The sequence below is a fragment of the Etheostoma spectabile genome, chromosome 4, assembly GCF_008692095.1.
Source record: "Etheostoma spectabile isolate EspeVRDwgs_2016 chromosome 4, UIUC_Espe_1.0, whole genome shotgun sequence".
Taxonomy (NCBI): domain Eukaryota; kingdom Metazoa; phylum Chordata; class Actinopteri; order Perciformes; family Percidae; genus Etheostoma; species Etheostoma spectabile.
The window spans coordinates 24524302-24584521 of record NC_045736.1 but is presented as its reverse complement, the minus strand read 5'-3'; the positions used below and the strand labels follow the sequence as shown (position 1 = coordinate 24584521).

The following is a 60220-nucleotide window of genomic DNA, read 5'->3' as shown; positions in this document are numbered from 1 at the left end:
TATTATTATTCACGAATTACTTCCACCCTGGAAGCAGATGCATAAAGACATGGGGAAACAAATAAGTGCGACAAGCATAGTGGGCCCAAACAAAAACACAGCATCAACATGGGATTTTCAACTAAATAGACAGCATCATGATTGTATACATACTGTTCTTTCAATTCCCATTATTGCTCCCCAGTCCAACAAGAAGAGTTGTGAAACATAAAAAGAATGAAACCTAAGACAAAGCAGAACACCTAGCCCCTTAAAACCTTGAAAATTAAAAGTGACAGACAACTGCAGTTAATTCTCATTTCAGGAATGTAACCAAAAAAGGTTTAATTTCTTTCAAACATGATTTTGTTGATTTAAAAACAAAAAAAAGAAAATTAAACTTGCTTTTAGTTTATCCATTAAGTTATGATGCATTGAGCCAGACAAGGATTTTGGTTTAAACTGAGTGGAAGCTTTTATCTATGGAATGTTGATCTTACAATTACTATAGATCCATCAAGCTCAAAGAGATGTGAAAGAACTCATGGTTACATCATATATTTGTCTCTGTAAGTTGAGGTTATCCGCATGAAAGAGACGTGTCTTGTATTATTTTTATAGGAGCTTTCCCCAGCCATATCCATTTACAATTCAGATGTTAACAGACAGTATAGAACACCGTATAGATAGTGAAAACACAGTTAAAAAAAAATGAAAGAAGAAGGAAAGATTGAATTCTACAGTAGTCCTTGTCCCTGGAGATGTGGATGTTTGTCTGCTTGCAGCTCAGTATTTAACAGTCCACTGCTTGATGCTGGCATCATGGGAGGTGGTGACTAGAGTGTGCTCATTGACCCAGGCCAGGCCACTAACATGGTGCAACCGGTGAGTGTCTGCAGAAATCAAAGCATCAAACAATCTTGTTACAAAAAAAGTCTTTGGCAGAGAAAAGTATTAAATTTATCATTACAAAAAAAACACTTATTCAACAATCGATACATACTGTGTCATGTCTTCAAGTCTTGATTTTTATAAAATCAAACCCTGTCATTTATGGTCAGCATTTTAATACATAAATAAAATGCATTACCATTTTATGCATCTACATTCTATAATTACCTCTACATTATTTTCATCATTAATGGCAGCGTCAACTATTCCAATGCTGGCTTTGTAGGAAATGATACGTGCATGTAAACCTAGTGTTTTAACAGGAAACAGCAAGGCTAATGTCCATACAATAAAATTTTAATCTCTTACAGGTTGTTTAAAGTTACTGCTAAAACAAACTGAACGTTTCCTACTGCTGCTGCTACAGACCGCATGCCACCAACTACACAGTAAAGTCACCAACTTCACTGTGCCTTGCTGGTGTGTGGAAAGCCTCTTGCACAGCATGACACTAAATCAAGGTATCATTTTAATAATACTCATTTATCAACACATGAGCTTGTTTGGCAGCACTGTAAACATACACTGGTTGCTTTTCGGTTTTATTTCTGACAAGGTAACTGCTCAAGGAGTCAAGGATAAACCACATTGGCTGTTCCTTTAAGCCAAGCTACATGCACCAAATGCATGATTTCTCTCAGCTCAAAATGTCCTGTTGCCTTTTATTGTGCATGTCTGGATATTGTAGCAACATGGATGTAAATGGCTCAAACAAACTTCCCCATCTGTGTATACTTGCGTGCATGCCAGGCATAAGTTAATGCACATGTATGGCCTACCTGCAAGCTTAATCCTGTTGTCTGGATCACCAACTGTCCAGATAAACACCATCATGTCCATCCCACTTGTTGCAAAGTGCTCATTATCAGGCGACCAAGCCAAAGTCACAGTTCTGGCATGGTGTCCGTAAAACTCATCTTTCACCTGGTAAAAAAAATAAAATAAAATAAATAAGAAATCTTTTTTTTTTTTAAAGAGACAATGTCTATAAATTTATATAGAACTGCTATAGGAATTGGGTATTAAGCAATCCACAAAATATACATTGAACAGACAAATGTTTACCGAGTAGCCGTCAGCCACAGTAAAAGTTGTGGCAACTTTTTTATCATCTATGGCAGCCAGATAGGCTCCATTATTAGAGTAGGCCATGTCTGTGATCGCTCCTTTAGCCTCGATAGTTTTACCCTGGTCCTTCAGAGTGTTGCCCTGAATGGAGTACAGACGGATTTTCCCATCCTAAGGAGAGAGAAAAAAAATAAAATAAAAATAAAAAAAAGATATTTACCTCAAAGCTAAATGTCACCAGAGTGTGATGAAAGGTGTTTCATTTACTGTAATGGCTACACACTGAGACATGCTGATATGTTTCCTCCTAAACTCAAGAAGCATTTTCTCAAAAAGAGTGGCCTGATCTCATGTTCGGCAAGATCAAAATTTTCACTTACTGCTCCGCCCACAACAGCAGTGGTGCCCCCAGGGTGGATAGCTCCAACCTCGGGTTCATAGTCAAGATTTTCCAAAGTGAAGACTTTTTTCTTATCTTTCAGCAAGACAATCTAGAAGATGCAAGACATGAGGAGTAACACCACCAATATTAGACAACATTTTCACACACCAAAACTTTAGAGGGTTAAAATATCAGGTAGGTGATGTAAAACCTTGAAAATGCACAAATGTGTTCATAGGGGAGACATTGATCCAAGCAAGGCAAAAGACTTTACCTGCCCAATGCACACAGCCAGGGACAGCCCTCCTGCTGCTACGGAAACACTTTTAGGCTGGAAATCCATCTTCACCACATCAGAGGCACTGAAAACCATTGTAAAATTTAGGACTCTAAAATTGAATCTTGAAAGCCAGTATTAAGTTTAAGGTACAGGAGAAAAAAAAATTTAAAAAAAAGAAAAAAAATAAGAGATATTCCAATGACATCCAAGACTAAAAAAAAAAAAAAAATTATAATAAAAAAATAATAAATATATATATAAATATATATATATATATATTCTATATATATTATTATATATATATATATATATATAATAATAGACCAAGGCTGGCCAATAGGGGGAGAAAAGCAGATATCATGATATTGACCAAATACCTTGATATCAATATTGCAGCGATATTCTAGGGTTGACAATTTGTGCTTCAACAAAATATCTTCACTCTTAGCTTTTAGATGAATAATCATCAGTAATGTGGACATAATGTCTAAGTGGGTAAAGGCAAATAGAACAACTTGAACAGTTACATTACATACAGTCTGGTAAGTTTAAAAAAAAAGTACATCATTTTACTGTAATGCAGCCTTTAAAAACCAGAAAAAGACAACATTTGTCATATCACAATATCCAAAATCTAAGACGATGTCAAGTCTCATCCTGAGACGATATATTGTCCAGCCCTATAATGGACCTACATTCCACTTTGATATATTTTTCTTGGTATTGTGATTAATATACAGTTGTCCAACCCATAACAATATTAAGGAACAGATGACCAAGCGTAGTGTGACAACTTGGAAGATATCTCCAGTGTGCATCAGCTGTTCTAGTGCAGCGCAACCGCCCCTTCAAGACGGATTTCTTCACGACGGATTTCTTCACGACAGTGGGAGAGTCCTTCCTTGTATCAGGATTGAGTAGAACGAGATGGACAACAAGCAGTACACACGTTCGGTAGAGCTACAGCTCAGTTGCGCGGCAGTTAAAGTAAAGGTCATCTTAATCCCATTTGTCTAAATCGCAACCGATGGCTCCTTAATAATCAGCCTACCTGAAAACTCTGGATCACAGCACTTCCACCTCTCAGCTGCTCACTGCCATCGGCCTTCCACCCATTACTCCCACTAAACCCCGGACTGACTGAAGTCTTTAAGTGTGGCCATTCTTACTTTACATTAAGGGTCTTTAATTTCTGTTGCATGCATGGTTGGACTAAAAGATTGCATTGAGACAAACTGATAGTCAATAAAAAAAAAGATTTTGTGGACTCTTTATTCTGGTATTTTGTGTTAAATATATGAACATTTAATTTTAATCTTGAAGTGTGTTTGTGTTTTGTTGAGTTTCTTTTTGTACATTTAGTGTGTACATTTTTATGTGTGCACGCTTGTGTAGTTTGATCTATATCCTACATACAAAATACAGATATAACCCTGGACTAAGACCATCTTAGATGAGACCTGGCTGGCACCCCTTGACCATTTAAAGAAAACATAAAAAGCGTATAATTACAAACTGACACAGTAGGCACATCCACCCATTACCAACAGACATAATAAAGCTCAATTCAATTCTAGGTTTCCTCCAAGACCACTGCCCTGCCAAGATTTACTTCCATTATCATTACTAGACAAAATGCAGCTTATCAACACAATCCCCACTAAGTTCATATCATAGCTGTGATCTGCACAACAAGTAATGACCCCTACCTGTACTCCTTCTTGTTGATGTTGGTGTAGCGCACTGTATCATCCATGCTGCATGTCACCAGCTCGTTGGCTTCGTCGGTCACCATCTTGCTCACCTGGTTGCTGTGGCCCTTCCCCGAGAAGCAGTCATTCACTCCGGTTTCTGCATCCCAGTAATGTGAGGCATTTGTTAAGGGGACAAAAAAAATCTCAAGTGTAGACTTAGATACTTTACATTGCAGGAAATTGGCAGTGCAGAAGTGAAGCCACCAAGATAAAAGATTAACAATTTACATCTGCTAGAGCAGTTCAAAATTATCAAACGCTAATCTACATACAATAATGAGGCACTTTTTTTTTTTTTTTTTTTTTTTTAAATCAATGAAAGGATATTAATGTGTCATCGTGACTCCCTGAGTAGATGTATGGTCGTCCGTCCTTTTTGTGAACTGTCAGACACTGGATGGATTTGCTGTGACCCTGTAGGATGAGCAAGTACAGATATACTTACTCAGATATACTTGTAAAGGGCACATACAACAGTTAATGTAGAATATTACACCCCCCCCCCCACCCATGTTGGATACTGCACTCAGGAGATCTGGCAGACCACATGACTATTTTGGATGCGTCTGTGGTAACTTCAATATACAGTGACAGGCATTTACTGTCATACATAAAACACTTTAATACATCAAATCTAGTCTTGTGAGTCAGTCCACCACATGCTGAAATTTTGAGGGACTGAAAGTTGAAGAAAAAAAAAAACAATTGTGTGTGTGTGTGGATGTATGTATGTATGTATGTATGTATGTTGTATATTAATCTTTTCACAAATCCCAATACATGTTTGCAAAATTCTAGTTATTTATCTTCAATATTAACATGTTTTCAGCAACAAGATTATAAGCAGACATTTTTCAAATGTTTTTCCCCACTAGGTTTTATTATCATCTAACTATTCATCCACAGGCCTGTACTACAAAGCAAGATATGGCGTTAACGAGGAGACTTCAGGTTCAGCCCAGGGTTTTGTGAATAACGACGGTGGATCACTTGTTACCGGGTTAAATTGCCGTGGTAATTTATGCGGAACACATAACCTGGTCGGTTATGTTGGAGATTAGAGCTCAACCCCCTAATGACCAATCAATACTCGACTGATAACGGCATCACCGTTCTAAGATACGGGGTGGAGCCACACACACAGACAGACTCATAAAAATTAAGATATTTAGAGACGGACAACCCAGTTAACATTCCCTGATGGGTATCTTTATGAAAGATATAGATTTTCAGCGGAGGGAATTGCGTAGGCATTTTGTTGGCTTCTTGAGCTGTGTGTTACCAATGCACACATCAGTTTGAATTAAGTTTTTGTTTCGTTTTTTGCTCTCAGATCACTTATCACTGCCAGGGTTGCAACTCAAAAGGATAAAGCAACAATGTAATTATGGTCAAATCTTGTGTTTGACTAATGGGGAAGTGATATTGATAAGCATTGTGGTTAACGCATTTACAGCATTGGTTAATTTTTTGCCAGCTTTCCTTCCGGTTTTAGGAAGCAGCAACTGTTTTACCTTTAAAACAGTGTCCGTGTTCTTCATAATTATGTATAATTAAAGTTTGCTCTTCTTATTTAAAATATGCGGCTCTGGTAGAGGTTTGCAATTGTTGATGCTGTGAAAACACTGCCTCTTTTATGTGAAGGCGCACATCACTGGATTGGGAAACCCTAGACAGATCGAACTAGTTGTTAGCCACCGTCACGACACAGCTTATGCCAGACAGCAGTTGTTGACGACCGGTAACTGAAATAAATCCAGGGCATGTTGATCTTGATTCATAGTACATGCCTCTGGTAAAGAGTCTGACCTTGATGGTGCGTATAGGCCGGCCAGGGTTGTTCTTGTCCAGGTAGTTGATGTATCCCGACAAGGAGATGGTGAGGAGGTGGTCTTTCTGCCACAGGCAGCCGAGCTGCTGGTCTGTCACATCAGAGCCCAAGTTGAAGGTGGTGACAGCCGTACCTGCACCAACATCCCAGAGTTTCACCGTTTTGTCCCCTGAGGCAGAGATCATTTGGGAACTGTCAGGGCTCCAGCTGACCTGGAGCATTTAAAGCACGGGGGCATTGAAAGAAAAAGTTACGATATTAATATGCATGTTGTGTTTAAAGACTGTTCAAGTTCACCATCAATGTTGACTCAATGATAGAAACACCAACATTATCTAGACAAAGAAACAGTTACTTGAGGACAGGGGGAGTCACTTTCAGAACACAATTCTTAATTTGAAAAGAAAGAAGCACTTTGTGTCCACACACTGTATGCCAACTCTTATTATAGCTATAATAAACAAAACCATCCAACAATGTAGTGTTTTTTTCCAAGATTAAAAAAAAACAAAACACTTACAGCATATACTCCTCCTTTGTGAGCCTTCTCTCCACCCAGTGAGCAAACACGCTCACCATTTGTTCCATCATAGACAAATATCTGTGGAAGAAAAAAATTACTCATTAAGAAGACGATTTTTAAGATTTTTTGTACACAACTACAGTTTGTGATTCTTTCTTTAAAAACCTGCCACTCGGGTTGAGATAGATTATATTTGTATTATTTCTGTAGACATAGTAACGTTACTTTTATTAAATTATTTAAGTAAGGTAATCTTACTTTAAAAATGTTCATACGGTCACATGGCCACACTGATAACTCACCTGGCCATCAGCGCCAGCTGTGACAAACCGACTTCCATCTGGAGAGAAACGAACACAGTTGACAAACTGGCTGTGATCCTTTAGCAGTCACCGGGAAGACAGAAGGGAAAAATAGAAGAAAAATATCCATTAAGAAATATTGTGCACATTAAAATACACTCCATATTTGTATTTTATTCGGCAAAGTGTTTGACTTTCAAGCCATAATCGTATAAGGCATGACATACTTTACAACATCTCACATAAGTCAAACAAATAAACACATTTGTCGTTCTGACAGACACACAATAAAATGTAATACAATATTTAAAAATACAAAAAGTCAAAACAACCAACTATAAAAAAAAAAAAAAAAAAAAACTAAAAGCCTTGAAGCAGGCTTTAAGTCTTTAATTGCTTTTCAAAAGATTTAACAGAATTTACACAACGTAGAGAGGGAGGCAAGTCATTCCACAGCCAATGAGCCACGGTTTGGAATGATCGGTCCCCTCTAGTTTTAAAATGAGTGTGGGGAACCACTAATAGCCTCTGACCTAATGCCCTGCCCTCAGACTACAGGTAGGAGTATGAAGCTGTATCAAGTCAGAGATGTATGGAGAAACTTGACCGTGCAGGGCACTAAAAGTAGGGACCAGGATTTTAAATTAATTCTACACTGGACTGTATTTATTGCCGACTGTGGTCAGCATTAAATAATGTACTATCCTTGTATGAGGAAAACCAACTGCAGACTGAAATCTGAAAACAGACCACAAGGATTTTTAAGTAGAGGACAACATTTCGTGATCAAAAGTGTTCTAGGAGGTAAGGTCTGCTTTTAGAATGTGGCTCACACATTCTCCAAGAAATGACGGGGGAAGTGGGTTACGTAACAGACAAACAAGGCAACACTGTCAAAAACCACCAGGGTGTGACAGACTTGAGATGACCAACAGGCATTACAAATAAGACAGCTGGTTCAAAGTCACAGACAAATTCCTTGATCTACTACTATGTCTGCATTTGTTGAAAGCCAATATTTTGTTACTAATGAGATTGCAAGTCGAAGAGGGCTTTTAGCCTTTGGTTAATCTGATAGGTCAAGCAAAATAAGCTTGGCTCCAAGTAAGTTGTTTAAAACCCAAATGCCCCTTTCCAAAAGCTGCACAAAGGCCTACTGGGACTGAAAAAAGAAGCAAACGTTATCTATGCAACTCACTCTTAATGTGAACTTGAACTTGAAGGGAGGCCCCTCGAAGAAGGACCCACAGGTGTCATCACTGGCAGTGGCAAGGCGGTAAGGGCGTTTCTGCCTTATGTCCACACTGTTGATTAATTTGGCGTGGCCAGAAACTTCCCCCACTGAGGAGCCAGAGTCCCACAGGAACACAGCTCCAAACCTACAGCAAGAGATAAACATGCATCATTTTGGGTTTTAGTAAGGTTTGAGAGAGAGGAATAAAAAAAGTCTATAAGTCTCCCAGGATGTGTATGTATGTAAAAAATTTGATTATCTTTTTTTAATTTTAAATGGTGTATTGATGACAGCAGCCCAACATATTTGGTAAGGCAAGCAGTGTGCTGGAGGACTGAAGGTGTCTTTAATGCTTAACAGGGATGCACAGTAAATAGCATTCACTGCAAAATAATTATAGTTTCTACAATATGACATCAAGCAAGACAATCAATAATAATTATGATACAATTCAATCCAAAACACCAACTTGTAATGTTAAACCTAAAAGTATTTAAAGAAAACAATGGACTTGTGTACAGTGAAGAAGCTTCTCATGAGAGCTGATCATGCAGGTCGGAGTTTAATGAGGTAATAACTCCTTTCATTTCTTAAACATGTATGAAAACCTCTCATACTCACTTCTCTCGTCCATCCCCAACAACAGCAATCCTCTTGCTATCCTCAGTCCATGCAATGTCCTTGATCTTGCCTGAAATAGGGGTGTACTCGTACTTTAGAATGTGCTCCTTCTGGGTGGTGTCCCAGATACGGATCTTTCCTGATGCATCTAAAAAAAGAGATTTAAAAACAATTATTTTATTGTAGCATTACCATTACTGTGGTAACCAACCACACACACACGCACAGTTTACCTCCAGATGCAATGTAGTATCCACTGGGGGCATACTTGGCAACAGTAACTGCATGGGCATGTTCGGTGTAAATGTCTGCTATAGCCGGATTCTGTAAGAGACAGGAAATGTGAGCCATCAGCAGGTCTACAACTGTCAAATGGCACATTAGGCAGTTCCCTCCTAAATTAGTCAAATGAAAAATTCTGTTTAAATTTGTTAACCTAGACCTTATTTTCAAGGTTTGGCCAATGTTTCTTCTGCTTTAATCATTACTTGACTTGAGGAGATTTAAAGTGACACAGCATCTCAGCTTGACAACTCTGATGAAGAAATGCTAGTGATCACACACAATCTTAATTGCTAAGTTAAACCTAATATCCTACCCCATATCTCTCCAATTACATGTCTTAAACTGTCCTACCAAATAAATAATGTAATCAGAGAGTAAACCAATAATGGCCATAACAAGACCCAGATTGGCATAAATAATTAACATTCAACACTTGTTACTTATGGCTTTTACAATGATGAACATTACTTCAATGTTCCTGATGATGACACACTTCCCATTGGTATACAGGAAGTTGTTGCCTTTGGGATCCCCACCAATCACTTTTGCAACTCCCCTCTCCATCTGTGGGAGACTGGCGAATACATGTTCTAAAAAAAAAAATAAAAAAAAAAAGTAGACATGACAGGCAGGCAGATAATGGAATGCATTAAAAAAATAATAAATAAATGAGCATACACTGAAAAAAAATAAAATAAAACTGAACTATTTAATAAGGGATTGACAGATAGTAGTACATTGTACATCTGGGGCTACATGAATTCTTGCACTGCCTGCACTAATATTTTTAAGATAGGATACAAGTATACAAAGTTAATCAGCATCACTTAGTTCATCAATCATGTGGAGGACTTGATGTGTTGATATGTCTGCTGACCTTACAGATCTGGGTCAATAAGAACTTTATTTTTTACCAAAAGAAATACAATGGTGGTAGCATTTAAGTAAATACTGTACACAAATGCTATCTTGTGTTAAAAAAAAACATCTATCAAAATTTCCTTAAACTTTGCCTCATCTCTGGCATTTTGTGGCAAGGTTTCCAGGACTGTTACTGATAACTGAATGGTTGATGCAGTTTTATTTTGTAGATGTAACGTTAATGTTTGGGTTATTCGCTTTTAACATTAAAATAAAACTTCCATAATCACTTTTATAATTTTCTTGGTGAAGTTTTATATACATAAATTCCCCAACAAAAACCATCCATGAAGAATGGGAGTAGTAACTGAAGCCCATTAGATCTTACACTAACAACAAAGCTGTAATGAGGTGGTTTCCACATTGGTTCTAAAGTCTGTTTTCTGATAGAGCATTATTCGGTTTCATCTCCACCAGCTCGAAATAAAAATGGCAGCCAAAACTCTATTTCATGCTTATTCAGCAGGCACACACCATGTTTCTGTGAGCTAGCTACTTCCCAAACAGCAGTTCCTGTCTATAAGCCAGCCTCTGTCTGGACATGTCATAACAACGCGATGTGAGCACAACTATTTCCTATGACTGATTTTAGCTTAACTTACGTTTGCTAACGCTAAATTAAATGAGCAGTCTGTAATGAGCTACATTTTGGCAGACAGCATATTCACAACAAACCCGTGCGTATCACTCACAGGTGTATATGAAACGTGACTGAATCATCGCGTCGAGATTTTGTGTTTAGTATGCAAAACGAAGTATCAAAACCATGCAGCTATGGGCGAGGCTAGCTAGCTAGCTAGCTACGGACTAACGTTACCTGTCTGACTCGCTCGAGCTGCTGAATAATGTCGCCAAACATAAGAGTTTCATTGCATTTTCTCTCCGTCGTGGCCATTAAAAATAAACAGACTTACTCAGTTCAAGCGACATTTTCCCTGCTGGTCACTTTCTTAACGTTACTCTTTACAAATGAATGAAACTGTTAAGCTCCTCCGGCTGTGCACTCCCTGATCACACAAACACGGAAGCGAGTGCAGCTCTCCTTCTGCTTGTCTTTGCCCATATATAGTAAACTCAGAAACTACGCTGCGGCTGTCAGCCACTAGCCGTGCACGGCGTTGCAGGGTGCGTAAATCCCTAAATAAAGTCTTTCAGGCTTCAAGGCAATTACAGCAAAAAATTTCATAGGTTAATCCCGGGTTGTGTTTCCATAACAACATTTTGCAAATCCTCAAAGACTCATTTACACATATATAGATAGATAGATAGATAGATAGATAGATAGATAGATAGATAGATAGATAGATAGATAGATAGATAGATAGATAGATAGATAGATAGATAGATAGATAGATAGATAGATAGATAGATAGATAGATAGATAGTAGGGGTGTACAATTCAGAAAATGTCACGATTCCGATTTTAGGTTCTCGATTGGATTCAGTATCAATTCTCTATTAAAAAAACTATGTATGTATGTACAGTATGTAGGCTATGTATGTATGTATGTATGGATGGATGTATTTATGTATGTCTGTTTGTATGTATGTATGTATATGTCTATCCACATCCATAATATTCATGTGGATTTGTTTGTTATTTGTTATTTCAACATCCTGTTATGCTATGTTGTGTGTGATGTCAGCTACTGGGGATCAATAAAGTATATCTCTATCTATCTATCTATCTATCTATCTATCTATCTATCTATCTATCTATCTATCTATCTATCTATCTATCTATCATGTGATTGCAGTAGACATACTGACAAAATTCAAATTCAAAATTGAATTTTTTTTTTAAATATGAATCGGTTTTTGGAATTCTATGAATTGATTTTGAATCGCTAGAGCGTTAATTGCGATTCAAATCCAAATTGATTTTTTTGCACACCCCTAATGGATAGATAGATTTCTGACAACTTTCTTTATTTGGATGAGGAAATAAAGCTACAACATTAAAATGGGTTTAACATATTGTTATCATACAGGAGATCACAGTTTTTTCTAGGGTTCATTATGGATTATAGAAATACTCTCATGCTGGAGCTACTGCCTCCGCGACCCGATACCGGATAAGCGGATGAAGATGAATGGATAGATGGATGGATGGATGGATGGAGAAATACTCTCATTATAGCAGAAAAAGTGACTGGTGCGACTGAAACAGTTAATGTATGAGAGGAATCAAAATATTTAAGAGGCCTAATTTGTATAAAGAGGAGGGACTGCCTGAGAGTCCTGGCTCAGGTCAAATTGTACACATATTGTTAAATGCCTAGCTTTGCCCCAAAAATTATGCTAGCATGAATAACCATATGCATGCCCAGTAAGGTAAAGGAGGACTATTTAAATTTTAGAGGGTAGCCTGCTGATCTACATTTGCATAATAGTGATTTTAAAATCTGATGTCATCCTGTGTGTCAGCAGAGCATCACTTGCCTGGAATAGGATTGGGAATCCCCTAACTTATTTTGGATGGACCCATTTCAGAGGGTGGGGGCCATGGCAGCAGCAAGTATAGTGTTACAACAATACAAAATGTTAAAGATAACTAAAAGCTGGACTCATAACTGTTGCTTAGGTTCAAAAAGCCATCAAATGATTGCAAATCAGTAAGTTGCCCGGTCCAGACGGCTTCACTGCATATACTCTTTGGTCTTCTTGCGCCAGACGTAAAAGATATGTACAATGAGGCTCTTTTACATCACTGCCTACCGGACATCCTTGCGAGGGCCACTATTTCTCTAATTCTTAAAAAAGAGAAAGATCTTGTGCTTTACAATAGCTATAGACTATGCACTCTTAAATGTAAACCTCAAAATCCTATCCAAAGTTCCTTTGCTCCTCTTCAACAAGTGATGCCCTGTATTATCTTGTTTGATCAAACAGGATTTATGCCACGCCAACAGCCCTCCCACAACCCGGGGCGTCTTCATCCATTCGCAGAGCAATAAGATCCCTGGCGACAGTGTTTATTTTCCAATTAAATGAGCTAGCATAAGCTCCAAAAGTTGGTAAAAGTCAATATTATGTCATACGTTCATTTGCATATTAGTGACGTCTGTGTGTGTTATTTGCAAAAAGCTTAGTGGCTGTGTCGACAGACTGCCTGATGCATGGCGCAAGAGTAGAGGGAGAAAGAGACCCGTGCTGTTGGCAGAAGAGCCGTGGACTGTGATTTACTCTGAGGAGCATGGAAATCCATTAAAGCCTAAGTGTGTAGTTTCTGTCTTCCCCATGAGGAATTCTAAGTAATGACAACAATTTTGTCGGTGCATCCACATCCACACAAACCTTTCGTGATTGTGCTTCACCACCTACCCTCCTCCACACAGTTGCTAGTAGCCAAGGAGGACACTGAAGATTAAAAACACATGGACTTTTCAGAAGAGATAGTTTATCTTGACTTGAGTTTCTGCGCATGGAAGTCGCCAGACGACACCAATTTCTAAACCAAGCCACACTGAGAAATACAGAGAAAGTTTTAATGGGCTTGAATGTTACGGACGTTCATTATTATGAAAGAGTTAGGCACTAAAGCTTTAATATTTCTTGCTTTTTCCCTGATGGTCTAAAGTCTCTAAATGTGTCACTGTTTTGAAGAACAAATCGCTAAATCTAGAAAGTTGCCAAGTTGGCAACACCGCATGTCCAGCACTGAGCTCAATGGAAGAGCAAGAGTCGGGGGGTACGGTCCTTAAATTGCATCCACGTTACTTTAACTTGCTTCCTTCTTTGTGTCTTAGCCCGTCCCACCAAGGAACCATGTGAGAAACGCGAAGAAATGTGTTTTTGAAGGGAAGAGACGTCCTTTCTTCTGAAGCGTCAAGTTAATTTCTCAGCTGGCGGACTTAGCAACAGTTTTCAGCTGCACGCTTTCCGGGAACAATTCACATCTCCTAAGAGATTCCTCCTCAATCCTCGCTCCTCAAGGCTGGAATGAGCTTTGAGACAGCCTTCACGAAGGAGGGCCAGAACGACTTCCGGTTCAAGCGAGGAGATAATAATAAATAATAATAAATAATACATTTTATTTAAATTCTGGAGTGTGGTCTATCTGTAAAGTGTCTTGAGATAACTCTTGTTATGAATTGATACTATAAATAAAATTGAATTGAAATTGAATTGAATTGAATTTTATTTGTAATGCACTTCACATGTAAACAAAAATATCAAAGAGATATCAAATAAAAGACTTGGGAAGGAGCCTGGGCTTGCAAAGGTGAATAAAAGGACATACAAACAAATAAAAAAACTATAGTTTACACAAATCATTTGCAAATTAGGCTACAGGCTAAGTTTGACTTTTGGCATGACATTTTGTATCCTTAGTGATTTTTGTTTGACTTGTTTGTTTGGTCTATTTAAGAAGTTGTGTTTGAATTTAAGGGCACAAATGTAATTCCATTCACATGTAGGTCTTTCTTTGGCGATTAACGCATTTAACCCTTTACATTCTAACACAAACTGAATATCAGAAATCAGGCAAGGATTTATTGCCAATGCTAAGTAACGTCTAAAAGGAATTTGCCTTGGTGGTTGGTGCACAGGTTACATAAACATACACATAATAAACATGAATATGAATGAATATATAATAAAAACAAGACAAAACAATGTTCACCAACACACCAAGGGAACCCTATGTGGCGCCATCCGACATATTTAAAGAGTTTATTTCCTCAAACGTTATACCAGTAGGAGGCAGTAAGATATGGGATGCCGTAAAAGCCTACAATAGAAGAAGAACAGGTGGTTTACCACTACTGCACCACAGAAGAAGAAGCTCAGAGTCGCTGCATCTGTAACAATGGCGGCCACCCTGAGAGGAAGCTTGGTAACATTGGTCAAGGTGAGTGCGTAGATGGTGTACAAGCTAATTTTAACCATAGGTCGGTGGGGAAGGAGTTGCAGGAGTTAAAGTTGTATGTGTTAAACTCAAGCACCATTTTATCTTAAGAGTCTTACCGGCTGGTGTCATTCGTGTATTGTCGCTAAACACGAGCCTGTGTTGATTCAAAAAAGCTTCAGGTAGAAAGTGGTAACTAACTAGTTGTGATTTGTGGTTCCAAAAGTTGGTCATCAAGAAAATAAATCTTAGCCGTTAGTACGTACTCGTCGAACAGGTTAATGGCCATATAGTTCAGAACTGTATCTCGGGTTAATTGAAATAAAAGTGCGCTAGCTAACGTCAAAGTAACGTTGGCTAACTGACATGGTAACCTCCTTGTCCTTAGTGAACCATTAGTTAGTACACACACACACACACACACACACACACACACACACACACACAACACACACACACACACACACACACACACACACACACACACAGACAACAGCACTAGGGCTAACCACTGGCTAACTGTCATTAGACAGAGAGCAGACCAGATAAGTCGGGTTGCCTCTTTACTTAACATAACGATAACGCTTGTTGTTTGATAACTTGCAGTTGCTTAGATCTACAGTGGCTTGAGAAAGTTTACACACTCAAGCTAAAATTGATTAAAAAGAGGAATAAAAAAAATATATATTGGAAATTTCAAAATTTTGGGGAAATTCCAACCTTTTAAGGACACCAATTTTCTTTGTGAATGAATAATGTATTGTACATAAATACATGTTCTTCCTTAAAATACAGGGGGCATAAGTACACACACCCCTATGTTAAATTCCTATAGAGCCAGGGACATTTTTATTTTTAAAGGCCAGTTATTTCATGGATGCAGGATACTATGCATCCTGATAAAGCCCCCTTGGCCTTAGGAATTAAACTAACCTCATATCGTCACATACCCTTCACCATACCTAGATTGGCATGTTTTTTTTTCAGTTAGCTTAATAGCTGGTTTGATTTGCATTGAGAGATCCTATAGAAAGTTTCCCATGCCAATCTCTATGTATAGTGAAGGGTATGTGATGATATGGGGTTATTTTAATTCCAAAGGCCAAGGGAACTTTATCAGGATGCATAGTACCCTGGATCCACGAAGTAACAAAGTAACAACAAATAAAAATAAAAATCTCTCTGGGAATTTATCATAAGGGTGTATATACGTATGCTCCCTGTATTTTAAGAAAGAACATTTATTTATTTAAAATACATTATTTATTCACAATGAAAATTGGTGTCCTTGACAAGGTTGGATTTTCCTAAAACTTTTTTACATACGGCCTTAAGATCAATTTCCAAAAGGTGTTTTTTATTCTTCTTTTTATCAACTTTAGCCAGGATGTGTAAACTTTCTCAAGACACTGTATATATATATATATATATATATATATATATATATATATATATATATATATATATAGGATCATTTTCTGGAAAATCAATCAACTTTAGGATAAATAACTTGACAGGAATGTCTGTTTTGGTTTATCCAGCCAATTTGATATCTGACATAGATGCAAAAATCCTTAAAAAATCCAGTATTGCCATAAAGCAACATTTCTTATATAATACTAATCGTCTAATCATTTCAACTCTACCCAAAATATGTTTATTTTTGTAAGTTTTTTCTCTAATTCGCTACTTTTTTTTCTCCTAAAATTGAGTAGGAAGATGGGGAAATCCTGGGAATTGTTTACATCTCATAGGCATATGCAAACTGTGACAAGTGGTCAGACACTGCTTTGTTTTAATGGTTCACAAATTAAGTTGGTCATTGTCATTATAGCTACAACTACATAGGCCAGTAGGCAAATTGATATTGTTTCTTGGGATACCATGTTGTGCTTGTTGTCATGTTGTGTCTTCTTTCCTATCCTCAGGGCCTGAGCGGCCCGCAGTGGCAGCACTTGGCCTCTCGACCATTGAGTGTGTCTGCTGCTTTGTGTGGCCCAGAAGCCCCACCCGCCCGTGCTGATGCTACCTTCAAGGTCACAATGGTGCCAGGGGATGGAGTGGGACCTGAGCTGATGACTGCTGTCAAGGAAGTGTTCAAGGTACATTTTACAATGATGGAAATGGAATGATCACTACCCTTTTGTCTTTTTAGAAATAATGTGGGGAACTACTAAATCTAGGGTCAGTCTAGCCACTCTCCGATGGCTTGCGAGCTGGAAAATCCAAATTCTGGTCAAGCCAATCATATTGTGTATAGAGTCGGTGGGCGGGCTTCACGTAATGACCGCAGAGTTGCGACGGTTCTGCGTAAATTCCCTGCTACTTGAAAACATAGATGGCTGCTGGCAAAAAGCAGTCTTTCGGATTGGCTTTCGCCGCGACTCTGGAAGACTTGGAGTTAAGCACTGAAGTCATTCCAAAAAAAAGAAGATGTGTGAAAAAGTTGAATCTATCAATTAGCGTTGCTGTGGTTGGTTGTAGCACTATCCTATTGCGTGCAGAGGGACTTTGAAAAACAACCTTTTTTCCCGCCCCTTGGATTTAGCCTTGCCAGTGGTGAGTTCCCAGACCCAACGTGTTGGTGTGGTTCTGGCTTGTCAGGCTAGAACACTATAACTATGAGTAGAAGAAAATAAACAAAAAGAGAGGATCTTTTTTTCTCACAAACATCCATACTAAAAGGATTTTCCCCATCTCGTAATATATTTAATTTTTGTCTGAGTCTTGCCCACATATTCAGCCTTTATATATGTTGATGGCATATCTTTATAAAATAATAAAGTTAGCTGTTTTGTCTTTGTCGCCAGGCGGGAGATGTCCCAGTAGAATTTGAGGAGTTTCACCTGAGCGAGGTACAGAACATGGCCAGTGATGAGAAACTGGAGCAAGTGTTAACCTCAATGAAGACCAACAAAGTGGCAATGAAAGGTAGCTCTACTTGTTATTTTGTCTCCAGTCATAGTTCACCACCATTTATTAACAACAAAAGATGAGTTCTTTAAAAGGCGGCAGTGAACCAAACATTTATGTTTGTCATGTGCTTGGTTATTCAGGAAAGATTCACACACCCATGGAATTTAAAGGGGAGCTGGCTTCGTACGAGATGAGACTGAGGTAAAACAAGTTGTGCATTTTAATGTGTATACTTTGTATGTCTTTGATTTTTTAATAAAAAAATAAACGTGTACCTCCCTATCCATTGCCCAGGCGTAAACTGGACCTGTTTGCTAATGTGGTTCATGTGAATAGCCTACCCGGCTACAGCACTCGCCACAACAACCTGGACCTGGTCATCATCCGCGAACAGACCGAGGGGGAGTACAGCTCCCTGGAGCACGAGGTAAACAACACTCCTCCTCACTGTAGTCAGATAAACCAGGGTTTGTTAACCCACATGAAAAGGATTTTTTTGTTTTTCAAGAGGGAGATATCCCTTCAGCACCCAGAGATTTGGCCAACATTAAATAGGTATCAACACAAAGGTGTGTTTGTGTGTCTGTCTGCGTTGTTATTTCAGTTTTTACTTTTTGAACTACTTCTCCCTCATCGGAGACCTAAACATGCATTGCTACTTTACTGCATTGATTCTTTAACTGTCTTGTATACTTTGTCCTGTAGACTTTAATATAAAAGTTTGTTTGCAGTGTAACCATGTACACCTTGTCTTCACTGGCCACATAATGGACTTCATGTCTAAAAAGACAGTTTGCAGTAATACATATAAACATAATGTGTGAATTACGAGCTGTTAGTGTAAACGGCTTTGTTCATTAAAATTTAAGTGAATCTGGTCCAACAGACATGACATAAAACTGAAAAATGGGTCTGCTGTACGTAGGGTGTAATGTGTTTTTATTCTCTTGTACTGTTAGTCAAGGCTTAAATAGGAATGGGTTTATTAAAATGTAAATACCCTCTTCTTTCTAGAGTGTGACGGGTGTGATCGAATGTTTGAAGATCATCACCAGAGATAAGTCACGGCGCATTGCCAAGTTTGCTTTCGATTACGCCACCAAGAAGGGACGAAGCAAGGTTACAGCTGTTCACAAGGCCAACATCATGTAAGGATAGGGCAAAGCTCCCTCTTTGCTTTTTTATAAATCTTTGATTTTTTTTTTGTAATCATATTCTTTATTAATTCTTAAAACTGTGTTAATTTGGGTTTTGTTTTGCTTTGTAGTCACAGTAACACTCGTCTTATTACAGGAAATTAGGTGATGGCCTTTTTCTGCAGAGCTGTGCAGAGATTGCCCAACTGTACCCCAAAATCAAATATGAGACCATAATCATTGATAACTGTTGCATGCAGGTACATACTGCCACACAATTCTTTCCCCTAACTTTATTATAAAATAATTTGCTGATTAGATCAAAGTGTCACTTTTCCATTTCTTGTTCAAACTTCTTATTGTCTGTTACTTTGCTTTAGCTGGTCCAGAACCCTTACCAGTTTGACGTGCTGGTGATGCCCAACCTGTACGGTAACATCATTGATAACCTGGCAGCAGGGCTGGTTGGAGGAGCAGGAGTTGTTCCTGGGGAAAGCTACAGTGCAGAGTATGCTGTGTTTGAGACAGTAAGTTTCCACTTTTATTTAGTTATTCAGCCAGGCATTCTCTGGTTTCCTTCTGATTCCTATTTTTATGTTTTTTTCCTTTTATACTCTGAATGAGAATTTTTCTAGCAGAAAATATTAATGATGCACACAATAGAAAATACTCAATACTATTAATTAAACTTGTTGCTTGTCTTCTTCTCTGGTACTGTACTTGGTGATGGAGAGGACTAATAGGACTGTAACAGTGTCATTCTTTTTTTTCTTTTTTTTTCCAGGGTGCACGCCATCCCTTTGCACAAGCTGTAGGAAGGAACATTGCCAACCCCACAGCCATGCTGCTGAGTGCTGCTAACATGCTCAGGCACCTCAAGTGAGTTTAAGACTCTTAGGTCTTGCTGTAAAAAGTGCACCAAAACACTGTACAATACGTCTTAATCCTCTGTCCTGCCCCACCACACTCCTAAAGCCTTAGAAAACCACAGTAAGTGTATTTGTCTGAATTTTGACAAGTGTACAAGAAAGTCCAAGCCACCTCTTATTTGTCACTGTATTGTGTTGCAGTCTGGAATATCACTCCCAGATGGTGTCAGATGCTGTCAAGAGGGTCGTCAAACAGGGAAAGGTAAGGATGTGTGTGTCTGTTACTTGTTAGTTCTACCCACTGTATGCACACTGGTGCATTCAAGCTGTGAATGTGGAGATGCCTGCCATGGCAATAACACTATTAACACTCAAGAGGGAATGTTTTCTATTAATACAAATAAAATCGGTTGTAAGCAATGTGACAATGTGAAATATGGAGCCAGCATAATGTGTATACCCTACTCATGTCAGCTTGTTTTTATGAATTAATATGTTGCTTATTAGTTTTGTGGTTAACAAACAGTAATCTCATATGTACCTTTTCAAAATGATGTTTATTGAAAAAGTATCAGTTATGCATAATTCCTAAAATAATTATAATCTATAATGAATGGATTTAGTGATTCTTAGCATTTGAAATGAAGCCATTAAAGAGTCAATTTTTTGCTCTTTGGGTGCTTTTATATAGGCCTTAGTGGTCCCTAATACCACATCTAAAAAGGGGAAGGGGGGGAGAAGGTACAGGCTGGGGGTCTTGACCAACTGCCACTTTGCTCGTTTGAAAGCCATGATGTCTCTCCCTCATGGGTGGGCCAAATTCTCTGGGCAGGCAAAGCAGAGACAGGGGGGGGGGTAACCTTGCTCCTTATGACCTCATAAGGAGCAAGATTCCAGATTGGCCCATCTGAGCTTTCATTTTCTCAAAGGCAGAGCAGGATACCCGGGCTCGGTTTACACCTATCACCATTTCTAGCTGCTGGGGAATGCATATTAATGTTGGAAATCCTCAAAGTGAAATTTTCATGCCATGGGACATTTTTTAAGGGTTTTTCAGTTAAAACACCGTTTAGTAAATTAAATTTTATTTATAGTATCAAATCCTATTGAGTTATCGCAGGGCACTTTACAGATAGAGTAGGTCTAAATCCAAATCTATAATTTACAAAACCCAACAGTTCCTGTGATTCCCCCAAGACACTGATGGCACAGCGCTGTATTGTGCCACTTCATAGACAGGAATTGTTTTTCTACCAACATTTTTTTTGGGCTCGTCAAGGTGTAATTGTATGAAAACATATATCAAAGGGGGTGTATTATTATTATTATTATTATTTATTATTATTATTATTTATTATTTTAAAGTGTGAGAACCACTGTGTTAGAGAGCCTTTAATTTCTGTTTTTGAGACTGTATGTATGCCTATGCATCTTTCCTCTTCTCTTGCATTTCTCTTCCTCAATGAATTGTCTTTCTTATAGGAATATGCATTTGTAACCAGGACAACTTAACTGCCTTTTGCACCTGCTCCATGTCGACACTAACATACACTGATACAAACGCTAGCATGAAGTTGACCTTAGTCCCTCAGATAAAATGCAAGGTCCATTCAGCTCTGGAGCTTGAAAGATCAATTGATTAAACAATTATTATTATTATTATTATTATATTAATCACACTGTTTCGATAGTCAGTTGATCATAAATATCTTAAAAGCATAAAAAGTAATTTTTTTCTGAGAAAAAAAGGTTAAAAATTCTTTGATTACAATTTCTTAAATGTGAATATTTTCTAGTTTATTTACTCCATGATAGTGAACTGCACATGTTTGAATTGTGGACATGTTTGAGGACGTCATCTTGGGCTTTAGAAAACACTGTTATTTTTTTATCATTCTAATCAAATAATCCACAAGTTTAGTTTTAGCCCATTTCAGCTGCAAAAGCAGTTTTTTGTTGGCCTAGCATTATATCTGAAACAACTGTCTGAAAATATAATTTTCAAGGAAAGCCTGTCATTGGAAAGCATAATTTGCCTGCATGTTGTTTGAAGTGCCCTTCCTCTCCCTTTTACCTTTCCTTTAATTCCCTCCTCTCCTTGTACCCCATTACCCTGTGTGTGTGTGTTTGTGTGTATCTGTGTGCACGTCCCAGGTACGGACACGAGACCTTGGCGGGTACTCTACCACTGGCGACTTTGTACGTGCTGTTGTGGAAAACCTGCGTCACCGACCTGTTAACTAAGATGTGTCGTCGCACTCCTCACTGACGTTTCCTTGAATCTGGACATTGTTCTTAACATGAACTGGACGCATGTTAAGACTCACCTCACCTCTAATTGCCAAATGACAGTTGTGATACACAGTTTTGACAAACACCATCAGTTGCATCATAATATATATGGTTTATACCAGATTTGCTAAAAGATCTGGTGGAATCAATGGTGCCTTGTGTTGTCATTTACTAAATTATGTGCAGTTCATGAGTCTTCCTCTCATGGATTTACATCATAACATCTATATATCTTTCCTAATAGTAACTGTCCATCTCTTTTTACTCATTCTGGGGGACTTTTGTGTCCGCTTATTTTGATGTATTTGTGCTTGTACCATGTTGGCCATACGGACTACCTTCATGCTATCACACATACAGGGGGCTATTTTAACGATAACGTTAGCAAGGTTAGCATGGTGGCGTAAGCCAGGACCAGTCGGCATCACTTTACTGGCTGTGTCTCAATTGTTTTTGTGAGTAAGTAAACAACTCAGGTATTATAGCTATATAATTCAATGTGAGTACGCAAATGTTGAAAGGACATAAAATGCCCATTCTTAGTAGCCTTGATAAATTAGCCTGAAGCTAATGCTTACCTGTTCAAAAGGAAATTAGCCAACTCAGCGTATTTTGGTGCTCTAAAGTGTCTCAAACTTTCAAATACATCTCCAATATTTATTCGGGGTTTGTTACGTCTCTGGTCACGCAACTGTTAGAAACATGTTTTTTTTAGGTTGGGTAGAATCTATCTCCGTTGATCCCGTTTGTTTGCTGCTTTCATGGCTGTACTAACATTACAGTTGTAGCATGCTGGGTTTACGTTTCTACAGGTCTATCTGGTAACCCGGCCTGGCTGTCAAACTGGGCAGTCGATAACAACACACGGACATTCCGTCACGGAACGGGAATTACAAAAGGAGAAAATACTGGCACTAGCATTGTTGTCAGAAACAATAGTTTTTCAACTTAGCATGTTTCCTTAATATCTGATGATGCGTTGGGGTCATTTTGTGATTTATTACAGTAAATATATTACATAGTGGGCCTTTAACTGCCAGGCGCATTTGTACCTTGGTGCATTGCTATTATTATTGCACCATCATGTTTTTATTTGTAATCTTTTGTGTCAGCGCTCTCTGTGCATAAGCCTATGCGCATTTTACTAATTTGCTGTTAAAATAACAATGAAATGCTGCGTCATTAACCAGGTTCTTGTTGGTCAATGGCTCCTCAATACGCCAAGAATTGAACACACCTGAACACACCTCCCTAAAGACCAGCACGCCCATGGGCTCAAAGGGACGCAGGACCGTAAATTGTATCGGTCTTAAAATGGAAAAAACGCTTGTGTCTGGCTTTGCGCTGCGCCGGGTGCAAAATAGGGCCCACAGTCTTTAAAGCAACCAGTTTATATTGGCTAATCTGCTTTTGTCTTACATTTCAGCATCAATTTACCTCACTTTTATCTAATTTGCACATTGTAAATCAATATACAGTATGGTATCACTGCTACATCATGATTAAATAATACCTTAACATTTCCAACCTACAAATGTGTCAATGTTTTCAATAAAACTTTGTTCTGCCATTGCAGGGCTGTAAAGCTAGCGGAGTTCTTTTACAGTGAGTTACCGTATGGCAAAGGCAAACAAACCTAATGCAAAATTCAGGTTTGTTGCTGGAGATTATTAATACAGATGATATTTTAACATCAAGAAAAACTAAAATATACAATACTTTCAGGTATTACTCCATTGTCTGAGTTGAAATAAAAACTGGCAGGTGTCCAAATTAGAAATGGTATAATCATTTATTTTACAGTTTAATAGCTACAGAAACTCTGCCTTTATGATCGTCACATTTTCCATAAAGCCTGTCCTCTATTCATTGAGTTGAGCAGTGCACAGCATTTACACTGGATGATTAGGATTTGGTATACTGCGGTTTATCTTAGTTTTTAAGAAACAAATGAATTCAATGGGTAAAGTCATACGTTTTATATATTTATATATCATTTCCAAGGATGCCTAAAACAAGTTTTGTATAAGATGGTGCTGATTGTTTCCACAGAACTTTACATGTCACCAATGCTGAAAGAGTTTAAAACACCGTTCCGTCTACTTACATTAGTCTTTTTTTTCTTTTTTTTTCTTACAGTGCTACAATTTAAGACTTCACAATTAGTCCGTTAGATAGGAACTCTTGTTTTGACCTTGTGGTTCAATCTAAACAGGAGAATGTGCCACAACTAGTAAAAACTGCCTCATGTCCTTTATTTTATTTTCTGTTTATGAGATTTAGTTTCCCTAATTATGGTGTAGTTTTCCCTAATGAATATGTTATGGAGATTTCATACCTGCAACTTCTCAAAAGTGTGATGTCATTTTGAATAACTAATATTCTGTCTTCTCTTAATAGTCACTGTTGGACAAAATTATGTTTTTATGGTTCAATATCTAATAAGATAAGACTAAACCTATGTTGGACATTACTACTGTATCCGGTGTATAGATGCACCTTATATGATTAATATTTTAGTTCTCAGCCTCAGGTAATGCTAAAGATTAATGTGAGAAAATAAAGAAGAGGACATAGCTGAGGAAATGACACTGCTGATTTTTTCTTTTCTTTAAAAGTACACCTCTAGCTGATCACACTTTTTTTTTCTTTTTTTTTTTTATTCTGTGAGTGCAGTTTTTAAAGGCTCTCTAACATGCGGGCCATGATACTGTGTGGACATGTGTTGCTGCAGCTGTGCATATAGTAACAAGCTGTCCTTATGTTTGCAACAGGTGCGCACCGGAGACCTGGGGGGCTATGCTACAAGCGACGAGTTCACCCAGGCTGTCATTGCTAACCTGGCAGTCTAAGTGTTGTATTTGCATTGTATTATCTGTCAGCTGCTGAGACGCACACACTTTTTGTTATTTACATCCTGTTTAACAGATCTTCTGACTGATTGTACACAAACAGTGTATTCCAGCAACAGGTTTCACAATTTTTTCAACATATACACTGATGCTGGTTAATGTGCAGCTATAATTAAAAAACAAACAACTGGGTTGAATAAGGAGAGAAAAAAATTGGCTTTGACATGCAAAGTCTTATAATTGGCACACAAAACATGTTTCCATGCTGGTACTCTGGGCAATACCAACCTTTTGTATTCTTTTCTCTGGCAAGATCCTGTAATTTCTACTTAATGGTTTTATGTCTAAACATTAAACCTAATCACAGTCAATGTATACTTTGATATTATTTATTAACTTAAAGTTTCAACTTTATTGTTACTTGATTTATGAGATATGAATAATAAATAAGATATAACATTTGTGTGCTAAATCCTTGTGTGAATGTTATTAGAAGACTGAGGTAGTATTTAGTGTTCTAATCGCTGCTGGTGGCTCATTCAGAATGCATCATTTCAGCATGCGGAACCTTGCAAGTCCTTTTTGTCCAAATATATGCAATACAGGTGGACTGCAGAATCTATTAACAAAACAGTTACTTTGTGCATGCTGGTATATGATCCACATCCCCAGAACCATGACAAAGAACCATGAAGAAAAAGAACAAACTGAACAAATCCACAATGTTTGCATTGGTCTGTCACGGTAGTGCACAGAGCTTATAGTTTTGGACTGCAGCTAATGATTATTTTCATCACTTATTAAGAAATTCTTTAGTAGGAATAATCCCTTGAGATGTGACATCTCGTTTTCGAGGGGGTCCTTACTCCACTTAAAAATTGCTTCAGGAAATTGAAAAGGTCCAGATCCAAAGGTATTTACTAAGTTTACTATAATAAAAGACTAAAATATTTACCCAAAGATTTATATTCGCAGAAACATTTACCACTGACTAACATCATTTCTAACAGATGGTAGTAGAATGTTACCATTAAAAACATCACCTTAACACATTATTTATTTTGACCTTTAAGGCACTAGGCCTTTTCCTGTATGGTATAGAGCTTCAACACTGAAAAAAAATATTAAAATTTGATCAGACAAGTCAAAAATATAACTGCCTAACATCCATAAAAATATTGTTAAATAATTAAAATGTTCAAAAAACAAAGGTTTAATACCTTTCCTTCAAACTCCAATCCCTTGGTTTAAAAATGCAAAAGTGTAAAGCTTAATATTTCTTATACTTTAACAATATTATTTATTGATGTTTTCTGATAACCTTTTTCTACATGTTTAAGTTTCTGTGGTTTCATTCCTGGACCTGCTGTTTTTAATCATTTTTTCTTCTTTTGAGTCAAGCATATATGTTTTGATCATGGTAATGGTCTGTTTGCAATATATTCTCAAAATCACTTTATTTATGAACACAGTAGGCTACTCATGGACCACAAACCACCTTCAAAACATTTAACAAGGAGCACACATATTAACGTCAATGCAAATGTGGCCTTAATGTATCAGATTCAGCAAAAAGCTCTTTTTCATTTGCACATTCTGCAGGTTGATGATTGTAGCCCGTGGCCTAAATTAAAAGAAATAGGCTACGAGCGTAGGCCTATATGCCTACAGAAAGCAGACAAAACAACGCCAGCTCATCTGCGAGGTTCTTTATTAGTTGATGGGTTGATAAACACTTACTGAAGCAAACTCAGTCAGGGGCCCTTCAAGGACCGCTTGGAGTTCCCCTCACTGTGGGAAGCACTGCCCCAGCTCGTTGCAATGACTGCATGGCACTGTAAACCGTGTAAGCTCCAGCTCTGCCAGCAGGTGTCGCTGCGGGTTATGGAGGAACAGAGTGGAAAGAGACGGGGCCTGGCCTGGGAATTTGCTGTTCGCTTCCCATTCTTCCTATGCAGACAGTCAGACACACAACATGGCGGACTAGAATAGTCGGCCGACGCGCCCGGATACAACGGATACACCGTGGGATTTAACATCTAGGAAGGCCAAGAAAGTACATTCTAAAGGGAAGCTAAATTACGGCGAATCTAGGTTTTTTGGGGGGATGTCGTCCTTGCCTGGATTTGGCAGATAAACTGACTGCGAAGTGTTGACTGTGTGTCCCATATCGTGCTTCCCTCCTCTGCTATCACCCTGGTCCCCCCACCCCGCTCACACTCTCGGTTCCTGGGGAGTGGAGACAGGGGCCGGGGTTAAAAACGTGGAAGAGAAAGAGAGGAAAAATTCCTACTTGGCTTTAAGTCCCCCCTCCCCTTCTTTCGGGTTTCCTCTGGGCGCTACAGGAGTTGTGGTGAGTTTTCTTGTTTTGTTGCGCTAAGCCCGAATCACACTTGTTACAATGTCGCTGTACCAGCATGTTTCCTCTCGCTGTAAAATTTTGTCACCCACAAACAAACACTTTGTCCCCCCCACATGCAGTCTTAACAGGATGCATGATATGCCTATCTGTATCACAGCGGAGTTTATGGAGGCTTATGCAAAGAGTATGGCTGTGTTTAATAGTTGTACATCTCTTTGTAAAACGCTTGAACATTTCAGAAGTAGCTCGGAGGCAGGGAGGGCATTTTTGGCGAAGGGGGCTCTCGAGAAAAGGGGGCTTAACGATGAGTGCGACAACATTTTCGAAGTCAGAGGTTGTAACTCGGTTTGTTGTGCTGGCAGTGGAACAAAGGAGGTCCAGGGTCGGTCCTGCCTCACTGGAAAGTACACTTTATTTATCAACGCTTTGTTATTACACGTTCCGAGAGGGTGGGGAGCTGGCTTGGTGTAGGAGCAGAGGGGGGGGGGGGGGGGGGTCTTCACGCGACCCACACAGGAATTAGGTCGCCCTAACATTAACATGTAGGCCTGTGTCAAATCACAACGAAGGCTTGTTCTGTGTTTCTTCTGCACTCTGGACATGGAGTCTCTGAAGTGTGCATTCCTCTTTACGACCTCTCCCAAAGTTTTTTTTTTGTAATGATAAATGTTCTTCTCTCTTTCTGAATGTAAGGTGTAACCGAGCATACCATTTCAATAATGTGGGTGTTACGGGCTGTTTATGGAGTTAGGGTGGACTGTAGGTTATGATTTCTTAGCTCATCAGAACATTGTTATCATTATTATTATTAACAGGATTATTGCTTAACTTACTTTGGCTTTGGAAATGGGGACTATTAGGTAAAGAATATGAATGAATACAACAGTTGCTGCTTCATTTGAGCCAAACGTCAACTACAAGAACATTTGACCAGGTAAAAATGTTTGAATGCCTAAAAGTTGGAGCAAAGAGAAGCATCATCCAGGCTTAGGAGGCATGGCAGAGCATGGCTTGACATATCTGACAAAGCCTTTGCAATGTCTCCCTGGAGCTTGACTCATCACGTCTGGACCGATTTACTGAGCTGCAGCACACATCCACCATACCACAATCTCTGTGCCTTTCAACAACAAGCTTTCCAATTAACCCAGGTCCCCATGTCATGTTAGGCGCATCCAAGTGCAAAACCTAAGCTGCATGTGCCTACCTTGACCTCTGTATGTCAGGCCTGGACATGTTTCCCATAATGCTGTGGTTGTAACCCCAGGAGACCCTTAGGAAAGTCGGACTGTGTAAGAAAAGAAGGCAGAGCCGTTATCATCTTGCTTGCTCGGTCCATATCATCTCCAACCTATTTCAAGAAAAAGGAGTTGTTTCCGTCTTGGAACCTGAAAAGGTTTTTAGCAGAGGAGCATGAGTGATCCTCACACCACACTTTTCATGATTGGCCTAGTTTCTAAAAATAAGAATAAAGTAGGCCTATAGCTTAAAATTGCTTTGTGGAACTTTGCTTGAAGTTTCAATTTGTGGGATTTTTCAAATCCCCCCCCCCCCCTCAGTGTGAAATTCCACAATTTTAGGGTGCTGGCACAATATTATGCTTTGGCTCTTTGGGTGGGGCAGGAGATATATTTTTGTTTCCACCTGTGGGCCAGACCTGCATATTTTACTGTACTGTAATTCTGCCTTGAACAGGATAAACACAACTGCATTTAGAGGATTATGGAGCATTATGGAGCCTGATTTCAGCTTCATGTCATTTGGCTGGAATGACATTTATTTCACAATACAGAAAATTGAACTGGTTGATAACCATCCATTCATAAGTCAAATGTCTGACTGATTGGGAAGACTCCACCCAGAGTCATCCAACTTTGTTCTCTCCTTCTGTAGATGCAGAGGAACATGTAAATTATTTTGTAAATCTTTGTTGTACATCCTCCTGATGTGGGATTATTGATGTTTCTCGTTGACCACAACTGTGATGGATATTCATAATACTTTATGTCTTTTCAGTGGACTTCAAAGACTAGGCGGGACTTTGTATTCAAGAAGTATTTTTAGATGTGTGAGTTTCTTGTGATCGTGAATGCTCTCGTGTGATCCAGGTTGGTTAAAATCTAGGCTTCTACTTCCTTATTTCTTCATCCGAGTTTATTTGAGGCACTGTTTTTTTGTCACCATAAGGTGGAAAAATGGCACTAAATATGGGAGTTGTGGGCGAAGGGGATGTGAGTTTGGACAAAACAGTATGTTAACACATATACACATACATGATTACACTAGTCTTTTCCTCTATACTCACCATAGGTACATGCATTCTTTGATTGCTATACATATGTCTTGGTTACAGATATAGTCATGTTAATGTGTCCACCATTAACTGTTTTGTGTGCTTAACATCTGTATTTTCTCATTGAAATTATGAGCAAAATTACATATTCAATCACATCATATTATTGTCTTTTCCTCCCAGAGAAAAACTTTGATTTGTTTTTCTTAAACAATGCCTTCATTGTTGAGGTCAACTTTAGGTTGGATTCAAAACCAGTTGAGCACCAGAGTTATAAATATTTAGATTTGCATTGGCATCAGCCTTCGAGCCGACAGACCTTTTTGCCCTGCTGTGAAAAAAGGTTCAAAGAACGTGCTTGCTATGAATGCACCACTTAATAAAGATGGGCGTGGAGGAACAGGGATTTTGGAGAAGCACTGTCATGACACTGCTGTGAAGTTAAGTCTTAGATTATTGTCTCTTCATCTTATATGGACTTTTTATTTTTCAGAGGAAGAGGAGGGAACTAGTGGAGCAGGATGGTCCCTTCAGATATGAGAACCTTCACTTTGGTTTCCCATTGTTACAGAACCTAAATTACCAAAACAAAGACAGAAAGTGTGGTAGGGAAATTAGGCAGTATCTAGTCTGTTTTCCTGCTGCACATAGAGCTGAATATCATTTAACATGTTTTGATATTACCAGTGGTGGAATGTATTAAAGAACATTTCCTCAACAGTAAGTTTTATTTAATGCCACTTTATACTTATAGTATACTACATTTCAGAAGTAAATACTGTACCTTTTACTCCACCATATTATTTGTCAGGTGTAAAATACTTAATTTAGGGGATTATATATAAGCATCTTTAGAGCTTATCATGTGAGGCATTGTTATGTATTAGATGAACCATAGCCAACAATGACTGCTACTTACACATAATTAAATCAGTTATAATAATTCAGTAATATAGTATATATAGTAGGGCTGGGCGATATGGAGAAAATCAAATATCGCTATATTCTTTACCAAATACCTCTATTGATACAATATTGTAGTGTTGGCTATCTGTGCTTTCACAAAATATTTACACAATGAGGTTTTAGATAAATAATCATCAGTAATGTGGATATAATGACTAAGGGGGTAAAGGCAAATAATAGAACAGTTACAACAGTCTGGTAAGTTCAGAAAATTACATAACTTTACTGTAATGCAACACTTAAACCATATTAGGATATTACCATATCCAAAATCTAACACAATATCTATTCTCATGTGACAATATCGTTATATTGCCCAGCTCTAATATATAGTAGGAAACACTCACATGGTTAATTTATCCTATATTTAGTATGTTTACTTTTTGTACTTGCAATGCATTTAGCTAATAATACTCTGTACCTTTTACTTAAGTAATTTTCAAACCTTACTTGTAAGAGTTTATCTACAGTGTAGTATAGCTATTATTACTTAAGGAAAAGAATAACACATTTTTCCACTGGATATTAGTGCAAATATTGTACCTAAGTGTTGGTACAAAGTTACTTTTTTAAATTCTTTTTCATTAGTGAAATAAATCAAACTTCTAATATGGGGTCTTAAAACTAGCAGCTCTGCAGGATTACATTTGTCAAATTAGAAAGCTATTTTATCAAAGAATTACTGGACAAGACTAGGAATTCGACCAGGCATTTGATGCCAACTTTCAGGGCTTGAACGTTTTTTGGCACTTGGTGCTACGGATATGTTTTGGTCCGTACCAAAATGTAAGGTTTGATGCCCAGCCATAGCTGCATGCTAGACGTAGAAATCTATCTTGGTATTTATGGGGATAGTGAGTGAGGTTTCTTTGTGGCCCTAAGCTGGCAGTTTGGCCCCACACCACGCTTCGAGGTCACAGTGGGTTCTGTGGGGAAGCCATGCTTTGCGCCTCTACATCCTCTGTGTCCGATGTGGGAAAGCTTGAGAGGCCCCTGGCATGCTCTGTGAGAAACCCCACAACGAAGCAGACACAGAGCAGAAGTTCACTGACTCACCACATTCACTCATTGAAACAAGTGAGTTTTCTTGATCCTTGCAGCCTGATGGAACCAAATCATCATTACAGGCTTAATGACAGAAACAGCGGTCACTCTTGCCTGTGTTATTAACCAGAACACTAATCCTCAGCTTCGCTACGTCTTTTCATCAACTCACCAGCTCTTGAATGAAGCCAACAGGAACACAAACCACACCAGCAGGGAGTACTATCCCTCAGAAAGGGAAGTCCAGAGGATTGTGGCTGTTGTGTGTGGCACTGGGGACATATAATCTGTGGTCTGTTTCAGAGCAACAGTCCTAGCGGTCCTGGGTTAGGCCTACTTCAGTCTCCCGTGAAGAGAAGCATTCACAGTATTCCTGTTGCCCTGGTCCCCCACCCCTTAAGACATAGAAACAGTATTAATATGCCATGAATGGAGACAGACAGACAAGCATTATCTAGCGCTGCAGCAGCTAAAGAAGCAGGATGCCTTGTAGAAAGCCAGAGGGAAATATTTCTCTGCATGAATGGTGACGTCCTCTTGGCCGCCACTGCTGGTGTCAAGTCAGCAAGCCTTGTGGGTTTTGTGTCTGTTGGTTTTCCAGCTCACCAATTTGCCTAGGGTATCCTTTTTGAATTATTTATACGATTAGTTGATTTTTATGAATAAATCCAACCATAGATGTGTAGTGGTAGTAGTTGGCCACATTGGGATTCTGCGAAATCAAGATCAGACAACACTTAAACTAAGAAAACAGCTGGAACCATTCAGGATTCTAGTCTCAGGATAGAGTATTTTCTTCCCCAGAGAGATTCCTTTAGTAAAATCTATCTTTATCTTGAGGTATTCATTAATTCATGTCCGTGCCGTAGTGTTAATCAGACAAGACTAAATATGTTCGTCAACGACCTTTTTTTCCATGATGAAGACGAGACATGACGAGACCGCACCAATGTCCAAAAACGTTGACTAAGACTAAATTAACATGCTTTATTGTTGACGAAAAAACGAGACTAAAATGTTTTTCATAAAATGAAAAACTACAATAAAATCTCTATTCATTTTTGTCTACAATCGTCTCTACTGTTTCATCATGGGATAGAACTAGTTCAGTGCCCGGTTGGAGCGCCGCTGTTCAATCAGGCGCCACTCAGCTGCGACTCATCTAGAGATTCGGCGGGTCTCCTTTTTTCATCTAGCCGTCACACATCCAGGTAGCGATGTGGTCCGGGCGGGGAGGGAGGAATCCCGGTTCCGCCTGCTGCAGAAGCCACTACAGCGCATAGTGATGTGCCACGGCCCATTATTAATTAATAAATAATCTCAGAAATAATTTATCTAAAAAAAAAAAAAAAAAAAACTAAAATGGTTTGAAAAAAACTTGACTAAGATACCTGCGATCTCTTTGACTAAAATGACGAGACTTTTAGTCAACTAAAACTTGACTAACCAAAAAACATGTGAATGACTAAATTTGACTAAAACTAACAAGGACATTTGGCACAAGACTAAGACTAAATTTAAAATAGGTGACAAAATGAACACTGCCGTGCAGTTGGGAAAGATACTTTTTACTTCAGGGCCATAGGTAAAAACAAAAGCATTAGTTAAATCCACAGACTTGAATGGGAACTCTCCATAATAAGTGACTACCTTGCATTGATCTTACGTCTTGGCCTTTGATTGTCATGGAGATATAATTGGACTTCCTTTATATTCTACCTATAAGGGTTCCTTTCACTGTGTGAATGAAATGGCATGGGAACAGCCCAGCTCTTTCACAACTGTGTGATTGCACTGCCACGAGGCTTGCAGTAGGCCGCAAGGCAGAGAATCAGCTGTCGTTATTAGTTTGTTGGGCTCACTACTTCCATCAAGTTCTGCTCAACGGTAGTGACTTTGGCACACAACATAATGAAGATTGTAAAGTTTATTATAGTGCAGAGAAAAAATGTATCCCTTTGGAGTTACTGACATTTATGCATAATTTAGCCATAAAGTGTGGTCGGATCTTAAAGTCATTATACTAGTCAAATACACTATGAAACTAATAACATTCAAATAAGTGTTTTCCGAATTGGCATATTTATTTAATAATCTCAATATGAAGAAGTCCAAATGGGAAATGGTATGTGAAGCCAGATTTTCCCATCAATGAATCAATGAGTGTAGTATGTGCTTAGTTGTAGTTTCATCTTATTTGCCTGTCAACAGGTCGAATCTGTAAGGGTACATCACTAAAAACTTTAATAATAAACACAGCTTTCTTTAATTAAGGAAATATGCCAATCTACTGCAGGCATCAGTATTAAATAACAATCTTTGTCTGGATAAAATACACTCCAAAGTTCAGAAATTCCCCTATGCAGATAAGGAAATATCTGATTATAGAAAAGGCAAACAAGCCAAAGAATCTGCCCAAGCATTCAGTGCCAACTTTGGATACTTTGAAAATGTTTTCATACTCATAATGCTACGGGCAGATTTTGGTTGTTACTCAATCGGTATTAAGATTTAACATCCCAGTGTCATTCAAGCTAGTACAGGTGATTCTTCTGATACTGCAGGTAAGCTTAGCGTATAATAAAACTAAGGGGGGAAAAGAGATGATGGAAAACGGAAAAACCAGTCATGTTTGATTTCCATCAAAAATGAAGAAAGTTTACATTTTTGTGTTGTTTTTCTTATTCCCTCCACTCAAACTATCGATTCTTGGCAGTTTGCAGCTTATCCCAATGGCTTGATCTATGTGCTCTTCCTTGTCAAAAGATATTCAAATGGTTGCACAACAAATGCCCAAAGTCAGAGCGTGAGCGCGGCATGACCACCTTTTTGGGAACATTCATTCACCACTAGATGGGCAATTACATTAGAGGTGCACAATTCAGAAAATATCAATCGATATGAATCGATTTTTGGAATTCTATTCCATTTTGAATCTGTAGAGCTTGAATTGAGGTACAAATGCGAATTGATATTTATTATTTTGATATTTTTTGCACACCCTTAATTTACATGTTTCCTCTGTAGGGAATAGTGAGAGGCAGGATTAAAAGAAAGCAGATTAAAGATGTAAAGGGCTTTATCAATTAAATATGTTTATGAAACTTGAGATCAAATCAATAAAAGAGTTTCATTTTAAAAGAAGGCTGCTCAGTCGCAACATGTTAGCAATAAAATGGGTATTAGCCATTGAAGGATCAATATTAGAGCAGTATAAAGAAGAGGGTTTCACTTAAATGGTATTACCCTGTATGTTAATGTTATTACACCAGCAACCAAAATATTGGAAAAAGTTTCATAGCTATGTCAGCTGCATCATCCATGATTTGAGTGTGACTTACACCAACCCATCGTCCAGAGTGTCTTTTTAATGGAGAGCACTGACGACACAAAACCTAAAAATGTCACAAATAGAAGCACTTGCCCAGAACCTCTTAAATTAATAATATCGTCTGCCAACACACGAGTCTGTTAAAAAATATAATGCATGCATTTACACACACATACACGCACAAGAAGACTGCTTCTTCTCAGGAGGCCAAAACACTTCCAAATGCATTTCTAGGGGGTTGCACTCTCAGGTTTACAGTCTTTAGATAAAAACCTCTCGGGCTGTCCTGCAGCATTTGTGAAGTGGAGGTTAGAAACAGGACCGGCTTAAATCACTTACACCTACACAATGACACGTCATCCAGTCTCCCAGGATGGCACGCAGAAAACAATGAGTCATGCTTCATTAAAGCTTCAGTAGGTAACTTTTGTAAAAATGTATTTTTTACATATTTGTTAAAACTGTCACTATGTCCTGACAGTAGATATGAGACAGATAATCTGTGAAAAAATCAAGCTCCTGTGGCTCCTCTCTGTCCTCTTACTGCCACTAGCAGAAATACACCGCTCCCGGTCAGAAACAGCCAATCAGAGCAAGGAGGACTGTCTTAGCAGTGTCAATCACTCTCGTGTACGCGCCGCTCATACCCCTCCCCGCACAGCGCGTGCCGTGTTCAAGCTCAAGATTGCCAGTGTGCTGCAGTTGTGCTAATCGCGGAGAAATAACTTTTCAGGAAAACTGACAATTTCTCGAGTGACACCTGCTCAGAAAACAAAGACTGGCAAACAGAAGAAGACCGATGACAAAAGCGAGCTTAAGAATTAAACCGAGCCCGAAATAAAGCGAGGGTCAACATCGAAGCGGCTTTTCAGAGGTGGAGGGAGCTACGCCTCCTAGAAGGATTCAACACGGATTCAGAGCTAGCGTTAGCCACATTTCTGCTTGACATGTAAGTATCCTGCTTGATTTATTCATTTTTTAAGAACTACACAACTAAGATATCGATGGTTACAGTACACTTTCAGTACACTGGTGATAGCGCAAATCTCAGTTTACTCTGTAGCTTGTTGCTAAGTCTAACAGTTAGCTTGTTAGCTTGTGGCACAGCAGGAATGTTGTAGCAGGTGAAGATTAACTTTACTTGCTAACTCCTTCACCCTCCGTATAAGCAATATTGTTTCGATACCTACAATTAGTAAGCCAAAATGTTTTTTTGTCAATCACAACAAATGTAGCTATGGTTAAACTACTTTAATTGTGCGCTGTCCCTGTCGAAGTTTGGCAATGCAGACTTCTACTTTTGATTATTTTTAAACATGTTTATCTTCCCCCTCAGGATGTAATTTGTAAATCAAATGTCTGACACAAATTCTTTGTGCTCCTTCAACAGGTCAGACATGGCCCCGGACACAGAGGCACGTGAAGGAATCGTCTTCAGTCCAAATCAAAATGTTCAGTATTTCCTTGTGCAGGAGTACTTTTCTGAAAAAGCTGATTTATTTTACCCATATGCAAAATAAAACCAAAGACATATTTCTAAGATGTTATTCCTTGGCTTATTGAGCTTCCTCACTGATCATCATTCCTACTGAAAGTTTAGATCCAAAAGGTAATTCAGTAATGTATTGTGTAAAGTGCTACTTTTGTTGTCACAAATGAGCGATTACATAAAAAATCATTTTAAACCCTTTCATTGAAAATATTTACAAAACTTTTAATAGAAATATTTTAAATAAGCAATTTTTTTATATAAGCTATACCCTACTCAGAGTAAATCCCCTGTATTGTCCATGAGGATGTGGAAAGCATCGGTGGCCCTGCTTACTAGCCTGCGCGTTCACGGCAGGCCCCGCTGTGGGGGAGGAGCTGTGGAGGGGGGGCTGTAGCGCAGCAGAGAGCAAGGGGGAGGGACCTGTAAGGTGTGCTCGTTCAAATTTTTAGGCTAAGTCCACGTTTTCTCAGATCTCCCTACTGCAGCTTTAAGAGAAGCTTACCCCAAAAAAGCTTGTGGATGTGAACATAACTCAGTATCTCACAAATTTAACCAAATGCCAGATGCCTTATAATGTAAATTCACGCAGGGCTTGTCTTTTGTCTGTATTGTATGACATGACTGAAAAGAAACAAAGCAACATGCACTTTATGACCTAATAGAAACCTGGACAAACTATCAGTGTAGAAAGATACAGATCAACAAAAGTATTTTCTGCTTTTTTGACCACACCTGTTACTCACTGGCAGAATTTAAATATATATTATATAAATTTAAAATGGTATTTGGCCAGGATAACAATGTACCTACCTGCATCTCATTAACTGTGAAAAATGCCAAGGGTATGTAAAGGCTGTTTTTCTTCTGTCTATGGAGGTGATTAAGACATAATAGAGCTAAAACAATTATTTGATTAATCTATTAGTTTTGTTGACAGAAAAGTAATAGGCAACACTTTTAGTTCTCATTTTTTACTTAATTATCTTTAAAAAGAAATGCCTACGTTCTCCATTTCCAGCTTCTCACTTGTCTTCATTAGTCATTGAATATTGTAAACTAAATTTTGTTGGTTGGACAAAATCAGACATTTGAAGACATCACCTCAGGCTCTGAAAAGCTGTAGTGGACATTTACACCATTTTCTGACATTTTATATCAGCGACTCAGCAGTCCATTAACAAAATAATCTCCAGATTGATCATGAAAATAATTATTTGCAGCCTTAATGACAATCTAATTCAATCAGTAAGGTACAGAGAGACACTTGTGATCCAAGACCTTCCTGTCAAATATAGAAACTTGTCGATGTAGAGAACAAAAGCACATCCTGCTCTCATTTGTCTTTACATAATGTGCCAAAAGAAACTTTGGTTACATTTTACTTGAAGGTATCTACATAATAGTGACATGACACTGTCATGAACGTGTCATAAACATAAACAAGTCATGAACGTTTATGAACGACTTCTTTTAGTAAGTCTCTTTTGGTTATGTCATGACAAGTTAGGATTAGGGTTCATGTGTCATGACAGTGTCGTGTTTTCATGAGTGTTGTGTTACTCACGTGTAGATACCTTCAAGTAAAGTGTTACAGTAACTTTTCCAAAATCCCTGTAGTGTGTATACAAAAGTACTTCCTAGATTTATCCATTGTCCATTTTCTCAATGCATGAATTGTTTTTAGGAAGAAGACATTTGCTGACTAAAGGGATGCATGGATGGGTGACGGAGAGAAAGAGGGATAGTAACAATTAGATTTGTTGGTTAATACCATTCTCATTGACAACATAACTTCAGGCTGAAGTCAAAGCCGAACAGCGCTCTGCTAAAATCCGAGTGTAAGTACTACAAACGAAGGAGTTTAGTTTAAAACACCACGAGTTTGGTAACAGGCACTATTGGAGCTTTTAGCGACCAATTTATCCTCTGCCCACTGATGCAATAATCCCAGATGTAAAGTATCAGTTTGTGTGTGGTAGCACTGCAGTGTTTGGCTCGGTGCAGTGCTGAAGTATCTCTGCAAACAGTGGCAGACGGTCTGGATTATTCCAGGGTCAGGACCATAGGATTAGGTCCAAGGATTATAACAGTTCAGTCAGGGAGACAACAGTGTTGTTGGCCTCCGGGATTATACAAAAGACTCACTGTCAGCCAGGACGACCACCCAGCCGCTGTCATGCTTTCTCCAAGTTTGTCTATCCTCTGGCCTCCACTCGCTCATCCCCATATCTGTGGGTAAAGAGTAGCCTGAGTGCTGATTCACAGTTACTGCAGGCATTTAAATGTGACACTAATTCTGTTTTGGTCATGTTCCCGGTGATGAATATATGTATGTGTATGTAACACACATAGCACATTTTTAGGGTGAAACCCTGTTGCAAAAATAGAAGATTATTAAGTTAAGTATGTAACAATAAGACTGTTTTGTTAGTTTTTAACTCATTTCAAATTTCTCTGAATTTCTGATAATGGGAGAACTTCCATTCTGTTGATACTTCCGGCTTATGAACTGCTTGCAGTTCCACCAGAGTTCCAATGGGGTTGATCGCAGGTGAGTGCAGAATAAATGGTGTTCTATGGAGCTATACCCCTCAAAATCCACTTTTCTCAGGGTATCATTTTTTGTCTATTAATTTTTAATTAACAGTTTAGGCTCTCCCTGTCAGTACACGTGCTAGAAAGAGGCCACGCCGAACTATTCACTCTGACATTCTGGTTCCGCTTCGGACGCCATGAAGCGGGATCTCTGGTCGTAGAGACCAATCAGCATTCATTAGCAGAATGCTAGCGTGTTATGTGCAACAACGCCTCAACTTCTAACAAATCGAAAAGGACATGAGTACTCATTCATTCAACTTTCGGCCTAAAATCCCCATTGAACTTGCAAAAACTACAATCATATCTGAGATTTCTCAACGGCAATCAGGTGAAAGGGACAAATTTAGCAGTCCAACTCCATAGAGTCCCATTCGTTTTGCACACACCTGCGATCACCCCCAGTGGATCTGCAACCAAATTCGGTACAATGGGGCTTAATAGGGAGTGAACAGGTTTTCCGTAGATGGGGTTTGGTATGGTCAAGCCCCAATAAAAATTAGGAAAAAAACTTGAGTTAGGTGCTAACTTCACACCTGTGTCTCTGAATAGACCAAATATGTATGTCTACGTGTCTCAGAATAATGCTGTCCTACAATTTTTATACTGATCTTGCAAAAAACTTTTTGCAAGGAGTAAGATTTAGTAAATTAATGATGTGTCGTTGCACAAATGATTTGTCGTCGTTGCACAAGAAAAATTGTCTTCTGTTTGTGTTATAGGACCACGCTGTGCGAATGAGTGATTGATGCCAACTTCGCTTCTTCAGGTAAGCAACATTTTGCACACACACATGGCATTATGCAAGTATTTCATTTTCATTTCTGTTATGAGAGCATTACCTTCCAAAAATGAGCATGTGGGATTAGGATAGAAGATTACAAAAATACATAGTGGATTATTCAACACATAAACCCTGACTCTCTTGATCTAAATATAAACAACAACAACATTGGGTTCAGTAACTTTTATTATTGATTTGAATGAGGTTTGAGGTTGTTTTGACTAATGCCCTCTTGTCTCTTTTGTTGTGCATCCTCCATGTAGGGCAGAATGGGTGTGTGTCCCCTGCTCCTGCTGCTCGGTCTAGCCCTCGGGGCCTCAGCCCAGGATCTTGTCCCCATCACAAGTACGAACCATGTCCACCTATGTGAAATTGCTTAAAGCGCCCATATTATGCTCATTTTAAGGTTCATAATTGTATTTTGAGGTTGTACCAGAATAGGTTTACATGGTTTCATTTTCAAAAAACATATTTTTGTTGTACCACACAATGCTGCAGTTCCTCTTTTAACCCTGTGTGTTTAGGTCTCTGTTTTAGCTACAGAGTGAGACAGCTCACTTCTATACTATCTTTGTTGGGAGTCCCACATGCGCAGTAGCTAGGTAAGATCACATCAGCTAGATAACTCTTTCTCCAACTTTGGTCAGTACAAGGCAGGATTAACTGGGAGACTTCTAAACAAGGGGCACTTATACCTGTAGAACAGGTAGAACAGGTAGAACAGGGACATGTAAGTAGTTTTTTTGTAGATTATGGTGAACTAGTGATTGTTGTAGCAGTGTTTTGCCATTGAGAACGCGCTAGCATGCTAGCGCTAGCATGTGCGACGTTAGCCATGAGCATGTTGGCCACCTCCTCTTGGCTAGGGACGTAGAAAGCTGTGCAGATTTGGAAAAGCTCGCCCGGAGACAGAAAGCAGAGGACATTCAGAAACCTGTTTCTCACTCAAAACTGCATGGATAGTTTTTTCAAGTTTGGAAGTGTGGAAGCACCAGAGACACAAAATAACACCCCAAATCTCAGAAAAAGTAATTTTTTTCATAATATGGGCACTTTAACTAACTTGCCGTTTTAGGTCAGAAGCTTTAAAGTGAAAAAATTAAATGATACTTTGCTGTCTTCTTCTTTCCAGGTCCTCCAAATATCACTGTCAAACCCACAGACCCCCCAGCAGCACCCTCCCTCAACTTCACAGTCGCACGCACACAAGCACCCACAGGCCCACCCACAACGCCCGCTACCACAGTCTTCCCGGTGACGACAATAACAACAACAACAACCACAAGCCCAGCTGGTGAGGAGGATGTACAACTAGCGGGTCCCAATGCCACCAGGCGGGTGTTACCAGTCCCTGCTCCCTCACCTCCAGCTCCAACTCATGCCCTCCAGGCACTACCAAGCACCGAGCCTCCCCCTCCTCCTACTCTAGCCGAGGTTGACAACAAGACCGCAGCCTCCCCCACAGACGCCTTGACTACAGATTATATTGATGAGGATTTATTCAACGTCGAGACAGAGACCACCACAGAACCTGGGATGGGGTTCACCTCTGACACCAGCCCACATGGTGAGTGTGTATATTCAGGGCACCATGTGTTTCTTGATTTTGTGTAAGAATGTATAATCTCTCTTTATTTCTTTTGGGGGGGGGGGGGGTTGTAATTACCCTTGAAGCACTATCCCAGAGTCAAAAAGCAAGGGCTAGTGTGTAAACTTACTTTATTTTGGCAGCAACTTTCTGCTGTCATACTGGAACAAATCATAGAAAACAGAGAGAGGCCAGGTACACTACCAATGGGAGCCTCAATAGTCCAGAATGCCACAAAGCAACAGAACGAGATGTTGACTTGTGATTAGAGAAGCGATGACTCATTTTATCTTGAATGGAAAAACACCCACCTGCCATGGCGTGGGTTTTGCTATCACTTTATCCGTGCATAAAACCTACAAGTTACCATTCTCACATTCCCTGCAGTTGTTCAGTCATTCAGAGAAGTGTGGAAAATCACTAATGCACTGTTTAGACCCTGTGTCTGTTGTACCTAGGTATTTGTGGATTGTGTCATTTGTGGAATTTTCTTTGTTGCTTACATTTGAATTTCGCTGTGGCAAGAACTTCAAGTGCTGCTAAAACTGAAAAAATAGACTCAGTGACTGTTCTGTAGTGGTTGTTCTTATCCAAGTTGTTTGTCACTGGCAGGTCAACTGTATGCAACTGTGTCCGGGAGGTTTTTCCTACTTTGCACACACTATAAGATGACTGCAGTCCTTATGTGTGCTTATGTGTTCCTCCTAAATTGGGTTTGAATTTTCAAAACATTTTGGGTGTATTCAAGCATGTACTTAGAGCCGCCACTTGTCATCAGATCCTCCATGACACATTTTATTGCTACATGTGAACAGGGCTTGACTGAAGTACAAGTACACAAAAGGTTAAGGAAATTTGGATACAACCAAAAAAACAAAACTTGAATACATTTATTAGAATACATAAACATCACAGATTGATGGTATACTCTGGAACCACCTAAGAGTGTCAGAGTGTTTTTTTGTTGTTGTTCCATCTAGCTGTGTGTTATTTATGCAGGCTGGCAAAGCAGTAGCAACAGCTAGAAAGAGGGAGCAAGTGAGCTTTCTGGTCAAGAGTCAACCTTTAATATTTTAGATAGTTGGACACTTTTCTGCTTTTAGACTCCATTGTAGCAGCGCTGGAAATATCCTGACGTGACATACCTGCATTTGATCAGTCATCCACAAGATTTAGAGTACCGGAAAACTAGATGACCCAAACACTGCTAAAAGCTGTTATTTTAATATGAAAACAACCGGTGTTCAGGGAGGATTTATATGCCTTGTCTTCATTTTATCGGATGCTGTTTAACTTTTAGCATTACACTTAACTTCAATACTTTAAAGCTTAAGTACTCAATCTTTTTTCTGTTTAATGACCATCCAAATAAAATTCTTGTAACATGATCAACACCCCTTTCTTTTACATGAATCATTCATATTACATGATGATAGGGATATACTCAAATCACTATGGAATGTCACTGATTGATTTAGATAGATGGTATGTTAAAAACAGTTTTGAAACTAAAGGGAAGCTGTAAAAGTTCATCCACTATTCACTCCTGGTCAACATAAACACAACAGATGTGCACGTAATGCTAATTGGTATGTCCATTGTATAACATAATCACTTCATGGGTTCGTAGGTGTCATGTGATTGCTCTATTGTCTCCCGCTGGCCGTCTGTGGACCTTGTGTGGAGAGCTGTGAGCCGTTCTAGATGGCATTGGATCTGTCAAGGCTGTGTCAGTTCCACATGATACCCACAGCCTTTTGTGCTGCTGCTCTGTTCAATGTACACATTGTCCGAGGGTGAACACTGAAAAGTCCTGGGAATTTTGTCTGAAAATGCAACATATCTGGTCGGCATTCCAAACTGCTTCCCCCAGAAAGTGCATATGGAGCATGAAGTAAAATTATACATTCTTTGCAGCATATTTTGTCTGTAATGTTACGATCTTTCTTGAATTTTGACTCGGCCAATGGAACAGCTGATTTGGTCATTGCATTGTCATCACCACACTGCAGCTTTCTAGAAAGATCTCTTCTTTTGTTGTGGCCTCATGTGTCTTATCGGCCTGTCATCAGCCCACAAATAGCAGCCTGTTTTTTGTACACCAAAGTCCTGTTGTTGTTTAGGCAAATCTCATGTCTTTTGTGTTAACTGTGTTAGTGAAAGGTCGCCAAGAAGACAAATGGATTGCCTTCAACTCATGCACATGGTGAAAACATATACAAATTGGTTAGCTATTGTATTCAACAGGAGGCATCACAAAGAATGGATAACCTAGCCCATGTAATATCTAATTTGTACTGTTAAAGCGTAACTCTCGCGAAAATGCAACCTAGGTTGTTGTTTTTTTGTGAATGTACCCAAGTCAAACTTTTGTTTAAAAGCATAGTTAGGACGTAAGTGCCACTTTATGATTTACTGAATTATTGTTTTCAGTCAAATGGCCTTTTGACTGGGAGTGCTAGGGGCACTACTATGATTTTATCAACATTACTATTTTTAAAACCCTAAGAAGGCTCAACACAACATGAAACGTTGCTCATCAGGTATCATCAGGGGTGATACACATGATCTCGAGTTAAACATGAACATTGTTTGTGTACACAGAGACTTTTTAACTGGCAAGATAGTGGCGAGCGGAAAAACCAAACATCTTTCTTTTTAGTAAACTCTGTGTACACAAACAATACTCTCAATGCCGAGTTCATGTGTAGAGCCGCCGGTGATACTTGGAGCAAAGTTTCATGTTGTGTCGAGCCTTCTTAGTGTTTTAAAAATAGTGATTTTGATTCTATCATAGAAGTGCCCCTAGCACTCCCAGTCAAAAGGCCATTTGACTGAAAATAAAAATACGGTAAATGTTAAAGTGGCGCTTTTGTCCAAATTATGCTTTTAAACAAAAGTTTGACTTGGGTACATTCAAAAAAAGACTCTAGGTTGCATTTTGGCGAGAGTTATGCTTTAAGTTCATGTGTTCAGTGATTTTTCACCAGTCAGTGGCATGATGTTTTGTGTCTTATGTCATAAAGTATGGGATGTAATATTTACACTCTACATAATTCCTATAGTTGACAGCAAACCTCCTAAATGTTTGAGTATTTTATACCGCCACGTTGTGTTTGCTGACATCTTGGGTAAAACCAGTTCTAGAAGCATAAGGTCCACCTTTAGTTAAACTGTGATTTATCAGCTCACTCCAAACGACAGCCTGTTGCACTTTCCCTGCATCTCCAATTGTGTTCAGTTGCTGTGGAAGGCCAATGAAATATTAACATGGGTAACCATTATGGAAAGGAAAGATGCAGGCTGGTGTTGAAAGTGGAAAAAGGTCACTATATGTCCTTAGCATATTTTATTTTAACCATCTGTTTTGTCTTATTGTAAATGAAAACTGTATTTTGTGGCCTCTAAACAGCCATTAGACATCTATTCAATTGTAGCTGAAATTATAAGTAGATTAATTAATTAGTCGGTAATGTGCATATATCACTCATGTCTGGACATTAAATAGAAAGCTTCCACTGCTTATCTTGGCATAGCATAAGATAGAGACACACTGCTAGCCTTCCTCTGCCACCTATAGAACTCACAAATTAACAGGTTATGTCTTGTTCTTTTGTGGATTTTGGGGTTGTTATACGCCAGACTCTTTCTTGGCAGCATAGATTGACTGCCTTCATTGACTTTGGTTTTTTGCACAAATTAAAGAAAACGTATACAACATGTCAAATTTTGGTAGAATCATTCTTCAGTGTTAAGTTTTATATTGTATTATTTCTTGATAAATATGTGTGACATTAGTAAAAGTAGTGCAGTGCCTGTTGAATATATTTTGAATATGCCTGTTTGGAAGGGGCCGATTGCATGACTGTGGTATTGCTGCTTGTCGAATTCTTCAAAACAAAATTGTACCCCAAAATTACTTACAGAAGGACCCCAAACCACTTCATAGGCAACTCCCCTGTATACCCTACTACTGACTTACTGATTTACCTGAGAGAGATTGATTTAGAATGTAATCACAAAATTTCACAATGAAAATGTAGAGTAATCAGACATTAGCGTCATGGACTGGTGGCAGTGCGCTACACACCCGGCCCGTTATGAGCGCTAATCAGCACCTATCTGTGTTGGTCAACCATGTGTGCGTGCATGCGTGCGTGCGTGCGTTTGTGCGTGCGTGCGCGCGTGTGTGTGTGCGCGTGCATACGTGCAAGAGAGAGACAGTGTTGTGTCGTATGATCATTAACAAATTTAATGTTTCCGCAGAGGTGTAAATTACCATACTGGTTTAGTGGCTTGGCAATTACTGGTGAGGTAGGCGATTTGATTCGCGGGGGTACTTTGGCAACAGTAATGTTATTAGTTAGCAGTATACTTAATTAACCCGGGGTGAGTCTGATAAAAAGTGGTTGTCTGCCCGGTTTAGCTCTGACATTTTCTCGCATCACACAGCGCTGTGAAGTAATCTCAGAGATTACTTTATATTCTGCCTCTGTTTAGAAGTGGTGAATGTAGGCTACAGCTCAAAGCAACTTATTACTATACGGTGTCTGGTTTTTGTTTGACATCAGTGTTGGCAAATGGTTTCCTCTTAGCGAAAAAATAGATTTGAAAAAGCGTAGCACCTTTATTTAACAATCGCAATGTTCCTTTCAGCTTGTGCTCCAGGAAAGTGAAAGGAAGTAAGTTTGATACATCCAGCAATCATGTAGCTAACGTTGAAAGCAGGAAAAGGGAAAAGAGTCAAAGGCGGTCCCAAACTTGGCACTGCACTTACTCTTGTCCGTCGCAAGACACCTGTCAAGTTACTAACCATTCAAGAGATATGCACATAACAAATGAATTTATAGATAGATAGAATATCCACAAACTACAATTAACAAATCACACCCCAAGCTTATTTTGTTTATTTTGTTTAAATGTAATGCATGGTAAAAACAATGTATGTTCCCCTTTCTTTCTGTCTCTGATGTAGACAACAACCAGTCTGATGACATGCCAATCATAGCAGTCATGGTGGCCCTGTCCTCCCTGCTGGTTATCATCTTCATCATCATCATCCTCTACATGCTCAGGTTGGTGAAGTGCCGTCACTGTTACACATGGCACACTAAGTAAGAGACCTGTGGGGAAGGCCTATGGTGCTCCTGTTGCCATGGCAATGACTGATTGGCATTCAGCTGTGAGACTGTGTGTCTATTTGTGTGTGCGTATGCATGTGAGAGAGACTGTGTGTATTAATATATACTTTGATCTGTGTTGATTGGCAGGTTTAAGAAGTACAAGCAGGCGGGAAGCCATTCCAACTCCTTCAGACTGACCAATGGTAGATCAGAGGATACAGGTAAAACAGCTATACATGCATTAGTTTGTATCGTCTTTAGATTTCTCAACAGATGTGGCCGAATACGCACTGAGCGTTAATTTATTTGTTTTGCTTTCGATCATCAAATGCGTACAGCTGGTTTGACCAAACTTGTTACTCTGAGTTGTTTCTGATAAGACTTGATTGATCTTGCTTCCTTAACAGATAACATTTTGCAGAAAGCTTTTGTTCATTGTGATTACCTAACCAACAGGGCTGCAGTTAGCTCCCTCACAATGTCACAGTGTTGAATCACATCGCCATCTGGTGGGCATCTTTAGAAAAGACACCAAATGGTGAAGTCAGTGTTACTTGTTGTAAGGCAACTCATTTTCTCACCCTCTTCTCCCATGTCTTTGTTTCCACCTGTATCACCCCTCCCATTCCTTCCCTCTTCTCCTCACTCCTGGCACCTCCCTTCCTGCTCAACTGCACAGAACTTCAGAGTGTGCCACTATTGGCCCGTTCACCCAGCACAAACAGGAAGTACCCGCCTCTTCCCGTCGACAAACTCGAGGAAGAAATGAACCGTCGCATGGCCGATGACAACAAGCTCTTCAGGGAAGAGTTTAATGTATGGCACACTCAAACACACACACCTCTGATAACATACTGGTCCTAATATTCACCTTTAACCCATATCCTTGTATCCAAAATAAGTGAGTCCCAACCAGGGTTACCTGTAGCCCAGGGCGTATTTCAGTCCCCAGTGGCTACGTGGAATGATCCTGGAATCTTTTTATCATTACAAGCGCAACTAATTTAAAACAAATTGAAAGCTTGATTTAATTTAAAAAAAATCATATCCACATATTTGTTTTTAGGAAGTATTTGGAGAAAAATAACCATCCAAAAAAAGATTACAAATGAATGTGAGGCTGATCTTTAGTACACTTATAGTCACAGTAGTAAGTAAGCCACCAGTTACAGTAGGCTGACTGCACGCTACATACCTCCCACCAACCTGACACAGTTGTAACTCCTTAAGGCCACGTTTTGCAATTGAGTGTGCATGGAAACTAGTTGGCAAGCTAGCAAAGTTGAAAAAGTTGGCAAAACAACTTATGGACAAATGGTTAGCTAAAAGAAGATAAAGATTTAAAGATAGTAAGTTATAGTTGGCTCATATCAATAATTAACAGCTGAAATAATTAGCTTCCATGATGGTATTAGACATGTAACTTGTAAGAGCTCCCATTATTGCATTTGTCAGATGATCAGTCTAATGCTGCAGCACATTTGCACAAAAATACATTTGTGGTTATCTGTATTAAACACACAGCGGCAAAAAGATGAAGCCTACAGGAAATGATGTACAGGGTCACACAGCATGATTTGACTGAAATGCTTCTGTCTGCTTTACCTCCCTGTTATCTAATTGTATTTTTTCCGTGTGTTTAGTCGCTGCCAGTCTGCCCCATCCAGGCATCATGCGACGCTGCTTCCAAAGAAGAGAATAAAGAAAAGAACAGATATGTCAACATCCTGCCATGTGAGTGACGATAGAACCACAACACTGTCTGACATTAATAAAGAAGCACTCTGTGTAACTGAGTTTTTATATACCATTTCGAGCTTCTAGAAACATCACCAGTACACTCGTGTTTATGATCAAACGGCCGACAATCATAGACAGACAAAAGTGATTTACTGAGTTATATTTCAGTGGGAAGAATAAAAACATTGTAGTGTACCATGTGTCATTAAAATGCTCTCTCTCATTGTGCTCCTTCTTCTCTTCATTTTCTCTCAGATGATCACTCCAGAGTGCATCTCTCGTCTCTGGAGGGAGTCCCAGACTCTGACTTTGTCAACGCCTCCTTTATAAATGTTTGTATAAGTGCAGCATTTTGCCACAAAAAACATTATTCTGCTCTAAATATATTGTGTTACATCCTAATATCACTTCTTGACTTCTTTATTTTGCAGGGTTACCAAGAGAAAAATAAGTTTATTGCAGCTCAAGGTAAGGATAAAGGCTTTCATTGGCAGCCAAAAAAATGACGTAGTAGTTTATTTACCAAACTAGCTACCTGATAATTAGCTTATTACTTGTCCTTTGAGTTTCTGTATCTGTCTTGGCCTCTCAGGGCCCAAGGAGGAAACGGTAAATGACTTCTGGCGGATGATCTGGGAGCAGAACACAGTCACCATTGTCATGGTGACCAATCTGAAGGAGAGAAAAGAGGTAGGGGAGCAGAAGCGATGATGATGCTTGTGTTTATACTGTGTGTCTTATAAGAATATACAACAGCTTCAAAGGACACTTATGCATTTAGTATAGAATATACTGTACATCCACAGTTGAGATGTAAAAGAGTGGTTAACCCTGTTTTAAAAGCAGCAGGGACCAAAATCACCTTCAACCTCCGCATTGGTTTCATGTTTAACAGGTCTTTATTTTCAACGTATTTTTTTATCTGTAAAGTTAGTTGAAGGTGCCATGCCACACGTAATTCATTACTTTGTGTTAATGTCTAAAGTTCTACCATGGACAAACATTTTGTGGAAAAAATGTCTTGGTAACCTTCTTTCAAGTCATTCTAATGTGTTATAGAAAGCCGGCAGGAAGACTCAGCTCAATTTGGGCCAGTTCTCAATAACTAGCTAAAAAGACCTAAGCTGCTTGACAGGCTATCAGCATCCTTTACCCAGCACAACTGGGCGCTCATGAATAGTAATGAGTTCAGGCAACATGATGACAGACTGACCAGCTTTTGTAATTGGCCTGATTTCTCCACTTATTTCTTTTTAGTGGCTAGAGCTGACAGAGGAGGTATCAGTTCATTTTCAGATTCACAACATAACACAAACACATATGGACCTAACATATTATTTTTTTTTAAAGCAAGGAGAAACGGTTTTGTGTGGCAGGACACCTTTAAACTGGGGATGTTTTTAAACCCCTGTGTGAATTGTTGTGTGAGGGCAAGCATGATGAGTCTTCAAATCCCGAGTTCACCTGTATCTCTCTCTCTTTGTACTCCTTCTCTCATAGATGCAACATAGTGAGAATATTGTTCATTTGGATAACCTCAGTTATATTCTCAGCCTTTTTCTCCCATAACTGAAACAAATTGAGGCTGTTATTGCACACCGTGTTCTGAGTGTGCTCGACTCTCTGTGTTTTAGTGTAAGTGTGCCCAGTACTGGCCGGACCAGGGCTGTTGGACATACGGGAACATCCGCGTGTCTGTAGAGGACACAATGGTTCTGGTGGACTACACAATCCGCAAGTTCTGCATCCAACAGGTAATATCTTCTTTGTTGGATACCAGGATATACATGTTTAATTCTGTGTTCATCCTCCACACGTACACAAGAAACACTGGTATAGTTTTTATCCACAGTCATCTTTTGAACAAGTATCAGGGCATGCGCTACAGATTAAAAATACCAATTTTGTTGTGGCTTGGTCTATGACCTGGTTGTATCTCAGGTGGGAGATGTGTCTGGGAAGAAGCCTCAAAGGCTTGTGACCCAGTTCCACTTCACCAGCTGGCCAGACTTCGGGGTGCCCTTCACCCCTATTGGCATGCTCAAGTTCCTCAAGAAAGTCAAGAATTATAACCCCCAGTATGCCGGCGCCATTGTGGTCCATTGTAGGTAAGTGGATAGAAGCTTACACTCTTACTTACGCCTAGTTTGTTGTGTGTCTTTGTTTGCATGCCACATACAACTCACAACCTGTCATATTTCTGTCTGTCAGTGCGGGCGTGGGGAGGACAGGTACCTTCATTGTAATTGATGCCATGTTGGACATGATGAACACTGAAAGGAAGGTGGACGTGTTTGGCTTTGTCACCAGGATCAGAGCCCAGCGCTGTCAGATGGTCCAGACTGATGTGAGTCCAGTGTCGACACACATGAATTCAGTCTTTCCCATGATGCAGTGTTTTCAGTTTTTGTTTGTTTTTGTCTTCCAATTTCTCTTCACCACCTTCTCTCTGTCCCACAGATGCAGTATGTGTTCATCTTCCAGGCGTTGTTAGAGCACTACCTGTATGGAGACACAGAGCTGGAGGTGACTTCTCTGGAGTCCCACCTAGCCAAACTATACGCCCCCTCACCTGGAGCTGGCTGCAGTGGGCTGGAGGCTGAATTCAAGGTCTGTTTCCCTGTTATAATTTCCCAAAGAGACATTTATCATACCTCTGCATCTAAACTGTTTAGGGTGAGAACAATTGGTATCCGAAGTTCTTCTGACATATTTATTTTGCAAATGCTCTGAGGCTTAAGTTGGGATTGCTTCTTTTTAGAAACTGACATCCATCAAGATTCAGAATGACAAGATGAGAACTGGGAACCTGCCCGCCAACATGAAGAAGAACAGAGTCCTGCAGATCATTCCATGTGAGTGATGCAGCTGTGGGTTTATACTGTATTGGTGATGAGCACCATGATGCGAATAATGGAATTGCAGATGTATAGTCCCTAAGTCAACTCTAAAAAGCTTTTTATCAGTCAAAGTTAATGTTTCTTCTTGCTTCTAATAGATGAGTTCAACAGAGTGATCATTCCAGTCAAACGAGGAGAGGAGAACACAGACTACGTCAATGCCTCTTTCATTGATGTGAGTGTGATAGCAACTGGATAAGAGTGGATCATTTCATTAATGCAAGCAATCGATTGGGTGTTTAAAGTCTGCTTTTCTCCCTCCTTTCATCCGCCCTTTCCCTGTGCACATCACTTCCTGTCATTTCTTGCATCTGGTCGCAGGGCTACCGCCAGAAGGACTCCTACATGGCGAGCCAAGGCCCGCTGCAGCACACCATAGAGGACTTCTGGAGGATGATCTGGGAGTGGAGAAGCTGCTCCATTGTCATGCTTACTGAGCTGGAGGAGAGAGGGCAGGTGTGTGGATGTGTGGGGATGCAAACACTAGTATTAGATATCAGGTCAATAACTGGCTAAAATAGAAAATTGATATTGGATACTCTACTCAATTCTAACTTGACGCCACCAGTCTTGTATAACATGGTAATAATCTGAGGAAAATGTCTGGATCTTTAGTGGATATCCAGCATTTCTTAATGATGTCATACATTTAATAAAATGTGATCTAAAGTATTAGTGACCAAGTTATCCAGATGTTTTTAAATGCTACTCCAAAGTAATTGCTGAAGTTGATCAGTCCTACCAGGAAATCATCTTTAATTGCCAGCACTGGAAGTTTAGAATCCAGTTATTTCCGGCAGACATGATGGATTTGATGTCAGTTCCCTTCTCATGCAAATGTAATTAACGATTACGGTAGTTTGAATTAGTTTTTCTCTTTAATAGTTTATTACTGTTTCGCCATCTGGAGAATTGTATAATTACTATCCAGAGATATAGATGACATTAACATTTTAGATTTCTTTGAAATGTTCAGAATCTTAGCATGCTGTTAAGCTTCGTAATTTGACCATTATGGGTCCTGCAGGAAAAGTGTGCTCAGTATTGGCCTAGTGATGGAGTGGTGGTCTTTGGGGACATTTCCATCGAGATTAAAAGGGAGGAGGAGAGCGAGAGCTACACAGTGCGTGACCTCCTAGTCACCAACAACAGGGTAACAAAAGACAGATGCTCCCAATACAAACACACTGCATGACAAATATTATCAATTAATATCGTGCCTTTTGAAGCCCTGACAATATACCAACAACAATCATTGCAATTCTAAACTAATTCTTCTTTTATGACATTGTCCATCTCTCCAGGAGAACAAGGCTCGGGCGGTGCGTCAGTTTCATTTCCATGGCTGGCCAGAAGTGGGCATCCCCACTGACGGTAAAGGCATGATCAACATAATCGCCGCGGTGCAGAAACAACAGCAGCAGTCTGGCAATCACCCCATAACTGTGCACTGCAGGTAAATGATGATGATGTTTCTACCTGTATGTTCCAGTTCAAGAAAAAATAGGAAACAAAGCCTGTGATAATAAGATAATTATATTGATCTTGTGTGTTATTGTTGCACAAGGTGATGCTTCTGGCAATCAAGTGGGCAAGTTTGTGTCTGGGACATTGTCGCAGCTCTTAAATCACAGGAAAACCGCTCAGGAGAATTGTTCTTCTTCCTTGGGTCATTTGAACTGCAGCCAGAAATAGTGCTATGCTCTTTCTTTCTTTTTTCTTTCTTTCTTCTGTGTGTATGTTACACATGCACATGCTGTTGCATGTTGATGTATGTTCTGCCTATTACAGCTAGAGATGTTCCGATACCATTTTTACTTTTCCGATACCGATTCCGATACTTGTGGCGTGGGTATCGGCCGATACCGAGTACCCGTACCAGTGTGTGTTAAAAAAAAAAAAAAAAAAAAAAGACTGTTATATATTTTCATTGTGGTAAGGCCTGCTCAGGTTAACACTTTTTAAAACGTGCAATTAATAGCAGCAAATGGAAGCCATATATTTTTAAATAGAACAGTATAAAATGTAAAACATGAACGTTGGACTTGGGATTTTCCACTTTTCTAGAACCCCCTCAATTGATTCGGCAGGTTAATGTGCCAGTATGGGACCTCGGAACTCGGTGGGGTGCAGCTCCGCACTTCGAGGGGTAAATGTAGACTCTCTGTCCACCCAGTGGGACGTTAAACTCAGCAAAGACACGGGGGAACGTCGGAGCGCCACATGTCCGTGGTAAAGCTGTCTGCATGCACGTCTTGCCCAAGCCTACACGAAACGTGTCCCTAACTGTCTCGTATAATTGGGTAGCGCAGTTTCGGAGATATATTTACAACCTGGCAAACCGTACCTTGGCTTCTAATGCTCCGTTTAAGCGGCGAATCCCAATTTTCGACAACAGACAGGGGTTGGTGATCCAGTACAATAAACTCCCAAACTTTGTTTGGGGTTATCGTTGTTGCTTTTTGGCTGTTTTGGGGAATGTATCTCGTCGCTGGAAGGCAGTTTCCAGAGTTTGCTGCTGCACTTCGTCCTTTTTCCCCCGTAGCTTTCGTAAATTCGTTGTGCTCTTTAGCGTGACGCGTCTTCAAATGTTTAATTAAGTTGCTGCTGTTGAAGTTTGCAAAACTCGTGCCACCCTTGAAATTGCTTCTTGCATATGTGCATGTTGCCGTCTTACCGGTGGGAACATCCACGGTAAAGTACAGCCAACCTGCCGACATGATGCGCTAATGCTAGCTTGTTTTAAGGAGGCGTTAGGCGATCAATTCTTCTTCGCCCCTCTAAAACAGCAGCGCAACTATTTCAAGAGTGGCGAAGAAGAACTGTGTCCGAGCTAACGGAGCTAACCAGTAAATAGATTCTATTTTTATGGTTTATGTGGTATCGGATCGGTTGCCTGGACTCCAGTACTCGCCGATACCGATGCCAGCATTTCGGCAGTATCGGAGGCATTTCCGATACTGGTATCGGAATCGGAAACATCTCTAATTACAGCGGTATGTATATTGATGTTTATATTTATGCTTGTGTGTGCGTGCATGCGTAGTGCTGGTGCTGGTCGGACGGGGACTTTCTGTGCGTTGAGTACAGTCCTAGAGCGGGTGAAGGCAGAGGGCATCCTGGATGTCTTCCAGACAGTCAAGAGCCTCAGACTGCAGAGACCACACATGGTGCAGACACTGGTGAGTGGCCCTTTGAACCCTAATAGGGAAACACTTTAGATTATTCTTTTATCATAAGGGCCCAATAAGAAACTAGTCAATCTCCTTTGAAAAAGTGAGACATTTGCTCTCCTTACATTTGTTAATGAATTTGTGATGATCCCTTTTCAAAAAATGCATAAGTTGCAAACAGATTGAATCCCGAAACCAAAGCTTGATTTAATACTACTGCTTAGGATTTATTTATTTACGGGTAAGGGTATTTCTCAGCACAGGGCATCTCAACAACTTGGGTATTTCCATTAATATTGGTATTTTAAATTGGGCTCTAGCCAAGGAGTAACTGGTGAGGTTTTGGTAGAGGTTTGAAAATAGGATTTGTCATTAAACATATTTTTTTAAACTGTGGAACATATAAATGTAGAAAGTTGATGTCAGGTAAGAAGGTTGATACTACTCTCCTGTTTGTAAGGTAAATATCTGACTGGATCCAGTAGCTGCTTAGCTTAGCTTTGCTTAGCATAGCATAAAGGCTGGAAAGAGGGTGCCATCCTGGCTCTAACAAACATGTTATATCTCGTTTGATTATTCTATAAAAAAAACTGGACTATTTTCTGGCTGAGACCAGTTCCTGGCAAGAATTGGGGGTTACTGGTCCCAGTTCAGTTAAAAATAGCCCAACGTGTAACCCACTCAAACCTTTTCTGGTACAACCTCTAAATACAACAATGAACCTGAAAATGAGCATAATATGAGCACTTTAAACTACAGAATAAAATAGAATGAATAGAATAGAATAGAATGCCTTTATTGTCATTATACACAAGTACACGGTACTTGTGCAACGAGATTAAAGCAATCCCTTTACAGCGTTGACACAAAAAATATGAGAATATAAGATAACAATGTAAAATATCAAAAATCAAAAATATAAAGTCAGTCACAGCTGTGTGATTGTACTGCTGTTTGTACTGTAAGCCTTAAAGGGATCAGTGATTGATATGTGACAGATTTCAGAAAATTAGTGTTAGTAGTTCCAACTGACAAAGCTGTTTCTCCTGTGCCCTTTCCCGTCCTCAGGAGCAGTACGAGTTTTGCTACAAAGTGGTCCAGGAGTATATAGATGCCTTTTCTGACTACGCCAACTTCAAGTAGGAACCTGCCATGGAAGGATGGATGGATGTCTGCAAACACTTCACACAAGCATATACACGCCCCAGAACACACACACACACACACACACACTCACACTCACACACACATACATTACCATGCAGAAAGCTGCATATTCCCATCTGATGGATTAAAAAAAGAAAAGACTCATCACAGCTTGATCTGTGGATGGGATGAACTGCCCGCAGGAAAAGGGAATCAAGGCCTCGGCCCGGAGGACAGGGCAGCGCAGTCGGACAGACAAAATAACGCAGATGCCTTCTTGAAAATTTTGTAATATTGGTCTTGTTAATACAGCCCTTCACCCCTATTTGCTATTCCCCCACATGTATATATACTTAACTGTGTTGCATCTTATTACTTTGGTTTCAGACACAGTTTTGAGTTTGGCTGCATTTTTGGGTGGCACCTGTAATGTATTTTATTGGTATAAATATATAAATATATATGACTATAAATCCAACGCTTTGGAGGCTAATGTAAAAAAATCCAGAGTCGAGGCGATGATGTTTGGATTTTTGTTTTTTACTTTTTAGGGACAGAGACTTAAAACATTTTGGCTTGGCCAGAACCATGCTGTAGCAACGTGTGTTGTAGCAGAACATTTACAGCCAAAATCTGGACATTTTTTCACTCCTAGACATTCATACAGTACACGCGCACTCACACAGACACAGACACACACACACACACACACGCAGAGTCTTGACACATATTTAGTTCCATCTATCGAGCCACTTGAAAATCTATCCCCTTTAAGTTTCAGGGTTTCAAAAATCACAATTGGATATCATAATATCTGTGATGTAGCTTATAGATTCAGCTTGACCCCCTCCACACACACACACAGACACACACACACACACACACACACACACACACACTTATTCTCTTCCCTCACCCACACACCCATGCACACACACTTAAATACAGGAGCCATTAATTTGTGTGTCTTTGTTTGAACTAGAGCTTAAGCTAGCAGAGAAGACTGTTTTGACATCCCTGTCTTCTATCTGCTGAGTGCCAAAGTCCTTGTCTCCCTTGGTAATGCAGCTCTGCAGTCTGAAACCATGTTTAGACATTCAGTACAAGACCGCTATTTTACTGTTCAAGGATCTGTAACCAACACACTGTTGGACTATAACAGGAAGTTACTGAAGTAGAAATAAATACACATTTTTTTACAGCATACATTAAAGAGAACTGGTCAAGCTTTTATGTTGAATCTAAAATCTAAAATAATTGTCATTTTATTTACAGTATTGTTACAATATCTGCAACACAACAACACAAGTAACCCCATTATTGCATCATAGAAATCAACGTGTTATATACCCAGCATGTTTTTTTTTTCTTGTTTACAGACGCACGTCAGTATTTCTTGTAGATTGTATTGAGCATTTCTTTTCTCTAGGGGTGTCCTTTGAGTCTGCCTGAATTAACTCTCATTTCTTACGTCTTTTATATCAGCCTTGCATCATTACGCTGTACTATCACTTTTAAAGAACAATTCCCTTTTTGTTTTCCACCATGAACACTGATGCTGAAGATTGTCTCTTTTAATTTGAATGCTGTTTCTAACATATTCCTCAAAGAAGTAATACATTGTTACTTAAATAATGGAGGTGTGCTATGCCATGTTGGCTCCGTTTTTCTTTATTTAATGGCTGTCCTGTGAGGACACAAACACTTGAATTACAGTGTGTGTTGGGGGGTGTTCAGATGAGGTTACATTGAGGCTATGCACTCAATTGTGATAAATGATGTCAGTTAACTGCAGGGCTTCAGGTCAGTCATGTCATCTTGTTCAGTTTAGGAAATGACTGATTTTCAAATTGAAATCTCATCTTCAAAGCTGACTCACATTTAAATGGTTTTACTCCCCACCAGAAGAGTATTCAGTTTTCAAGCCTTGCCTGGATTTGAATACAATTTAATGACATGATATTAAAATTTTTATTTAAGACTTTTCAAGCTATATCAATGTTTATTTTAATGGATAACAGCCCCATTCTTGTACATAATTGCTTCCCACAACATTCTAAATCACACCAACAGTCCCTTATTAAATTACTTTTCCTTGCGTGAGGAGCACAATCAATCCTAATTTATTGATAGTGGACAACGTCATTAAAATTACATGCTGAAATTTTTTTTAGGAAGCGTAATGCGTTAATGTTAATTCTTGAACACACATGCACTATTTGCACCAAAAGCAAAGCCCTTAAAATACAGAACCAAATGATTGATGAGGTCAGGATGATAATATGGCCTAAAAATCAGAATATGGCAACTATATTACCTCTTTCAGGTCTCAAAGCCCCGCGTTAAGCCTTCTGTAAGCCCCATGTAGGGTATTAAAGTAGCAGGTATTTTAATTGACCAGTCACTGCAATTGTTGGCTATTTTTGCATCTTCATTGTTGTTTCAGGTCTTCTTTCATTCCATTCATCAAGTGTCCAAACTATTTGTTAGGTGCCATTATGTTTTTCATTTATTTACTTTGTCACTTATTGTGTCTTTAGTTAACAGAGGAGGGGATGCTTTTTGTTTGCCAATTCTGTCTATGCCTAAATTACATGGGTTTAGTGTGTGCTTGAATCGGGACTGTCTCACTGCAATTTGACAGCAAAACTTGACACTGTGCCAACCCATGACACCCACTATTTTGCTATTATGGTGAACTTAAAAAAGTGGCTCACTTGTAGATTTTTAAAAACTAAAACATTAAAATATGTGCTGCAACCACTGTCATCCTGAAGGCTGTCCTTCGCATTTTCCCTACTCGCACGTATTTTCTCAACTGTCACCTGCAGACCACTGATACACCTCTTTGTATGACAAATCAATAGGGCCAAAACGAAGAGCGGGTCAGTCATCCTTCCTTTTACATTCCCTCTAGACGCATGTCCGTTAATTCCTTAATTGTGCAAATCAAACTAACATTGAGGTCACTTTTTAAATAAATTCTTGATTAAATTGCTTAATTTAATTCCATATCACTGAAAATTGGTATCCATGACAAGTAATCAATTGTGGGTACCCGAATGTTCAACAGAAAATTATAAATTTCCCCCCCCACAACAAAAACTATTGCATATTTTATGCAAAATCACTAAGGGAACCACACAGTTGCCTGTGTTTCATATGCCTTTATTCCTGGAGTTTTTCGCCAGTGTAGTGTTTTGAATGACCCGGAGAATTAAAATACATCTCCATTTCTAGAGCGTCGGACTGGAAGAAGACTAAAGTCCAATGTCCTTTATGTCTCCTGTCCAGCTCCACTCACTGCTGTCCACTTATCGCCTTCTTTTCCTTTTTTACTTTGTCCAAGGACAAAGGCCCACTCGCTTTTGTACATATGTAAGGTTATTTATATTTCATTCCTGTCTGCTGCCTTGCTTATTATATTTTCTCCTCCCCCCTCCCCCCCTTCTTTTTTAAAATAAAAAATATGTATATTGAACTGTATCGGGACCATTTTGAAATGTATTAGAGATGTTTTGTTTTGGCCATTGTTTCATTTTTAATTTGGTATAATTGTCTTAAGCAAATCCTATTTTTTAATTTGCCAATGTTTGTTTCTAGTGTTTTGTTATTCAACATTTGAATATATGTATATATAATTATATATATAATAAAATTATATATAACACTGATTCTTGAAATAAGGCAAAACATGTCCCCCATCAAATGTTGCATTGCCTTAAAAAACAATAAATCATTTGTTTTAAAAAAGCTTTAAAAGTTGAATATGAAAGACTTATGTATGTGTAGACCCTTAGCTTTTTATATTTATATTATTTCATAGTAATTTTACAAAATACCGGCACTGTACTATGAAAGCCCATGCAAATAACTCGTCCTCAGTAGAGGTCACAGTACCAAATTGCAAAAAAAAGGGTTTAAAATGCACAAAATGCACAAATATGATTTGAGGTTAATTGCATGGCTTAATAAATATCACAACATACTTAAAGTGAACATTGCATTATTTTGTACTTAACACAGCCTTTCAAAATCTGTCATCAATTCACGTCAACTCCGTCAGAAATTTTTCAAATTAAAATAAATCAGGCATATTTTGGTCAGCTTTAACCCTGAGGACCCCCTTTGACGTCTTCCTGTCAATGGATGCGCAATCCAAAACATGGTCTTGTAATTTTACATTTTTTTAAAATATTCAGCCAATTAGTTGAAATCCCTGTGGTCACAGCTTTTATGTGTCAACACTGTCTTCAACGTAGGGGTGATTTCAATCAGAATTTTAGAATCTATGTTGGTATTTTGGTTTAGTTTAGTGCAGCTGGAAAGTGAATAAATCAAAATGGCTACCATTACTAGACATGATTAATTTAAAAAAAAAAACTGTTGTTTTGTCAACTCCGTCAGACGTCAACTCTGTCAATATTTTGTCTGACGGTGTTGACATGTAAGCTGACGGAGGTGGAAAAGTCGCCCCAAATACTTATTAAGTTATGTAGAACAACTAGATAACATGATCATATTATCTAAGTATACATGTTGATTGACTTAACATATCTTAATATATCTAAATGCCAAATAACTTTTAAAATTTGTTTTATTTGTACTGTAGGCAGACATGGCTAGACAGAAACG

At 39.1% G+C, this 60220-nt stretch overlaps 3 protein-coding genes across 6 annotated transcripts; 2 read left to right on the top strand and 1 right to left on the bottom strand.

The window, feature by feature from the left end:
* Nucleotides 1–335: 335 nt before the first annotated feature.
* wdr1 (WD repeat domain 1) lies at nucleotides 336–11294 on the bottom strand. The gene is made up of 15 exons (XM_032514718.1): nucleotides 11046–11294; nucleotides 9679–9800; nucleotides 9159–9249; nucleotides 8926–9073; nucleotides 8269–8449; nucleotides 7071–7148; nucleotides 6766–6846; nucleotides 6224–6457; nucleotides 4741–4828; nucleotides 4370–4526; nucleotides 2655–2742; nucleotides 2379–2489; nucleotides 1996–2169; nucleotides 1710–1854; nucleotides 336–872 (listed from the first exon to the last, which is right to left on the bottom strand). Exons 1-15 carry the CDS (start codon nucleotides 11059–11061, stop codon nucleotides 766–768), a joined length of 1821 nt encoding a protein of 606 aa, XP_032370609.1. The 5' UTR covers nucleotides 11062–11294; the 3' UTR covers nucleotides 336–765.
* A 3482-nt stretch (nucleotides 11295–14776) lies between these two features.
* On the top strand, nucleotides 14777–25460 carry idh3b (isocitrate dehydrogenase (NAD(+)) 3 non-catalytic subunit beta). Of its 2 annotated transcripts, none has more exons than XM_032514717.1 (11): nucleotides 14777–14986; nucleotides 16912–17085; nucleotides 17794–17914; nucleotides 18040–18100; nucleotides 18194–18326; nucleotides 18914–19047; nucleotides 19193–19295; nucleotides 19416–19562; nucleotides 19820–19914; nucleotides 20106–20166; nucleotides 24971–25460. In XM_032514717.1, exons 1-11 carry the CDS (start codon nucleotides 14945–14947, stop codon nucleotides 25046–25048), a joined length of 1149 nt encoding a protein of 382 aa, XP_032370608.1. In that variant the 5' UTR covers nucleotides 14777–14944; the 3' UTR covers nucleotides 25049–25460. The 2 variants fall into 2 exon arrangements, with proteins under 2 accessions (XP_032370608.1, XP_032370607.1); XM_032514716.1 differs by lacking the exon at nucleotides 24971–25460 and adding an exon at nucleotides 22059–23217.
* Nucleotides 25461–26927: 1467 nt separating this feature from the next.
* Nucleotides 26928–55732, top strand: ptpra (protein tyrosine phosphatase receptor type A). 3 transcript variants are annotated; one of them, XR_004331805.1, is made up of 22 exons: nucleotides 26928–27401; nucleotides 39854–39900; nucleotides 40179–40260; nucleotides 41048–41482; nucleotides 46479–46578; nucleotides 46774–46847; nucleotides 47306–47442; nucleotides 48270–48360; nucleotides 48622–48834; nucleotides 48959–49056; nucleotides 50001–50120; nucleotides 50308–50474; nucleotides 50578–50713; nucleotides 50827–50976; nucleotides 51128–51221; nucleotides 51365–51441; nucleotides 51588–51722; nucleotides 52294–52419; nucleotides 52571–52722; nucleotides 54313–54448; nucleotides 55508–55649; nucleotides 55680–55732. XR_004331805.1 is itself a non-coding variant. In XM_032514708.1 (22 exons), exons 2-22 carry the CDS (start codon nucleotides 39880–39882, stop codon nucleotides 55580–55582), a joined length of 2520 nt encoding a protein of 839 aa, XP_032370599.1. In that variant the 5' UTR covers nucleotides 26933–27401; nucleotides 39854–39879; the 3' UTR covers nucleotides 55583–55732. The 3 variants fall into 3 exon arrangements, 2 of the variants coding, with proteins under 2 accessions (XP_032370598.1, XP_032370599.1); XM_032514708.1 differs by having other exon boundaries at nucleotides 26933–27401; nucleotides 48622–48698; nucleotides 48798–48834; nucleotides 55508–55732; XM_032514707.1 differs by having other exon boundaries at nucleotides 55508–55732.
* Nucleotides 55733–60220: the final 4488 nt, after the last annotated feature.

What these genes read in the sequence shown, in the direction of transcription:
- ptpra (XM_032514707.1), top strand. Translation starts at nt 39,880, where the DNA reads ATGCCAACTTCGCTTCTTCAG. An exon ending in TCCTAGTCACCAACAACAGG is followed by an intron (nt 52,420 to 52,570) that starts GTAACAAAAGAC and finishes CCATCTCTCCAG; the next exon opens with GAGAACAAGGCTCGGGCGGT. An exon ending in CCCATAACTGTGCACTGCAG is followed by an intron (nt 52,723 to 54,312) that starts GTAAATGATGAT and finishes GTGCATGCGTAG; the next exon opens with TGCTGGTGCTGGTCGGACGG.
- idh3b (XM_032514716.1), top strand. Translation starts at nt 14,945, where the DNA reads ATGGCGGCCACCCTGAGAGGAAGCTTGGTAACATTGGTCAAG. An exon ending in TTGATAACTGTTGCATGCAG is followed by an intron (nt 19,296 to 19,415) that starts GTACATACTGCC and finishes ACTTTGCTTTAG; the next exon opens with CTGGTCCAGAACCCTTACCA. An exon ending in AACATGCTCAGGCACCTCAA is followed by an intron (nt 19,915 to 20,105) that starts GTGAGTTTAAGA and finishes ATTGTGTTGCAG; the next exon opens with TCTGGAATATCACTCCCAGA.
- wdr1 (XM_032514718.1), bottom strand. An exon ending in TGGCTGTGTGCATTGGGCAG is followed by an intron (nt 2,490 to 2,654) that starts GTAAAGTCTTTT and finishes TGCATCTTCTAG; the next exon opens with ATTGTCTTGCTGAAAGATAA. An exon ending in CTGCTGTTGTGGGCGGAGCA is followed by an intron (nt 2,170 to 2,378) that starts GTAAGTGAAAAT and finishes CTCTCTCCTTAG; the next exon opens with GATGGGAAAATCCGTCTGTA.